This window comes from Chionomys nivalis, chromosome 18 (assembly GCF_950005125.1).
Source record: "Chionomys nivalis chromosome 18, mChiNiv1.1, whole genome shotgun sequence".
NCBI classification, from domain to species: Eukaryota; Metazoa; Chordata; class Mammalia; order Rodentia; family Cricetidae; genus Chionomys; species Chionomys nivalis.
In genome coordinates, this window is record NC_080103.1 from 3,813,345 (window position 1) to 3,874,625 (window position 61,281).

At 50.9% G+C, this 61,281-nt stretch overlaps 1 protein-coding gene across 1 annotated transcript; it reads left to right on the top strand.

The window, feature by feature from the left end:
• Positions 1-281: 281 nt before the first annotated feature.
• Positions 282-44,359, top strand: Iqgap3 (IQ motif containing GTPase activating protein 3). Its single transcript, XM_057793297.1, has 39 exons — positions 282-335; positions 2,781-2,868; positions 6,390-6,546; positions 6,996-7,073; positions 9,923-9,999; positions 10,890-10,957; positions 11,043-11,156; positions 11,328-11,506; positions 12,073-12,151; positions 12,986-13,149; positions 13,918-14,005; positions 16,477-16,640; positions 17,349-17,506; positions 18,581-18,702; positions 18,776-18,939; positions 20,853-20,943; positions 21,658-21,825; positions 21,902-22,041; positions 22,121-22,291; positions 24,970-25,053; positions 25,212-25,283; positions 25,379-25,448; positions 29,508-29,716; positions 30,331-30,483; positions 30,839-31,002; positions 31,257-31,481; positions 32,686-32,826; positions 35,129-35,213; positions 35,398-35,630; positions 35,866-35,998; positions 36,082-36,184; positions 36,660-36,786; positions 37,994-38,081; positions 38,650-38,862; positions 39,181-39,347; positions 39,560-39,661; positions 40,069-40,177; positions 43,519-44,004; positions 44,039-44,359. Exons 1-38 carry the CDS (start codon positions 299-301, stop codon positions 43,630-43,632), a joined length of 4,899 nt encoding a protein of 1,632 aa, XP_057649280.1. The 5' UTR covers positions 282-298; the 3' UTR covers positions 43,633-44,004; positions 44,039-44,359.
• The last annotated feature ends 16,922 nt before the right edge of the window (positions 44,360-61,281 follow it).

Below are 61,281 nucleotides of genomic sequence, written 5' to 3' on the forward strand. Positions count from 1 at the left end.
CTGTGTATAACACCACATAGCGTATAGGGAGTCCCAGGAATTCTACAGGAAGTGGGACGCGTTAATGAAAGAAAGGGCAGCGGCAGGGACTATTTGAAAAAGCCAGCTGAGCATAGAAGGAGCCAGGCAGAAATTGCAAATCAAGGAACTGCCCCAAAGCTAGCCCTAGTCGTCCCACCTGAGAAACTACGAAACCCAGGATTCCGTGCGGTACGACCGGAAGCGTCCTCTTTCGTGTGACCGCGGTGAGGGCTGGTGTCCTAGAGGCGGGAGATTCAAAACTGGCCGGAGAAGGAACATGGAACCGTGCGCTGCAGGCCGGGCTCGGACAGCCTGTGAGTGCGGCAGGGATCTCAGGAGGGTGGAGTGGGGGTGCTGCTGGTGGGGCTTGGCCTTCGCGGGAGGGGCTATGGGCTGCTGGGGAGTGGGCTGGTGTGCACAGGGTAACCCTCGAAGGGAGCTCTCCATTTTTCCCAGGTTCTGGAGCCCCAGGGTCGGGGAATGTAGACTATCTCGATGGCCCCTTAACATTCTGCAATTCCCGTTTTTGTCAAAAGGTGTCAGAGGTTGGGATTCCGCATTGAGACAATACCTCTCAAACCACTTGGTTCTTAATCACCTGGCCCCTTGTTTTAAAATGCAGAACCTGGAGGGCCGGCTTGGTGGCGCACTCCGGCAATTCCGGCAGTTGGAATTCCGGCAGGAGGTCAAGAGTTCATGGTCATTCTGACCTGGGCTGCCTGAAACACTTGCTTTCTCCGAGAAACCCGGGTTCCTCGGAAGGGTTGAAAGGATGAGTGGAATGAAAGACAAAACCTGCTTTCTTCACCCCTTCTCCAAAATCGGTGTCACCCATCTCATTAGGGAATGCTGCTTAGAAGCGTAAACCATTTTGTGGTGGTTGTTTTTTTTGTGCGGTTTTTTATTTTTTGAGACACTGTACACACACACACACACACACACACACACACACACGCGCGCGCGCGCGCGCGCGCGCTCTCCAGGCCCCGCCCACTCCATCTTACTGAGTCCCTAACTCATAGCTCTGAGGTGAAGTCACTCACTTACTGGTTTATTTTCCATTCTTGAACAGCCAACTCTTGTTCCTTGTAAACTCCCTCAGAGGAACTCATGAGTTTTCTGCCGTTGGCCAGTACTTTCAAAGCTGTATTTGTAAGTGTGTGTCTGTGGGTTTGAACTTTTATAACTGCCAATTCAAATAAGCCCAGCCCTTCCTGAAATCATAGAGCAGGATATCCAAGATGAGGCAATCGGTGAAGAGTAAAAATGACTGGGACCCAGTAGAAGACAAATCGACCGAGCTGTCTCTTGGATGTTCTCTGAGCTCATTTGCTGTGTGTGCATGCAACTTTTCCTCACCCCGTGTAATTTTGTGTTGTATTCCCCATGAAGAACAGAGCGATAGAGACCGTGGCTGAGGCAGAATAGGAATGCCATCCCATTTAAGGCATTCCCTGTTCTTGAATTTGGAGGTCAGAGTGTTATCTACATTTTGTTTAACTTGAAGATCACTTTCTTCCTTAAAGGGGGTATAGAAAAAAAAAGAATAGTGCTGGGTGGTGGCGGTGCACACCTTTAATCCCAGCACTCGGGAGGCAGGGGCAGGCGGATCTCTGTGAGTTCAAGGCCAGCCTGGTCTACAAGAGCTGGTTCCAGGACAGCTAGGACTGTTACACAGAGAAACCCTGTCAAAACAACAAAAAAAAAAAAACCATAGTAATGTTACCTCTGTGATTTTTTAAAATTCTCTTTGTCCTTCCATTTAATCTTAAGCATATAGGGTGGATCCCTGTCCTGCTTTAACCTGCTTGCTATCCTGCAACGCTCAGATAGAATAGTTGGCTTCCTCTGCTAACCTGAGATCTTATTCACTGTCTTACATTGTGCGGATGCCTAGGGCCAGTGAAGGCCAGAAGAGGGCATCAGACCCCTGGAACTGGAGTTACAGACAGCTGTGAGCTACTACATAGGTGTTGAGAATTGAGCCCAGATCCTTTGTAAGAGCAGTCAGTGGTCTTCACTGCAGAGCATCTCTCCAGCCCCCATCTTTATACCATCCTGTAACTGACTCTGTAGACTAGGCTGGCCTTGAACTCAGAGATCCCTCTACTTCTGTCTCCCCAGAGCTGGGATTAAAGGCATGCACCACACTGGGCTTGTATTTTTCTAAGAGTAGGGATTCATTAGCCCAGGGCCCAACAGAAAGGTATTGAGTGGATGAATGACTGCTTAATCAGCGTCAGCCAGGCGTCCAGGGTGCAGCTGCGGCAGCCATGGAGACGTCAGCCCGCAACAAAGGGGAGGACGAAGCTAACCTCCCAGATGCAGGAGGCTCTGGATAGCCGCTGGTGGCACTGAGGCAGTCTCGGGAAAGAAGAGAAAGACGGGAAGATGACTGCAGAAGAAAGAAGGAAATGTCTGGTGGAGAAGGATGCTCCCTGTTGATGGGTGCACTGGGATAAAGAACTGGGTATGGAGAATGCTTCTGTGCCCAGAAGGGGCTGCCTAGGGAGTATGTTCAAAAGTAGCTTCAGAGTTGAGCTTCCTGTCTTTTTTGTTCTTGTTTCTTAAGATTTATTTTATTTTTATTTATGTGCATGTGTGTGTGTATCTTGTGCATATGGGCGTCCACAGACGGCAGAGGAGGGCATCACTTCCTCTGAAGCTGGCTGATTACAGGTAGTTGTGAGCTGCCCAGTGTGGGTGCTGAGATCCTTCTCTAAGGCTGTGTTCCCTGACCATGTCTCCTCACGCTTCAGATGAACGCCTCACAGCTGAGGAGATGGATGAACAGAGGCGGCAGAATGTTGCTTATCAGTACCTGTGCCGACTGGAGGAAGCCAAGCGGTAAGCAGGGTCCAGGAAGATGGGCTCCTTTTGGTCCACCTTTCCTACCTCTCATAGTCCAGGCATTATCTCCAGAGCAAATGCAGACAGACAAGGGGCTGTGGTGTGGGAAAGGGCAAGTTAAAATAGTTTTGTCATGCCAAGCATGCATACCTATAATCTCAGTGCTTAGGATGGAAGAGAACAAGAAGTTCAAGGCCAGCAATAAGGGATAAGGCTCACTTAGTGCAAGCATGAAGACCTGAATTCAGACCCGCAGCACACGTTAAAAAGTCATACACGGCAGCATGTGCCTGTAATCCCAGTGCCGGGGAGACACAGGCAGGCATATCCGTGCAGTTAACTGACTGGCCACCCTCGCCAATTAGTGAGCTCTAGGTTCAGTGGGGAAAGTGAGAGACCCTGCCTCAAAAACACAGGATGGGAAATAATCAAGGAAGGCGCCTTATGTCAACCTCTGGCCTCTGTATGCATATGCACACACTTGCATGTGTGTACCCATATGAACCCACACACAGAGTTCAATGTCAGCCTCTACTGTATAGCAAGTCCGAGGCCAGTCTGGACTTCATGAAAACCTGTCTCAATACAAGACAGAAATGAAAAATAGCATTTTCTGTCTTTTAAGGCCAACCCCAACCATTACATTCTTTCCCCCATATCCTCAACAATATATAACTCTGCAGTCTTTGCCTACCACGCTGTCAATGCCCAACTAAATTACCTGTGAGTCCTTCGGAAATCAGGAACCAGGCCGTTTTCCAGTTTTACGCATTGTCTAAAAAGAAAAAAAATCTAAGCCGGGCAGTGGTGGCACACGCCTTTAATCCCAGCACAGAGGCAGGCAGATCTCTCTGAGTTCGAGGCCAGCCTGGTCTGCCAAATGAGTTCCATGATAACCTGGGCTACACAGAGAAACCCTGTCTCAAAACCACCCCCCCTCCCCAAAAGAAGACTCTAAAATGTTTGCACGTGACATTGCCTCTTCAGCCTGCACCAGCAGGAGCACCTCTCCTTGTTTATTTCTTATTATGTCCCTGACCTTTTCAAGAAACTGGATCTCTTTTTCTGACCTTCTGGCTTCATTTGCTTCTTACGTCATTCAGCTCCAAACCCCATATTTCCTATAAATGGATGTTGGCTCTTAAAGGCCTGACTGGTTTCGGGTTCAATGGCAGACTTCTTGGTGGTGGCATGTGCATCACATGGTACCAGGGCCTCTAGCAGTGCCACGTCTGATGTGGGAGTTCACGTGATGTTGATCTCGAGCCCAGGATTTCCCATCAGCTTTCACCACATGACTTGCTGGTCCTCACTGGAACCCACTATTGGGGATGCTGGGTGACTGCTGCTTCTTTGCTTTGTTTGTTTGTTTTGTCCCCCGGTGCTAGAGAGAGAACCCAGCACTTTATGGAAAACAGAATGGCTTTTTTCCAATGCTATCATGTCTTCTTCATTAATTAGTTGCTGAAATTCTTTCTTAAAGGATTTCCCAAGCTGGGGAGACGGCTCAGTAGGTAAGAGTACTTGCTATGCAAGCTTGAGGACCAGGCACTCATGTGAAAAGCCAGGCATAGCTATGCATGTCTTGGCCTCAGAAATGAAGGGCTGGAGGTGGGTGGATCCCAGGAGCTCACTGGCCTGGCAGCTTAGTCAAAACAGTCAGCTCCAGGTTCAGTGAGAGACCCTGTCTCCAGGCAGCCGGGCGGAGAAGGACAGATGCCACCTCTGCCCATGTATGAGATATGCATTATTCATCCCTGCACACACTCACAGACCACACAAAGCACAGAAAGGACTTCCTCCATCACCTGAGGGTTGTTTGGTTACTTTATGATTCAGTTTACCCAAGAGAGGCCTGGCAGATACATAGTGTGTGTGTGTCTGTGTTTGGTGTTGTATGTCTCTGTTTATATGGACAGCAGAAGAGGGTGTCAAATGTCCTGGTGTGTCAGCTCTCTCACTAAACCTGGAACTAGGCTAGTGGCCAGCATACCCCAGCCATCTTCCTGCTTCCCCGTATAGTATAGTACTGGGGTTACAAGTGCTGGCATCCATGCCGAGGGTTCTATGTAGGTGCAGGGGATTGGGCTCAGGCCTCCATACCTGTGCAGCAAACACTCAGCTCTGCTGAGTCATTTCCCCAGGCCCCTTTTCTTTCCTTTCAAAATTTTTAAAATTTATTTTTATTTATTATTATTATTTGTTTTGTTTTGTCTTGTTCTTTTGAGACAAAGTTTCTCTGAGTAAGAGTCCTGGCTGTCCTGAAATTTGCTTTGTAGATTAGGCTGGCCTTGAACTCACAGTGATCCTCCTGCCCCTGCCTCCCAGTGCTGGGATTGAAGGCATGCACCGCCCATTAATTTAAAAAAAAAAATTAATTTAAATGAATGTGTATGGGTGTTTTATCTGTGTATGGTCTGTGTACCATGTGCATGCCTGGTGTCCTTGGAGACCAGAAGAGGTTATCAGATCCCCTGGAACTAGAGTTATAGATGGTTGTGAGCCACCATATGGTTGCTAGAATCAGACCCAGGTCCTCTGGAAGAGCAGCCAGTGCTCTTAACCACTGAGCCGCCCCTTTTTTCTTCCTATTCTTTCTAAAATAGTCTATTTTACTGTTTTCCAAAAAGAACGTGAGGTAGAGCAGATGAGAAATCGGGTGTCGTCTGGGTGTGGTGGTCACACCTTTAATCCCAACACTCAAGCCGCAGAAGCAGGTGGATCTCTGAGTTCAAAGTCAGTCTGATCTACTGAGGGAGTTCCAGGACAGCTAGGGCTACACAGAGAAATGCTGTCTTGAAAAACAAAGAAAGAAAGAAAGAAATCAGGTGTCCAGCAGGGAGAGTGTGGAGCGAGGTATACTTGGCTCTCTTTGGGAATGTATCTGTAGACCTCAGTATCTGGAGAGTCTCCCCAAAGAGTCACTGTGCTTGCTCAGAATCACCAGCTCACCGAATCTGGCAGCTGTCCACTGAAGCCAGCGGTACCACTGATGTTGGCCTCGTTTTGCAAAATGCGATTGGGTTTTAGGGCCGAAGTGAGGGAGATGGGTTGGAAAGTGGCGTCCAGTCCTAAGAGGTGCATCTTTTCTGTCCCTTGTGCTGTTCCTCTTCCATCAACCCACAGAGCCCCTAATACCCCTTTTATCATCAGAACTGAATCGTGAACTGTGCAGATCATTCCATCAGACACGAGCTTTCTGTGTTTAAGTTTTCAGAGTCGTGCAGAATGAGAGAAGCGGCAGGTTCCATTTGAATCAGGTGTGTAGCCAGACAGAGTGAGGGTTTACCTTACATTACAGTCTGGTTGAACCTCCCTGAAGGCAGGCAGGTATGGGAGACTCGGGGAGTCTTTCCAGGGTGAATAAGGAAAGGGTTGACTTGGTTAGGCATCTAGCAGCTTGGGGAAAGTTGGGAACTGTGAGGCCATAGGAAGAGAGGGGGACTTTAGGTAGGGAGGAATAGTGTGTTGAGTCCCTTGAGGGATGGGCGGGTCCTAAGAACGCTCTCTGCCCCCAGCTGGATGGAGGTGTGCTTGAAGGAGGAGCTTCCTTCCCCGGTGGAGCTGGAGGAGAGCCTCCGCAATGGGGTGCTGCTGGCCAAGCTGGGCCACTGCTTTGCCCCCTCTGTTGTCCCCCTGAAGAAGATCTATGACGTGGAACAGCTGCGGTACCAGGTGGGCACAGTGAAACGAATCCCCTGCCATCTCCCTCCTAAGATGCCCCTTCTCACAGCCGTGAGGGCATGGTGACCACGTAACTTAAAATTCCATATGTGATCACTTTGGCGGCTGGAAAGCAGTACAGTTGTAGGAACTCCCTAGTGTCTCTGTCAGGCGGGTGCTCTGCTGACAGGGAGGGTACTGCTGCATGGGCCTTAAGATGCATGTGTCCTGTGCCAGCTTGGAAGCCTTACGGCACTGCCCTCCCTGTGCCAGCCTTCCCGTTATTCAGCTGGCTCACCCAGTCCTGGTGCTTTCAGCTGTTTCTCTGTTCCATGGGGCAGGGGATACACAGGGTGGGGTCCTTTAGCTCTGTCTACCCTTCACCCATGAATCTTTAAGATGGCATCTGGGCTCCACCCCGAGGGAACCCTGAGAACCATTCTCTCTTTTCTCCCTTTCAGGCAACTGGCTTGCATTTCCGCCACACAGACAACATCAACTTTTGGCTTTCTGCAGTAGCCCACATCGGTCTGCCTTCGGTAAAACAGGGTGTTAAGATGCTTATCTGTCTGCTCTAAGAGAACAGTTCTTGGGCTCTGTGCCTTGGAACCAGGTTGCCTTCCCTCCCTGTGGCTCCTGGGCTGAGGAACGTCACTTCTGTCATGGAGTGAGCGTCTGTGTAGTGTGGATGGGCTCATGTTAGCCAGACGTTTTCCCACCAGAATTTCAGAGTGAAGCAAGAACCTGCCACATCCCATGTGGGAGACCTCAGACTGGAGCCTTAGGCCCAAGACCCTACGGTGTTTATGCTCCATGTCCTTTCCCGCTGTGAACCTCAATTTGTCTCTCACCTATAAAGTAGGTGTGGTAATTCCCAACTGTAGTGTTGGTAAGAGAATTGCAGGGCCTATGTAAATTCCCTTTGTAAAGCACTATACAAATTGAAGCTAGGCAGGATTCTGCAGTGTATCGGCCCTTCTCTGTGTTCCTTCCCTGGAGAAGGTAACTATAAATATAAGGTGAACTGGGCAGTGGTGGCACACGCCTTTAATCCCAGCACTCAGGAAGCAGAGGCAGGCGGATCTCTGTGGGTTTGAGGCCAGCCTGGTCTACAGAGTGAGTTCGAGGACAGCCCGGGCTACACCGAGAAACCCTGTCTTGAAAAAAGAAAAAAGATGAGGTGAGAGAGCTCAGCAGGTAAAGGAGCTTGCTGCTAAACCCAACAGCCTGAGTTCAATCCCCAGGTGCCACATGATGGTGGAAGACGAGAACCAGCTCCTGCGGGTGGGTTTTGACACCCACCTACACACATGCATGCATGCACATACGCTCACACGCGCGCGTGCACACACAGACACACACACACACATGCATGTGGGTGGAAAGAGCAGCAAAGACATTTTGGTGTTTGTGGTGGTGCAGATCTGTAATCCCAGCACCTAGGAAGAAGCTGAGGTGGTGAGATTGTGGGATTGAGGCCAGCCTGCGTTATATAGTGAACCCTTTTCAACAAAAGGAGAAAGGCTTGTCCTGGTGGCACAGGCCTTTAATCCTAGCACTTGGGAGGCAGAAACAGGCAGATCTTTGTGAACTAAAGCCAGTCTGGTCTACCTAGTGAGCTCTAGTCCAGCCAGGGCTACATATAGAGGCCCAGTTTCCAAAAAAGGAAAGAAAGGAAGAAGGGGGAAGAAGCATTAAGAGTACAACTGCTCTTGCAGAGGGTTCAGACTGAGCTCCCAGCCCCACATCAGGGGGCTCACAGCTGACTGTAACTCCAGCTCCAGGGTGTCTAGTGCCCTCTTTTGGTCTCAGTGGACACATGCATACAGATGGTGCCCACACAGACGAGCACACACACACACATAAATAAAAAATAATTAAAAGAAAGAAAAAGGAGCTAAAGAGATGGCTTAATGGTTGAGAGCACCGGATGCTCTCCCGGAACTCGGCTTTGATTCCCAGTCCTCCCACAGTGGTTTACAACTATCAGTAATTCCAGTCAGAGATCCCGTGCTGTCTTCTGCTCTCTATGGGAACCAGGCCCACAGGTGATACACAAACATACATGCAGGCAGAACACCCATACACACATTTAAAAAAGAACTTAATAGGAAAAGAAAAAGACAGTTTAGGACTGGGACATAGCTCAGTGGTAGAGCCCTTGGTCAGCATGTGACACCCTGGACTCCTCCCAGTTCTACAGAAAAAAGCTGTTATACAGGGAAACACTGTCTCAGACAAACACACAAAAACAAAAGGCGAAAAGCTGAGCTTCCTGGTACATCTCTGCTTCCAGAATAGGGAGGGTAAGGCAGGGGGATTAGGAGTTTCCAGGCAGGGGCTGGATTCAGATTTGATGGTAGCTTGGGTTACACAGTGAGACCTCATTTCAAAAAGAGTGCGAGAGGGACTAGAGAGTTGACTTAAAGATTAAGTCCTCTGCCGGGCGTTGGTGGCGCACACCTTTAATCCCAGCACTCGGGAGGCAGAGGCAGGCGGATCTCTGTGAGTTCGAGACCAGCCTGGTCTACAAGAGCTAGTTCCAGGATAGGCTCCAAAAACCACAGAGAAACCCTGTCTCGAAAAACCAAAAAAAAAAAAAAAAGATTAAGTGCTCTTACAGTACTTGCAGAGGATCCAGGTTCAATGTGCACCCCAGTTCCAGGGACCACTGTTCCCTCCTGATCTCTGCAGGCGCCAGGCAGGCATGCGGTGTACATAAATACATGTGGACAAAACACTTGTGCACATAAAGGAAATAAATCTAAATTAAAAAAAAAAAAGCAAAAGACAGACATTTTGGTGGGAGACAAGCAATGGAGGATATGTTGTGTCGGAGTGACTGGGACCGCTCTGGCTTTGGGCCCTTGTTAAGCTGAATGTGGTGTAGGATGTACTGAGCTCAGGTTTCAGTTTTTAAAGGGGCTTCTACAGTTCAAAGGCCTCTATGGGCCTTGGCAATGCATGCCTCGTTGGGCCCTCCCTGGGAGCATAGTCAACTCCTGAGCACTTCATGTATGTGCTGGAAATCTCGGGTCAAGGACCAGGCTCATGGAGGCTGAGTGTCTGGGGCCTGTTTTTCCTGGAGACTACAGCCTGCGTCCTGTAGCCCCTGAGGACTCATCTAGTGGTCAGCTAACCCTGGGCACTCTGTGACTGTGGGACTAGCTGTGCCTTGGCTTAGTGAGCCTTTTTTACATTGGACTGAATGGGAATGGTTACAGAAACGACTTAGAACCAGGGCTGTTGGTGCTCACAGCTCTGATTGGAGAGAGATGCGTTGCTCAGCCTGAGCCTCCCGTCTCACGCCAGCTTGGAAGCCTTACTGCACTGCCCTTCTCTGTGCTGTCCTTCCCAATGTGCAGCAGCTGTCTGGTTTCTCCTCTAGATCTTCCTCCCAGAGACCACAGACATCTACGACAAGAAGAACATGCCTCGGGTGATCTACTGCATTCATGCTCTCAGGTGAGACGCCCCGACTGTAGTCAGCCAGGTTCCTCCAGGGCAGTGCTTCCCAGTCTTCCTGATGCTGTGGCCCTTTAATACAGTTCCTCATGTTGTGGTGACTCCTGCCCATAAAATTATTTTGTTGCTACTTTATAACTGTAATTTTGCTACTGTGTATCTGTGGTTTTTGTTCATCTTAGGTGACCCCCGTGAGAAGGGGTCACAACACAGGGATTGGGAACCAGTGCTCTAGGGAGATCAATTAATAGATGAATCAGTTAATAGCAATAAACATCGAAAGGAGGGAGGACAGCCAAATCAGCCAATTGGGGTAGGTGAGATTTTAGGTCTGCGTGGGTGTTTACGTTCATGTGTTGGTATGTGAGCCTTGTAAATGAAGGCACAGCAGAATAAAGTCCTTAGTTTATGACTGGGATATGAATGAATCAGAACCAGGACCATCAAGAGTATCATGTGCGCCGGGCGGTGGTGGCGCACGCCTTTAATCCCAGCACTCGGGAGGCAGAGGCAGGCGGATCTCTGTGAGTTCGAGACCAGCCTGGTCTACAAGAGCTAGTTCTAGGACAGGCACCAAAACTACAGAGAAACCCTGTTTCGAAAAATCAAAAAAAAAAAAAAAAGAGTATCATGTGCAAGCCTCCATTCCTGGCCTCCACAGCTATCTCGGGTCCCATGCAGTGTGTTCTCTGTGGAGCCATCACAGTTACAGACTCCTATGGCATCTTGTTTCTTCTCTTGGCTGCTCATTCCTGGGTGCTTGAGTGACTTGAGGGCAAATGCTAAGTGCTCTTCACCGCTGGTCTTCATGTAATTTCACACACCTGTCATCGACAAGGCGTGGCAATCAGTAGATCCCAGCATGTTCTAATGTCTTCCATTCTTCCCAGTCTCTTCCTCTTCCGGCTGGGATTGGCCCCTCAGATCCATGACCTGTATGGGAAAGTGGAATTCACAGGTGAGCCAGCTCCTTCCTCTTAGCCATAGACTAAGCAAGGACGTGGGGTTCTGAGCCTAATGAAGAACACCTGGTACTATTGCAGCCGAGGAACTCAGCAACATTGCCTCTGAACTGGCCAAATATGGCCTCCAGTTACCAGCCTTCAGCAAGATTGGGGGCATCCTGGCTAATGAGTTTTCAGCCGATGAGGCTGCAGGTAGGGCTTTGCCCTAAAGTAGGACATGGGATCATGGGGCGGGGAACGGGATGTGGGATGGGATGACAACAAGCCTCACAGCCCTTGGATGGGCCCTGGCTGTGCTCTGGCTGTGTCCTGGCTGCCCTGGGCCCTTTCTGGCTTCTTGACCTTGCTCTCTTTCCCTCCAAGTCCATGCAGCTGTCCTTGCCATCAATGACGCAGTAGAGCGAGGGATGGTGGAGGACACTCTGGCTGCCTTGAAGAATCCAAATGCTCTTCTGGAGAATATTCGGGAACCTTTGGCAGCTGTCTACCAAGAGCTGCTGGCCCTAGCCAGGGTGGAGAAGGCTGCCGATGCCAGGAACCATGTAAGGGTATGCATCTGGGACACAGGAGCTGCCACGTTGAGGGACCTGGGAGTCTCCAGTGGAGCAAGACGGCAGCCGTCCTGTCTTGAGCTCCAAAGATCTTCCTGTGAGAAGTAGAAGAGGAAAGAAAGTGATGTCATTGAACAAGAAGCCTGGGGAAGAGTCTAGATGGCTGAAGTGGCTCTGGCATGAAGCCTGAGCTGAGATTAGACGGGGGAGCCCACAGGCTGATTGGCTTGGCTCTTTTTTTTTTTTTTTTTTTTGGGTTTTTCGAGACAGGGTTTCTCTGTGGTTTTGGAGCCTGTCCTGGAACTAGCTCTTGTAGACCAGGCTGGTCTCGAACTCACAGAGATCCGCCTGCCTCTGCCTCCCGAGTGCTGGGATTAAAGGTGTGCGCCACCACCGCCCGGCTTGGCTTGGCTCTTATTGCCAGGGTGAGACCCATGTTCTCCTCAAAACCCTAAGGTCCTTGGGCCTGGCCATTGGTCTACTACAGAAGTGTGTGTGACAGGATGGGGGGACGATCTTACTGTCTCCATGTCTCTTTCTACATCTTGCTTTTGCAGGATGATGGTCAGGAACAGGACATCTATGAGTCCTGCCTCACCCAGGCAGAGATCCAGGGCCACATCAATCTTGCCAATGGTAAGAGATGACTGGGAGAACCTGGAAAACTTTGAGATAAGAGGCAGGTGGAATTCTGTGAGTTCGAGGCCAGCCTGGTCTACAAGAGCTAGTTCAGGACAGGCTCCAAAGCTACAGAGAAACCCTGTCTCAAAAAAAACAAACCAAAAAAAAAAAAAAAAAAAAAAAAAAACACTTGGAGATGGCTGATCTAATAAGCCCCATGGCCTTATGTGAGCCAGATCCTGCCCTAGGGAAAGATCACAGGCCAGGGAGTATACACCCTCTCCTCCGGTCACAACAAAGAGGTTCATATCAGGGAGCTCCTGTGGGAATGGAAAATTACAAAGACAGGCAAATGGACAGGTCTTTCAGGTCCCCATGCTGGGGGTGGATATTTGGATTAGGGTCCTTCAGGAGGGAAGTGTAGCTGGGAGTACCACACACCTGTGATTCCAGCAGCCAGGAGGCTAAGGCAGGAAGATGAAACACTCAAGGGCTCACAGGGCTGTACTGTGAGGCCTTCTCAAAATAAAAGGAAACAGGAAGAAAGAAAAGAAGAAAGTGTGAGGATTGGTGGGATAGGGAAGATGGTGGATAGAGGGGCAACCTGAAGGCTCACAACAAGGGGACATTTGCCTGCTAGGATCAGGGTATTCTCGGGGTCTGGAACAGTGAGATGGGGGCGGGGAGCTATGAAGACCAAGAGGAAGATGTAGGCTGGACCTCATGAGCTCACTGTGTCAGGTCAAGGAGAGAGGTAACTTTTGGGAGGCAGAAAGGAGGCAGATCCCCAGGTCTGGCTGGGGTGGTGAGAAGAGGGCTTCACACACCTGGACCTGTGCTGTTTTCCAGTCCAAGGGGCTCTGGAAGTTGTTGATGATGCTCTAGAGAGACAGAGCCCCGGGGCCTTGGTTGAGGCCCTTCAAGACCCTGTCCTGGCCCTGCAAGGGGTGAGAAGAGATTTGGCTGACTGGTACCTGGAACAGCTGAGTTCAGACAGAGAGCAGAAGTCACAGGTCAGGCTCTGCCTAAAGGGTTGGAAATGGCCTCATGTGCATATCATCAAGGACTCCTTTAAATGGTTGACTTGTCCCCCAAAGCACAGTGGACCAGGCTGTCTGATCTGCTTAGAGTCCCTCGGACTGAGAGGGAAAGACCAGGCCTGCTTCTCGTTGCTGACTTGGGGTCTTGACTTATTAACTTTCTTTGCAATGCTTTGACCCCTCCCACATTTTTCATGTGTATGTGTCTCTGATATGAGTGTATGTCTGTATGTGTGTTCACATCGGGGAGGGCCAATGTGTGAGCTTGCAAAGTGTGTGAGGATGTGCATAAGAGGCCCAAAGCTGATGCCGAGAATCATCTGAAACCACTCCTTCTCCACCTTATTCACTGAGGCAGACTCTCTTAATTGAGCCCACAGCTCACCAATATGGCCAGTCTCACTAACCAACTTGATCATCCCATCTCTGCATCTAAGGCTGGAATTATAGGCAAGACTTGCGTGGGTTCTGGAAATCCAAACTCCAGTCCTCTTGCTTACATAGGAAACACTTTAACCAGAGAGCCATCTCTCCAGCCCTTAATGCGTTGACTTTATGTTTGATGTTATTTACTACTGTTGTTAGATGTATGCTGGGCTGAAAACAATGGTGATAAAGACAGTACTAGAAATGGGTAGGCCAGGTTCTTTACCTGAAGGGAGGGCAGGACTGAGTCCTCGCAGCCCCTCGTGCACATCCATGGCCTGGGGGCTCTTCCACTGCACCTCTGCCCTCTTGCAGGAGCTGGGCCTGGTGAGGCTTCTAGAAAAGGAGGAGATCCAGGCCGGGGTGGCTGCGGCTAACGAGAAGGGTGATCGAGAGCAAGCCAGTAAGTCGTCTCCAGGAGGTTTGGGCGCTGCTGGCTCTTGGTAGTGTATCTTGCCCCTTTTCTGATATGTGGATTGGATGAGGCAAACTACTGTCTCCTTCCAAGCCTAGCCAGGAACTTTGCCCTTCATATCCTCTGCCCTCTGCACCCCCTGGAGGGACACATCAAATTAAAGATAATGATGTTTAGCTGCCAGCTTGGACTAGACTCCTTCTGTGGAGTTCACCTATAATATTGTTTCTGCCTGTTTATATTTCTTTGACTTCTGAAATGTGATTTCTCAGGTAAGGAAAACAGTTTCTAATTCAGTGTCCTTTAAAAACATTGTATGTAGGACTGGAGAGACGGCTCAGTGGTTAAGAGCACTTGTTGCTCTTGCAGAGGACCTGGTTCAGTTCTTAGAACCCGCTTGGTGTCCCACAATTATCTGTCACTCCAGTTCCAGGGGATCCAAACTAGATCCGAGGCCTTTTCTGACCTCTGCATGCTTGAGACACGTGGTACACACACAACCTGCAGGCAGAATAATGTTACACAGATGATAAAGGAAACCTAAAAAAAGTAAAACAAAAAAATTATATATAATTCAAGGTATGAGTGAAGACCATTAGTTGCTGGGTTTTACCTCCATGTCAGGTTTGAGGTCTTCAGTCACTACCTCTGAGTAACTGCGTCCTCCCCCAGACTGCTCCTGGCTGCTGCCTGCTGTGTGGCCCTACTTCATTCCTGGGATCTTGTGCTGATCTCTCAGCAGAAAAGCTTCAGCTCTCCGTTCTTGGTTTGTTGTTGTTTTCTGAGATAGGATCTTACTGTGCGACTCAAGCTGGCCTGGAGCACAATGTGACACTGTTGCCTCTCTCTCTCTCTCTCTCTCTCTCTCTCTCTCTCTCTCTCACACACACACACACACACACACGTGCTCACCCCGAGTGCTGCTGTTACAGGTGTGAGGCCCCACACCCAACTGCCTCTTACATTTTTTAAAAATTTTATTGTATGTGCATGGGTGAGTGTGTCAGATCCTTGAGAACTGGAGTTAGAGACAGTTGTGAGCTGCCATATAGGTGCTGGGAATTGAACCTGGGACCTCTGAAAGAGCAGCCAGTGTTCTTAACCACTGAGACATCTCTCCAGCGCCCCCCCCCCTTCTTTTTTTTTTTTAAAGATTTATTTATACTGGGTGGTGGTGGTGCATGCCTCTAATACCAGCACCCAGGAGGCAGAGGCACGTGGACCTCTGTGAGTTGAAGGCTAGCATGGTCTACAGAGCAAGTTCCAGAACAGCCAGGGCTACACAGAGAAATCCTGTCTTGAAAAACAAACAAAAAAGATTTATTTAATTTTTTTATATATTTAAGTCTATAAGTGACTCACTTGCATGTATGTTTGTGCCGTGTGCATGCATTGCCCATGAAGGCCAGAAGTAGAGGCCTGGAACTGAGTTCTAAATGCGCCCTATGTGGGCGCTAGGAACTAAACCACCCCTCGCAAGAGCAGCAGGTTTCTTAGCTGCTGAGCCACTCTCCAGCCCGGCTCTTTCATTCTCTATCCCACACTTTGGTTCCCCTGGACTTGACCTGGCAGCTGAGGCCTTTTCAGCTCCCGCTTCACCCGATGCAGCTGAGCTGCTCCTTGCTTCCTTCCCAGGCCCTGGCCTCTGGGCCTCTGAGTGACATTTTCTCCACCAAGTGGAAACATCTGTAGAGCTGTCTCCAAGGCTTCTCTGTGAAGTCGTTTGCTTTCTCCCAGTCAGAATGCCTCCTTCTCAGCACTGCATGGCCCCTGCAGCTGGGTACTGTCGGTCTCCTGGTGTCCTTATCCCTCCCCAGAGGCTATGTGTCCATTTCTGCTGGCATCTTACTGGCCCCAGAGCATGTAAACTGACCACACTGGTGTGCCATGGCCCCTTTTAGCTTCCTCCACTCGCTGTAGTGTAAATGGAGCTGGCTCTATATTTCTCTGCACTGTCACTAAGGTTTGGTCCCCAGAGCCCGTTGACTTACTTCATCTTAGTTATGCGCCACTGCCAGCTGTCAATCTTGTGCTCACTGCTGCTGTGACTGACAGCCACGTTCTGCTGCATTCTAAGCCATACAACTCCTAGGCCCAACACGTTGCCTTTCACGGAGCCCCACCCCCCCACCGTCTGTTTTAAGACAGGATTTTCCTGTAGCCCTGGCTGTCCTGCAACTAAGTAGACCCAGCTGGCCTCAAACTCACAGAGCTCTGCTTGCCTCTGACTCCCAAGTGCTGAGATTAAAGGAGTGTGCCACCACCGTTTGACCAGAGCCTCTCTTTTAAAGCACCCCGTCTGCATTTCCTCTGGAACATTTAGGGATGCGTTTTGAACCTAGTAGAATGTCTTTCTAGAAGTGTTACACAGCCATTTCCCAGCAGAGCCTGGTTGGTAAGGACAGCTGAGATAACAGGGACTCTCAGCCTGTGTGATTTCTTGCTGTCCTCCCCGGCAGTGCTCCAGGCCGTGTGGAGAATCAACAGAGCCATCCAGAGGGAAGTGGCCTCTGACACCGTGAAGGAGCTCATGTGCCCTGAAGCCCAGCTGCCCCAAGTGTACCCCTTTGCCTCTGCTGTGTACCAGCAGGAGCTGGCTGTGCTCCAGAAGCAGCAGCAGGGGGTAAGTCCTGGGGGTCCCAAGCAGCTAGGAGAATGGCCAGAAATTAGGATGGACAGGGCTGCTTCCCAGGAATGTCATGGCAGCCAGTGGCGGGGCACACGCTCGGCACGGACCGCAGCCCTGCCAGGTAGGTGCTGGTTCTCTTTAGAGGTAAGGAGAGGGTCGCAGACGTTGAACACCTGCCTGTCCAGCTGACTGGCAGGACATGCTGTAACCGTGAGGCTGCCCCACCTCACTCCTGTCCACACAGCCCTTCTGATAGCACGACCTGAGCCTCACATAGAGTCACCATGTCAACTGTGAGAGTTAGAAGTCACATGTTGAGTGTGGACTCTGTAGTCAGGCGGCTCCATTTAACCCAGATTGCTAGCTATGGGCTTGGCTGGGAAATGCGGTTATTAATGGTACCTACCTCATTTGGCTTGTTATGGAATAAGATAACACCATGTATGGTCTTCATGATGACTGTGTTCACAGCAAACATCCCCAGATATAAAGTGTGAATGTTGGTGAATGAATGTGTCCCAGGTGTTGAGCATGAGCAGGGTCAGTGGGTGAATGTGGCCCAGATGTGGCCCAGATGTTGAGCATGAATGTTGTTGTGGAGTAAACAGCTCCTGGAACTTGGGGATGGAGATGGATGTTGGAGAGCTTGGGGCAGGCAGACTCCAACGGTTCCCCAGCTCCTCTCAACTCTCTCCTCTCTAGGAGCTGGGCCAGGAGGAGCTCTTTGTGGCTGTGGAGATGCTCTCAGCTGTGGTTCTCATTAACCGTGCTCTGGAAGCGAGAGATACCTGTGCCTTCTGGTCCAGTCTGGCGAGCCCTGCTACCGGCCTGGCCCAGGTGGAAGAAGAAAACGCTCAGCGGTGAGTGGGGAGGCTCTAGCCACACGCCAGAAGTGAGGGGCGGCATGGGTGTGGCTGACGCAACGGTAGCCTTCTGTCTGATGCCCGTTCTTGGCCCCTCCTGTGTTTCTTCCCCAGTGGGGAGCACATGGTCATCCCGTTTCCTCTTCGTTTCTTTGGAGCAAATGCTTTAGTGACTACACTGCCAGGTGCCTGCCATTCTAGGTGTTGAAAACAGTGACTAAAGCAGATTCCTGCTTGCGGCAAGCATGCACACAAGCAGGAGTCATGACTGGATGGGCACGGAGCTATGGGGCCAAGCGGGGGGGGGGGCAGCTTTCCTAGTCACGTGACAAGGAGGTTCATGCGGAGAAGGACCTAAGGAGCCTGAGTTCTTCCCATGCCGCTCTTCAGGACAGGAGAGTGTCCTAGGTGCACTTACAGGACGTCAGGATGAGCTTGGAAAGAGCTCAGGGGTAGAGCACTTGCATGGCATGTCTGAGGCTCTGGGTTTAACATCCCAGTGTTCAAGAAAAACCTAAAAACAAAGACTACCAGGAAACCAGAGTGACCAGATGGAGTGGGCTAACAGAGCAGCCCATGTCCTCAAGCGTGGAAGGAAGCTCTGAGGTGTTCAACAAGGAAGGAATCCTTCTGACCTGCCTTACCAAGATCATTCTGGTTGTGCTGAGACTCTGGCATGGGGTCTGGGCCAGGGCAGGGCGGCAGGGCTGGGAAGAAGGTGCCAGTGTGCGAATGTATTCTGAAAGCAGAATTGACAGGACTTGGTGGCAGAGGGAACGAGTGGGAGATGACTCAACAGATGTTTATCCAGAAGGGACTGGCTGAGGCACAAAGACAGGCTGAGGGAATGCGGAGTTCAGATGAGACCCTGTTTAGAAAGGCTTGAGTGTCTGAGGTCTGGGGTGAGAGTCCGGAGGGAAGAGAGCTGAAGCTTGAGCTCCGTGCGCCACACAGGGGGCTTGGAACGGTTTGTAAGGGGAGAAGAGGTGGCCTGGGAAAGACCAGCCGCGGCTGTGTGCGCACGCCGCTCGTGCCGCCGTTCACGCTGCTGCTCCTCCTCTCTGCTGCTAGTTACTTTGATGCTCTGGTGAACGTGCGAAAGCTAAGAGGGACGGACAGAGCCTTCCTGAGTTGGAATGACCTGCAGGCTGCTGTGTGCGAGGTCAATGCGCAGGTTCAGGAAGAGACGGATCGTAAGTGCCCCTCAGACAGCCTTTCCCGTGGTCTTGAGTTTGGGGCTGCCGCTCATCCAGATGTCTTCCTCAGAGGTCCTCGCCATCAGCCTCATCAATGAGGCTCTGGATCAAGGCTACCCTGAGAAGACTCTGTCTGCTCTGCTGCTTCCAGCGGCTGGCTTGGAAGATGTCAGCCTTCACGTTGCGCCTCGGTATCATCTCCTCCTCGTGGCAGCCAAGAGGAAGAAAGCCAAGGTAAGGTTAGGAAAAGATGGCTGGGTTAGACACTAGAGCGAGCCGGGTGGTGGTGGCGTGGTGGTGGCGCACGCCTTTAATCCCAGCACTTGGGAGGCAGAGGCAGGCGGATCTCTGTGAGTTCAAGGCCAGCCTGGTCTACAGAGCTAGTTCCAGGACTACAGGCTCCAAAACCACAGAGAAACCCTGTCTCGAAAAACCAAAAAAAAAAAAAAAGACACTAGAGCAAGAGGCTCAGTCTTGGCCAGGGCGGTGCCCAGCCTGGTGTATACAGACTCTGAACGGGTGAGGCACAGGCAGGATTTGATTGTCATGACAAAGTGTGGGAAAAGAGCAGGCCTGGGAATCAGGTGCCTGGACTCCCTGCTCTGATCCCCAGCGACCACCTGAGTATCCCTGGGGTGTGTGTACTTGTCTGTAAAACGCTACATCCTCTGCCCTTGCACCTCGCGGTGCAAGTCCAGTGAGCTAAGAGTGGAGCAGGGATTTGAACTGACACGCTGAGGTTTGTGGCAGCAGAATGAGGCTGAGACCTGGCCCCGAGCCGGATGAGCTTGCGTCCTGCAGCTCACCATGCAGCATCACCCAGCCTCCCTGCGCTACCATGGCCCTGCAAGCCCATGACAGCATCAAGCTTATCCCGCAGTTGCTGAGCTTGAGTGAGTACCGTGGCAGGAGACTAGCCAGCATTCACTGAGTTCTCACTGTGTGCCAAGGATTGCTTGGTCTGCCTCACAAGTTCTGATCCATGAAGCCTGGACAGAGTCTGAGTTCAGTTCCCAACACTCACATCAGGGGGCTCACAACCCCAGATACAGGGAATCCAGTATCTTCTTCAGGACACTTGCATTCATTCACATGTACGCACCTCCACACGGATACACACGTAGACATCTAACTAAAAATAAAGTCCTTTTGAGAAACTAATTCATGGTGGGTGGTGGTGGCTCACGCCTTTAATCGCAGCTCTCGGGAGGCAGAGGCAGGCGGATCTCTGTGAGTGCGAGGCCAACCTGGTCTACAAGAGCTAGTTCCAGGACAGGCTCCAAAGCTACAGAGAAACCCTGTCTTGAAAAAGAAAAGAAGGGCTGGAGAGGTGGCTCAGTGGTTAAAAGTGCTGACTGCTCTTCCAGAGAATCTTGAGGTCCTGAGTTCAATTCCCAGCAACCATATGGGGGCTCACAATCATCCATAATGAGATCTGGTGCCCTCTTCTGGCCTGCAGACAGATATGCAAGCAGAATATATACATAATAAATAAAATCGAAAAGAAAAGAAAAACTAATTCATAAGATAAGTCTTAGGAACAATACCTGATAGCTCACACTTGTAGTAAGTCTAAGGTTGGCTTGGCCTACAGAGCCTTTTAGAAAAGGGGAAAAAAAAAAGGACAGGCAGGCAGGTGGGCACCTGACACACAGTGCTCAATAAAAAAACTCCGTAAGAGTCCATCTCTGATGAGGAGACGAGCGCAGTGAGCTGGCCATGGCTTCCTTGCCCGGTGTGCAGTCTTCCTGGCACCTTTTGGTGACTGGGATGTGCGACCAGGAGACACACAGCCAGCACCAGGGTCGGACTAAGGGCAGCGAACTGAGGTAGAGGGGGTGGGAAGGGCTGCAGGGTAGGTAAGTGTGTCAGAAAGTGCTGGACACTGGGGGTACGAAAGCTGTGGAGATCCCTGAGGCCAAGCGGAGCCTTCTGAGCCTGACAGCCATCCTAGGGGGCCAAGGGGTCATGATTCCACAGGACAGGGAGGGGGAGCCAGGAGAGCCTTCCCCGCTTCATCAAGTGTATAGCCATCCAAGGGGGCCCCGGGGTCACGACTCCTCAGGGCAAAGAGAAGAGAGCCCCCCCCCCCCCGCTCCGATACCAGTTTGGGGTCTTGTGTTTTATTATTTTTTCCAATCTTCCAGGTGACAGGAGATCCCGGGGCTGTGCTGTGGCTGGAGGAGATCCGCCAGGGAGTGGCCAGAGCCAATGAGGACACATGCACAGCTCAGAGAAGTAAACAACCAGGCACTGGGAAGGCAGAGTGGGGCCCCTCCCCGTCTCACGTTAGCCATGGGAAGCATCTTAGCTTGCTTTCTATTGCTGAACAAATGCCGTGACCAAGAGCAACTTGGGGAGGAAGGGGTTTATTTTTAGACTTCCACGTCCCAGTCCATCATCGGAGGAAGTCAGGGCAGGAATTCAAGATAGAAACCTAGAGGCAGAAACCAAAGCAGAGGGCATGGGGGGCACTGCTTGCTGGCCTGCTCCTCATGGCTTATTCAGTTTGTTTTCTTATACACGCAGGACCACCTGTCCACAGGTAACACATCCACAGTGGGTTTCCACATCCATCATTAATCAGGAAGATATACCACAGGCCAATCCAGTGGGGGCATTTTCTGTTAAGATCCCTTCATCCCAGATATGTCTAGATTCCTGGCAAGTAGACTGAAACCATCCAGCTGAGAGGGCAGGACAGAACTCGTGCAGGAGGGTACTTTGACCACAGGGTGGATTTCCTGGCACACAACTGGATAGGAAATACCAAGAGTTTAGGACTTCCATCCCACAGGAGCCCTTCCCTAACGGCCACCTCATCTCTAATGTGCAGCTGCCCTTCCACCAGCCATTGCAGCTGTGTGTCTCCTGAATCCAGCCCCACTGGACAGGACAGGGCTTGTGGGAGGGACTCCAGAGGATTGACTTTTCTCTCCTGATGCCCATCAGCAGCCCTTGGTGTGGCTGCCATCAATCAGGCCATCAAGGAGGGCAAGGCAGCCCAGACGGAGCGAGTGTTGAGGAATCCCAATGTGGCTCTCCGAGGGATAGTTCCTGACTGTGCTGACAGCTACCAGCAGGCCCTGGAAGGAGCAGTGTCAAAGAAGCGACGTCCTGGTAGTGGCCCTGGCCTAAGCTTCTCTGCTACTTTTCCTCCTCTGAGCCCTCCTGGCTCACTTGAGTTTCTGTTCAGGGGACACAGCCTTCTGGGTTCGACACGACATGAAGGACGGCAGTGCCTACTACTTCCATCTTCAGACCTTCCAGGGGACCTGGGAGCATCCTCCCAGCTGTCACCTCAACACCTCCCATCTAACCTGGGAGGAGATTCAGGTAGGCAGAGTTCCTGCCTTGGTGGGGGATTGTGCATGGGGAGAGGCTCCTACCCACCTAAGGCCTCCTGTCTCTACAGTCAGTCATCACCAAGGTCTCCGCGGCCCACGACCGCCAACTGCTCTGGAAGGCCAATGTTGGCTTTGTCATCCAACTTCAGGCTCGCCTCCGTGGCTTCCTTGTCCGACAGAAGTTTGCTGAGTGCTCCCACTTCCTCAGGACCTTGCTTCCAGCCATCATTAAGATTCAGGTGGCAGCTTTGGCTTTTCCCCATGCCTGAGAAGATTGGAGATACAGGGTGCCCACCTCCTTCCCTTTCCCTGGGTGGGGTTGGGATGATTCTTGGACCTCTGAGCAATAGTGATGGAAGGTGTAGACTCTTGAGCCAGATTAATATGGTTAGAAGCCCAACTCCGGGACCTGCTAACCATGTGGCCTTGTAATTACGCTTTTCTTTCTTTCTTTCTTTCTTTCTTTCTTTCTTTCTTTCTTTCTTTGCCTCAGTTTACCCCCCCCACACCAATGCAAATGTCAGTACCACTTTCCAAGATAGCAAGGGCGGTTTAGTAAGACAGTGTCTAGAGAGTTTTTACAGAGTGGGAGCAGGAAGTAAGCACCGGTTATTGGCATCATCGTCAGCATTGGGGAAGAGGGGAAGAGTGAAGTGAGATTCAAACACTTTCCCTGGAGCAGAGCTGTGAGGGGTGGCCCTAGGCTAGACAGACGGCAAGTCCGTCTATCCCCTTCCTGTGGAATGGTAGCCGTTGTGTTGTCCTCTCTAGTGGGCATTCCATTCTGTCCTATGCATGGCCTGCGGCGTCTCTGGGGCTGACCTGCAAGTGACCAGGGCAGGACACTAGCACTCCATGAGCTAGAAACAAGGGACCTTCCCTTGTCGGGTGTGGTATGGAGAGCCATGGGGTGCTGGCAGTGTAACCCCCTCTGCAGACTTTACCTTCAGAGCCCGTCCCAGTGTGCAGGGCAAGGTTGGGAGATGGGTGTGGAACCCACAACTGAATGGCCATGGAGTCTGGCTGGCATCAGATGTGACAGGAGAGGCACAAAGGGAGAACCGTGAAGCTGGGGCTGGCAGATGGCTAAGTGTGCAGTGGTAACTGACGGTGCAGGCTCTGGAGTTGGCCTCCTGGTTAACTGCCCTCTGGTTAAGGCCCGGGCACCCTACTCAAGCCCTTGCAGCGTTCTTTGCCTTCATAGAGACACTTGGTTAATGCCTTGGATGTGAGGAGTTAGCAGGAAATTGCTTTCGTCACTAGGTGTGGCGGGCTCCCTTGGTGACACCCCATTAGATGCTGGTGTCAACATTGACCCCATAATTCAGTAATGGAGTGCCCAGGTCAGACTCCTCTGATTGCAGACGAGGGCCCACATGCACATAGACAGGCTGGGAAGTGAGGCAGCCTGGACGCCCTGAGACTCAGCTTACTCTTGAAAGCTCTGACCATCTCCACAGTTCTCAACGCTGACTAATCCAGATTGGAGTCATATTTTGGTTGTGTTTTATTTCACATTTATATGTTTAGTGTGTGTGAGCATGCACGCTCGTGCATGCCCACGCACACGACATGACATACGCTGAGGTCAGAGAACAAGTTACAGGAGTTAGTTCTCTCTTTCCACCTTGTGGATCCTGGGGACTGAACTCTGGATGTCAGGTCTGACTGCAAGCACCTTTTCCTACTAAGTCATCTTTCCAGCTCGGGAAGTATGTTTTTAGAGAAGAATTTTGTCCGGGCTGGCAGTGTGGGGACATGGTGCATTCTCTAGTGAGCGGGGGCTGGGGGCATGGTGCATTCTCTAGTGAGCGGGGGCTGGGGACATGGTGCATTCTCTAGTGAGCGGGGGGTTGGGGGCATGGTGTATTCTCTAGTGAGCGGGGGCTGGGGACATGGTACATTCTCTAGTGAGCGGGGGGGGGGCTGGAGGCATGGTATATTCTCTAGTGAGCAGGGGCTGGGGACATGGTGTATTCTCTAGTGAGGGGTGGGCTAGGGACATGGTGTATTCTCTAGTGAGCGGGGGCTGGGGACATGGTGCATTCTCTAGTGAGCGGGGGCTGGGGACATGGTGTATTCTCTAGTGAGTGGGGACTGGGGACATGGTGTATTCTCTAGTGAGCAGGGGCTGGGGGGCATGGTGTATTCTCTGGTAAAGCTGGTGCCCATGCCTTTTATTTGAGTTTCTATGAGGAAGTATCAGGGTACATAGTTCTAGTCTTTCTCATAAAGCTGGCAGGTCTTTGAGAATAGGGCCAATTTCTCTTCTCCACACTTTCTCTCTTAGTTGCTGTTCTATTGCTGTGAAGAGATACCATGACTAGGGCAACTTAGAAAAGCATTTAGCAGGGGCTGCAAGAAGGCTCAGAGGTTAAGAGCATTGGCTGCTCTTCCTAGAGGACCTGAGTTCAATTCCCAGCAACCACATGGTGACTCACAACCATCTGTAATGAGATCTGGTGTCCTCTTCTGGAATGCCAGCAGAACAGTGTGTACTAAATAAATATATAAGAAAAAGAAAAAAAGAAAAGCATTAAGCTAGGGGCTTGCTTACAGTTCAGAGGGTTAATCTGTGATCATCAGGCCAGAAGCATGGCGGCAGGCAGGCGGGTGAGCAGGCAGGCAGGTGGGCTTTGAAGCAGCGACTGAGAACTTATATCTGATTCATAAGGCAAGGTGGAGAGAGTGAGACCAGACCTGGTGTGAGGTTTTTAAAACCGCAAAAGGCACACCTCCAACAGGAACACACCTCTAAACAGTCCATCAGCTGGGAACCGAACATTCAGAGATTTGAGCCTATGGGAGATATTCTCATTCAAACCACCACAGCATCTTAGAGAGCCCAGGGTAAAGCTGTCCCCCTGGCCTCTTGAGCCCAGGGAGGTTTGCTAGGGATCCCTCTTCTGCTTGGCAGGCTCATTGGCGGGGTTATAGACAACGAAAGACTTACCAGGAGCGGCTGCAATATTTTAAAGCCAACATGGATGCTATCATCAAGGTAACTCTGGTGGCCTGGGTGGCTCCTTCCTCTTGAGCGACCCTCGGAGCACTTTTCTCATTCTCTTGCCTCCTCATGGCCCTGGAGCCGATTGCATTAGCTGGGGTCTGAGCGTGTGTCTCAGCCTGACACTCTGAAGGCAGTGTCTTTTCTCTCAGATCCAGGCCTGGGCTCGAATGTGGGCAGCCCGGAGGCAGTACCTCAGGCGTCTGCGATACTTCCAGAAGAACGTGAGTGTTGCCCCGTCATACCTGCCTTTACTCATAGATGAGAGCCCAGTGAGCAGAAGGGCGGTCAGTCACCTGTTCTCTTGTGCCTGTGGCAGGTTGACTCCATCGTGAAGATCCAAGCATTTTTCCGAGCCAGGAGGGTCCGTGATGACTACAGGATGTTAGGTATGCTGGGGAGACAGGCCGAGAGCCAGCGTGATGACTACGGGGTGTTAGGTATGCTGGGGAGATAGAGACGAGAGCCGGCATGATGACTACAGGATGTTAGGTATGCTGGGGAGATAGAGACGAGAGCCAGACAAGCCTAGGTGTCCCTCTTGGGGATGCACAGCAGGCAAAGGCATCACAAGTTGTCTGAGGTGTGTAGCGTTCCCTCCTTCCAGCACCAGGCAAGACTCCTCTACCAGGTACTTTCTGAGCAGGCCTAACGTATCCATCCCCCTGTGGTAGGCGCTTCCCAGCTCCCAGCTGTGCCATTTTCCTTGGTCCAAACTCCCACCTCCTGGCCTCTAGTATAGACACACGGGCCTCGTAATTTTTCTGCTGGGGAAAGAATAAAGCAGTAAAGGATCACTAGTTTCCTGCCCTCTGCCCATGTGTGTACATATGTGTCTGTATGTGTGCATACACATGCGTATACGCATGTGTCTGTATGTGTGCATACACATGCATGTACGTATGTGTATATGTATGTACACACACGGAAACCCAAGATTAATGTCAGGTGTCTTCCTCTATTGCACTCTATTTTCTGAGACAGGGTCTCACTGAACCTGGAGCGTATTGATTGACTGGGCCTGATGGCCAGAAAGCCCCCAGGATCCTCCTGTCTGCACCTCCCAGACTGAGATTACAGGCATGTGCCTTCATGCTTGGCTTTTCCCATGATGCAGGTCCTTCTGCATGTGCAGCAAGAACTTTCCAGTACAGTTCCGTTTCCAGCCTCGTCCTTGTCCTGCAAGTCAAGACCCCCAGCCTTGCATGGGAATTAGCGCATTGGTCCATCTCATGTTCACTCTTGATTCCTGGAGCAGGAGGCCATTTCCTTTCTGTGCTTTGCGTTATACAGTCCTCCTCCCTCTGGCCATCAGCGTGGGCTGCTCTCCCTCACCACCATCTAAATCCTTTGCTGCTTCCCTGAGGTCCCTGCTCTGCCTGCCTTTTATCTTTCTTCCTTCCCTTCAGTTCTGGGGAAAATGTTCTCCCAATGCTTCCTCCTTCCTCAGCCCCCAGAATCGGTCACTTACTTAGCTTGGTGGCTTCTGTGTTGAGGATTCCTTCCTATATCAGAGATGCTGTCACTTGTCGTGATTTCTGCAATCACTTTAATCTACTAACCCTGAATGTAAGTCAATTCCATTGGCTGATCTTGGTGTCCATGAGGTTGCAGTCATGCTCCTCAGTGCTGACTGGACTAGATTGTCCTGACCATGGCTCCATGGAGCTGAGCAGTTCTGCTTCTTGTCACTCTTTTGCTAACCTCTGTGGTTCCTATTGCCTGAGGTCCAGCCATGGCACTCCTCCCCTTGTTTCCCTGTACCTCCCACACCTTGTCTTAGATTCCTATGGCTGTCGTAAACACCATCACCAAAGCAACTTGGGAGGAAAAGGCTTATCTCAACTTACTCCTCCATGCCACTGGAGGCAGGAACCTGGAGGCAGGAACTGAAGCAGACGCCATGGAGGAAAGCTGCTACTGGCTTGCTCCTGACTTGCTCAGCTTGGTTTCCTATATACCCTAGGACCGGAGCAGATGGGGCCCTTCCACATCAGTCATTAATCAAGAAAACGCCCACAGACAACCCTACAGCCAGTCTGATGGAGGCACTTTCTCAGTTGAGGCTCCTTCTCAGGTGACTCTGGCGTGTGTCAGATTTACACAAAGCAAACTTGCCATCCTGTGCGGTACTCTGGGCACACTGCCTTTTCAGCTTCCCTGGCCTCTGCTGCTGCCCTTTCCACCTCCCCCCAGAAAGCGGGTGGCGCACAGCCTGTGGCCGTTTCTTTGCCCTTCTGTAGGAGTGGGGTCCATGTCTGTTCCCCAAGACCCTCCCGCTTGTCCCCTCAAAGCGTCGGCCATGCAGTACTTAACAGCGGCCATCTGCCCAGATACCTTATGAGATTCCCTCTAGCCACAGGGCCTGGCCTCATTCAGCCTCCAGATCTGACTATTTTATTCATTACCAGCTGGGTAATCTAGGGCAAGTTACCTGCCCTCTCTCTGCCTTTGGAGGTTCATCCATAAGATGGATACAACAGTTGGATGTTTAAAAAGCATTTAGATTTGGAGCTGGAGAAGTGGCTTAATGATTAAGAGAACTGGCTGCCCTTCAAGAGAACCCACAACTGTCTGTCCCAAGAGACCTGATGCCTTCTTCTGGCCTCTGTATAGTGCACAGACACACATGCAGGCAAAACACCCATACACTAAAATTTAATGAAAATAAAACAGAAAGACTCAGGCCTGGTGGCCCCTGCCTGTAAGTCAACACTTGGGAAGCAGAGAGGAGAATCCTGAGTTCAGGGCTAGCTGGGGCTGCATAGCAATACTGCCTGAGCAGAGCCAAATCAGCAAAAGGCCATGAGGGACCCTGCCTCTCTCAGTGAGCATTCTGTGTATTCTCTTGTTTCTGTGAAGCTTAGCCCAGAGGCTTCTTTGAGGGTTTTGTTTATTTGGTGAGTTTGTTTTGTTGGTTTTTTTTTTTTTTTTTTTTTTGGTTTTTCGAGACAGGGTTTCTCTGTGGTTTTGGAGCCTGTCCTGGAACTAGCTCTGTAGACCAGGCTGGTCTCGAACTCACAGAGATCCGCCTGCCTCTGCCTCCCGAGTGCTGGGATTAAAGGCGTGCGCCACCACCGCCCGGCTTGGTTTTTTTTTTTTTAAGATTTATTTTTATTATGTGTACAGTATTCTCAGTATTCTGTCTGCATGTATGCTTGCAGGCCAGAAGAGGGCACCAGATTTCATTACAGATGGTTGTGAGCCACCATGTGGTTGCTGGGAATTATTGAACTCAGGACCTCCTGAAGAGCAGTCAGTGCTCTTAACCTCTGAGCCATCTCTCCAGCCCTTGTTGGGTTTTTTTTTGAGACAGGGTTTCTCTGTAACTTTGGAGCCTGTCCTGGAACTAGCTCTTGTAGACCAGGCTGGCCTCAAACTCACAGAGATCTGCCTGCCTCTGCCTCCCAAGTGCTGGGATTAAAGGCGTGCGCCACCACCGCCCGGCTGTTTTTGTTTTTTTCTGACCTCCCCATTATAAAGTTGGCCTCCTTAGCTACCTGTACCACAGTCCAACTACAGACACTCCACACAAGTGCTACATGACGCTGGCAGGGCTAAGTGGTGGCTGACAGGTCAGGGGCGTGAGGAAGCCCAGCAGTAAGAGGAGCAGGTGGGTGACGCAGAACCCAAGTCAAATAATCCCAAACTAACTTGGAGTATTCTTAGAATATTCTAAGGTTTTCTTTATTAAGGGGGAACTCACGGATCACAGCGAGGAAATTAGAGATGGGGTCTGACATCCAGGTGTGGCTTGGGAGGAGAAGAGAGAGGGAGCTGGGCAGGACTGCAGCTTTTTGGTCCCCTAAGTCATGCTCCAACCTGGTCCAGCCTCTTAAAGGCCATTGGCTGAAGGAGGTTCTCCATCACCTCCCCCTTTTGTCTAAATAAGAGAGTTCCAAACCCAATACAACACTATATACACTAAGAACAGATCCAAGTATAAAAATTAGAATTACAACCAGCATAAACAATATTAAGCAAGGAGCATAAGCTAAATGTTTTAATCATCATTTTATCCTAAGGAGTCTAAGTCTTGTATTAGAAATGGCTTGGCTAGATCATAAGATGAAGGTAACTATGACTATCTAATCTTCAACCCCCTCAAAGGCCTGAGTATGCAGGAAGTGCAATCAATCAAGCAGCCTCCAAAATGTGCAATAGATGACAGAGACCACTGGCTACCTGGGCAATCACGCAGTCTCATTTACAATGTTGGAGCAACCAACTTTGGCTAAGGCCTCAAACAAGGATGCCTTCGGGGAGCATCAGAAAACACTTGGGCCTGGTTTGGTGGGGAAGTCACTGGAGAGGCCCACGTGTGTGGTGCAGGAGGGCAGAGAGCAGTTGCTCCTAGGTGTGAGGCAAGAGCCCAGGGTAGACATGGGGCAGCTGCTGCGCACGAGGCTTTGCGACACCTGCCTGACCCATGTCGCCCATCTTGCCAGTGCACACACGCCACCCGCCCCTCTCTGTGGTACGCAAGTTTGCTCACCTCTTGAACCAGAGTCAGGAGGACTTCTCAGCTGAGGCGGAGCTGCTGAAGCTCCAGGAAGAAGTGGTCAGGAAGACCCGGTCTAATCAGCAGCTGGAGCAGGACCTCAACCTCATGGACATCAAGATTGGTCTGCTAGTCAAGAACCGGATCACCCTGCAGGTGAGCGGGCCCCTGGGTCACCCCTCCCCCATTCCAGCTGTTCCCTGAAGGGAATCCTTACCATTCTTCAACTAGTAATTTAGTCCTTTCTGAATGTGTGTAGGTTAGCACCTGGCCTGTGCCAGTGTCCTCTGCCCTCCCTTGAGGTCTGCCATTGGGCGTGTGCGGTGCAGAGCCCCATGGGTACCGTGGGAATGGCTGACTGCTGACTTCTGGCGCAGGGGCTGTAGGTGATCCGCTAACCTGGAAGTCTGTTTCCTCTTTAGCTCTCTGGAATCAGGAGTTGCTATGTCCCCTGACAGAACGCAGAGACAGACATGAAAACTCCATAAATTACAGATGAGGAGCAGCAGGTTGATGCTGCTGCAGTGTCTCCACCCCAAGACCCGTACATTAGTCAGAAAGAATGGTAACAAAAGCACAGGCAGATGCGGCTCCTCTGCCTGGCAGCCCCGAGCCCTCGGAAGGCTCCCCTGTGAAAGCAGAGGTGCCAGAAGCAGTCGTGGGGCTTTCTCCTCCCACGAGTCCTGGTTCTTCCAGACAGAGTCTGCACCGCATGTGTTCATGGTTGGTACTAGTCCAGACTGTCGGGTTTGCCCTACCCCCACATCCAGGACGTGGTCTCCCACTGCAAGAAGCTGACGAAGAAGAATAAGGAGCAGCTGTCAGACATGATGATCCTGGACAAACAGAAGGGATTAAAGTCACTGAGCAGAGAGAAGCGGCGGAAGCTGGAAGCTTACCAGCACCTCTTCTACTTGCTGCAGGTGAGCGGGACTCTCCGCGGAGAAGCCTTGGGTAGGTGCAGCGCAGTGGTAGAGCACGTCCCTTGCACGCATAACACTTAAAAAACAAAACAATTTAGAAGCCAAAAAGTCTCCATCACCTTCTGAGCTGGTTCTCTTTGCTTTCTCCATGGCCTGTCTACTGCCCTGTTGCCAGAGACAGAGCCTAGCTCTCCCCAATTGTATGTAATATTGCCAGTGCCCTGAGAAGGCGATACTTTCTCCACATAGGACAAACCTTTGTAACCCATCTGATCGCCAAATCCCCAAGAGCATCTCCTCTGCCTCCCGTTGTTCAGACTCAGCCCATCTATCCTCTGCCTCCCGTTGTTCACAGACTCAGCCCATGTATTTGGCCAAGCTGATCTTCCAGATGCCACAGAACAGAACCACCAAGTTCATGGAGGCTGTGGTTTTCAGTCTGTACAGTTATGCCTCCAACCGCCGGGAGGCCTACCTTCTGCTCCAGCTGTTCAAGACTGCACTCCAGGAGGAGGTCAAGTACGTCTGACGCAGGGGCAGGGGTGGGGATGGAGACGGTGGGTCAGAGATGGCACCAGAGGGGCATTCTTCTCTTCAACTCATAGGAAGAATCTGAGCCAGCGCTGGAGCAGCATGGTGGGGGGATGTGGGCTGACCAGACAGCAGGACCTCCCTTAGGGAGGGTACAAGGTAGACTCGAACAGGCAAAACTCTGGAAAGGGAAACACAGCTATGTCCTCAACATATGAGGCCAGTAACCTATTGTACCACAGGTCAAAGGTGGAGCAGCCTCAGGATGTGGTAACAGGCAACCCAACAGTGGTAAGGCTGGTGGTGAGGTTCTACCGCAATGGGCGGGGACAGAGCGCTCTGCAGGAGATCCTGGGCAAGGTTGTCAAGGATGTGCTGGAAGACAGGTCAGTCAGCATCCACACAGACCCTGTCCACATCTATAAGAACTGGATCAACCAGATGGAGGCCCAGACTGGGCAGCGCAGGTGAGCCAGCAGGAGGGGGGTTCAGGCTTTGATCGGGTCCCTAGGCAGATCTGTCGGGAACTCTGCATGTGTTTGAAGGTGACATACAAAGGACTTAAAGCAGAGATGACGCAAGGCCTACAGGAGATTTAAGCCCTGGCTTTCTCTGTTCCCCAAGCTGTCGAGGATGATTTGCTAGTAGAACCTTGGTATCTGCTTTTGAGTCTGACATTTCCCCTGCTCTTTCCAGCTGCTCTGTGACTCCTGAGTCCTCTCTCTTGTGTGAATCCTCACTGCTTCAGTCCTCCTACCTCCTCCCCTGTGTATCCTCACTGCTGCAATCCTCCTCCTCCTACCCCTGTGTATCCTCACTGCTGCAGTCCTCCTCCTACCTCCTCCCCCTGTGTATCCTCACTGCTGCAGTCCTCCTCCTGCCTCCTCCCCCTGTGTATCCTCACTGCTGCAGTCCTCCTCCTGCCTCCTCCCCCTGTGTATCCTCACTGCTGCAGTCCTCCTCCTGCCTCCTCCCCCTGTGTATCCTCACTGCTGCAGTCCTCCTCCTGCCTCCTCCCCCTCCTCTCCCTGTGTATCCTCACTGCTGCAGTCCTCCTCCTGCCTCCTCCCCCTCCTCTCCCTGTGTATCCTCACTGCTGCAGTCCCCCTTCTCCTCCCCCTGTGTATCCTCACTGCTGCAGTCCTCCTCCTACCTCCTCCCCCTGTGTATCCTCACTGCTCCAGTCCCCCTCCTCCCCCTCCTCCCCCTCCTCCCCCTGTGTATCCTCACTGCTGCAGTCCCCCTTCTCCTCCCCCGTGTATCCTTACTGCTGCAGTCCCCCTCCTCCCCCTGTGTATCCTCACTGCTGCAGTCCCCCTCCTCCCCCTCCTCCCCCTCCTCCCCCTGTGTATCCTCACTGCTGCAGTCCTCCTCCTGCCTCCTCCTCCTCCCCCCGTGTATCCTCACTGCTGCAGTCCCCCTCCTCCTCCTCCTCCCTCCTCCCCCTTCTCCTCCCCCATATATCCTCACTGCTGCAGTCCAGCATCCCTGTCACCCCCACCCGCCCCCTGCCTCCCTCCCCAAGTGCTGCCTTTTTCTGGCCTTTGCTCTTGGTACATGGGTCTGTCTTGAGCCTCGCTGTAGAAAAGTGTATCTTAGAGAAGAGTTGGTGGGGAAAGTCTGGGAAGGCCACAGAGGGACTCCAGTTTTACCATCTCTCTCTGCCCACAGCTGTCTTCCCTATGACGTCACCCCTGAGCAGGCTTTGAGCCACTCTGAAGTCCAGAGGCGATTAGACATCTCCCTACGCAATCTCCTCGCCGTGACTGATAAATTCTTCGTCGCCATCAGTTCATCTGTGGATCACATTCCGTATGTGTAACCACTCCCCCAGGGAAGACCAATCTGGAAGGGAGAACAGAGCAAGTGACATCTGAAGGAAAGGGGCTGGAAAAGAGGAGGCGGAGGTGTCTGCAGGGCTTCAGATGTGTTGAAGCCCAGCCAGGGGGCCAAGCTAGGGGGCTACAGCTGGGTCACTGGTCAAAGAGAAACCCAGTGTGTTGTCAGGGAGAACAAGTAAAGAAAAGATGGGACTCTGGCCCACAAAGTCACAAAAGGGTAATATTCCAAATTGCTAAAGTACCTCATGATTATAATCCTTCCTCCCATTCTTTCTTTCTTCCTCTCTTTCTTTCTCTCTCTCTGTCTTTCTCTCTTTTTTATTTTTTTTTCAAAGATTTATTTATTTATTATGTGTACAACATTTTGCCTCCATGTATCCCTGCAGGCCAGAAGAGGGCACCAGATCTCATTACAGATGGTTGTGAGCCACCATATGGTTGCTGGGAATTTAACTCAGGACCTCTGGAAGAGAAGCCAGTGCTCTTAGGCTCTGAGCCATCTCTCTAGCCCCTCTTTTTTTATTTTTTTAAGTCAGGGTCTCTACATAGCCCTGGCTGTCCTGGAACTTGCTCTGTAGTCCAAGCTGGCCTCAGACCCACAGCTCCACCTGTTTCAGTTTCCCCAGTGCTGGGATTAAAGGCATGCGCCTCCACCTCCTGGCTTGGCCCTTTTATTTTATTTTAAAGATTTTTCTTTAATGTGTATGGTGTTTTGCGTGCATGTGTATCTGTGCACTGTTTGTGCCCAGTGCCCTCAGAGACCAGAGAAGAGAAATAGAGCCCCTGAGCCTGGAGTTAGGTTGTTGTGAGCTGCCATATGGGTGATGGGAATTTCTCTGGAAGAGCAGCCACTTATTAACTACTGGTCCATCTCTCCAGCCCCCTGTCCTCTTCTTTCTTAGAAACTGGACAATAACTTGGAGGTAGAGGCAGAGTGGTCAGAATTACAAACAAACCTTATTCTTCTAAGTTTGAGTCCAGCCTGAGCTACATGAGACCCTGTCACAAAACAAACAGGCAAACAAAAATCCTTCAATAAAAGTTTTTTTTTTGTTTTTTTTTTTTAGTTTTTCGAGACACAGTTTCTCTGTAGCTTTGGAGCCTGTCCTGGCACAGGCTCACAGAGATCCTCCTGCCTCTGCCTCCCGAGTGCTGGGATTAAAGGCGTGCGCCACCACCACCCGGCTCAATAAAAGTTTTGCTGAAAACTATTTGGTGAAACCAGGTGATGGTGTAGCCTTTAATCCCTGCGCTCGGGAGGTGAGGCAGGGGGATCTCTGAGTTCAAGGCCAGCCTGGTCTACAGAGTGAGTTCCAGGACAGCTAGGACTACACAAAGAAACCCTGTCTCCAAACAAACGAATTTGTTTAATAAATTATGAATGGGTGTGTGTCATCTGGATCCAGCATCCAGCCATGGGCCTTGGTTCTCAGCGTGAGGGTGGTTGAGCGCCAAAGGGGAAACAGCCCCAGACTACAGAGCAGCACTGAGGTTTCACAGCCAGGAATAAGGAAAGATTGTCTGACATCTAGAAGAGAAATACACAGGAGTTATCAATCTGCTGGAGCTGGGAGCTGAAATAGCTTTTCGCCAAGTCTAGCTTTACAGTAGCAAACCCGTCACAGCAGTGACAAAGGTGCTCAGCATGCTGGAGTAACCCTGCTACTTTCCCAAAAACCCTACGAGACTGAGTGCCCACTCCAGGCTTCCCTGCCAGGGGACAGGATGCCGACGGGAAGGGCATGGCAGATAGTAGATTTTTAACAGGTAGGCAGGCAGGCCCTGCCCCAGCCCAGACCTCTGGGAGCTGGGAAAGTTGACTGCCTCAGAGCCCACTGGACCATCAGGTACCCAAGAGGCAGAATAACTTGCCTCTGTAGGAAGGTGAGATATACTGTAAGCAGAGGTGGTCTGGGGGGAAGTGAGAGGGCCCCAGAAATAGTTCTTGAGCTGGATGTGGTAGCACACAGCTATAGCAGAAGGCGCTCGGAAGGCAGAGGTTGAAGCCAGCATGTACTTGCAAGACCCTGTCTCAGAAACAAGGAGCATAAGGCGGGGAGAGATTCGGGGGCCAACAGGATCCTGTTCCTGGTATTGACACAACACAGGAGGAAGGACAAAGGCTCAGGGGCCGGACTCCAGAGGGGAGCACCAGCAAGTAGAGGGAATGTGTGTGGACCCTGGTGTGGCTGAGATGGACAGAGGCAGCCAGGCTCATATTGAGTCCTGAGATGGGAATCCGAAGGGCCACACGCACCTATTTTGTTCCTAAGGTATGGGATGCGGTATATGGCCAAAGTCCTGAAGACAGCCCTGGAGAAGAAGTTCCCCAGTGCCACAGAGAGTGAAGTCTATAAGGCAAGTGTCGTGTCTCCTCTGCCACCTCCAAGACTCTCCTTTGCCCAGTTTGGCCAGTGATTCCCAAGACAAGCAGGATGACAAACTATGCTATAAACAGAGTCTGGCCCACCATGTGGAATGTGGAGCTGTGACTATCAGGGTAGCTTCTAGGACTTTCTAGAAGGTTCTCCTCTGCACTCAGGTGGTTGGGAACCTCCTGTACTACCGCTTCCTGAACCCAGCTGTGGTAGCGCCTGATGCCTTCGACATTGTGGCCATGGCAGCGGGCAGCACAGTGGCCGCCCCACAGCGCCGTGCGCTGGGTGCTGTGGCCCAGCTCCTACAGCATGCTGCTGCCGGCAAGACCTTCTCTGGGGAGAGCCAACACCTTCGAGTCCTGAATGGCTACCTGGAGGACATGCATCTCAAATTCAGGTCTTGGGTCCTGGTGCCCCATCCCTCCCTCCACCCTCCCTGGCCTCTTCCCCTTCTCACGGCTCACATTCTACTCCTCTCTAGGAAGAAGCTCCCAGAGACACAGGGAATGGGGGCCTCCCAGGGGACTAGTTTGGATGGCACCCTGAGACAGAGGGAAACCAGATGAAAACAGGGCGGGGCTGAGACTGGCGGCAGACCCACCCCACTCTGACACACGCTCTCTCTGGGACAGGAAGTTCATCCACAGAGCCTGTCAGGTGCCAGAGCCAGAGGAGCGCTTCGCCATAGATGAGTACTCAGATATGGTGGCCGTGACCAAACCTGTAGTGTACATCACTGTAGAGGAGCTGATCAGCACGCACAGGGTGAGGGGTCAGCCCTGGAGGGAAGATCCCTGATCCCAGAGCCAGGCCTCGCTCAACTCTGCACCCTCTTCTACAATCCACAGCTCTTGCTGGAATACCAAGACCAACTGGCCCCAAATCACCAAGACCCCTTGCACCAGCTCCTAGAGGACCTTGGGGAGCCACCTTCTATCTCTGACCTCATGGGTGTGTGCCTTCTTGGATGGCTGTCAGCAGGCAGCTCATCATAGGGACTCCTCTGTTTTCCCTATGACTCTGAGGAACACAGACTCACAGCCTTGTATGGAAAGTACAGCTATTGATGCTACAGGAGGCCAAGCTATAACGATGACCAATGAAATCATATATAAGAAATGTGGGGGGAGAGCCTCTTGGGTCCTACTGTGTCTAGATGTCTAGCTCTAGGACTCTGGGATGAGAGGAACAAGAGGAGTTTGCCTCGCAGCGGAAGGGCAGTGTTGGTGGGGTGCCATGACCTCCACACTGCGAACCCCGGCTGGCACCCAGGTTGAGATCTAACAGAGGCCCAGTGGTAGTGACTCAAGTTCTTTTGTAGGTGTCGAGGCTGAGGGCATGGGACAGTGGGGGTGGGGTGGCTCCCCGAAAGGTGCTGTAACCCCGTCTTCATGTGCCTGCTCCACTCATCTCTCACGCATCTCAGGTGAGAACACAGCCACAGATGGGCAGGTGGATCTGAGCAGGCTCGAAGTGTCCCTGACACTCACCAACAAGTTTGAAGGGCTGGAGGCAGATGCTGACCACACCAGCAACCAAAGCCTACTTCTGAGGTAGGTGTGGGGGCTCTCCCGGGGCTCCATAGCCTGCTGCCTAGACGGTGGTTCCACTCAGAGACGGCCATCATACTTCTTATTGCTCTCCCACCCCCCTTTTCTAAAAGTTCTCACTGAAGCCTGCGTCACATTTGCCTCGCTCAGAATAGTCCTTCTTTGGCGACCTCTCAGCCTTTTCCTTGGAGTCACAGCTGAAGGCGTGGGGCTGACTGGGGTCCTGGAGCCGAAGGTGTCTGCAGATTGAACTGCTGCCCAGACACTTTGGTTTATTTGCTTTTTGAGACAGAATCTCCCATTGTGGCCTAGATTTTCTCTGTAGCCCAGGCTGGCCTCAAACTCCAGTTAATCCTCCTATCTTAACTGAGATTGCAGACATGAGCCACCATGCCTGGCTCAACCAAATGCTTTTTAGGTTTGCATTTCACCTTGGGTAAAGACTGCTTCAGGTTAGGAGGGGGCTCAGGTGGAAGCTTCCTCTAAAGTCCACGACTCAAAGTCACAGCCTGTGGGAAGGTGGGAGGGACCAGGTTGTCATGCCTGCCCTAATGATGGTCAGACAAAAGCTCAAACTTCTTTCTCTAATTTACTTATTGTTGTGTGTGTGTGTGTGTGTGTGTGTGTGTGTGTGTGTGTGCATGATTGAGGGAAGAACATATCATGGCACATGTGTGGAGATCAGGACAGCTCTTTAGAATATTTCCATCTTCACCACATGGCTTCTGGGGATGGAACTCAGATCAGCAGGTCTGCACAGCAAGTGCCTTTACCAACAGCCATCTTACCAAGCCAGGCCAGGAATTCAGTCTTCACACCTCTGCAAAAGCCAGTCAGGAAGGACCACATAGCACTGGGCTGGTTATTTGGGCAGTTAGCGGCACCATCTCCCTAAGGCAGCTTCACCCTTCACACACTGTCAGCGAGACAGCCAGAGCGGCTCCTGTTCTGTCAGCAAAGGTCTTAGAGTTGGGAACACAAGCAGAAAGCTACCCAGAGGAGAATCAGTCATGGGGACCGACAGGAGGAGGTCAATACCTGGGCTAAGTTTGAGGGAAGGTGTTCTAGGGGGTAGCGCCTCCCCTGGACCGGCTCACTCTTCATCCTGGGCATCCCTAGCAGCCCAGACCTGGGGCAGGGTCCACTTACCCTTAGCTCTTTGGCCACCCCGTCCAGACCCCTCCTGAACCTCACCCTGTCTTCCCTTTAGTACCAAACAGATGCTGGCTGACCTCATCCAGTTCCACCCTGGGGATTCCCTGGAGGAGATTCTGTCCTCGTCAGTTCCTAGAGAACAGGTGAGTAGCCAGGACATCAGCACACAGCTAATCTTTAACTCTTCTCTCCCTTCGCACTGCCTGTTCCTCCCCCAGAGGCCACAGGCTGAGGGGGCAGCCTAGGCAGCCCACTCCCTCTCTGCACAGGGCTGGGATTAGGAGAGTGCTGAGGGGCGGTCTGTCGAGAACCACATAAAGGAATTGCTCTGGGGAGTGGTGGAGGAGGGTTTGGAGGCAGGAAAAGATGCCAGGTGGGCTCCCTGTTGGAATAAGACAACGCCAGGAGTTCCCTGAGTAAAGGTGGTAATGGCACACACAGGCATATCCCAAAACAGCTAGGCAAGCTCCAATACACCTCCTGCCCATAGGGCGCCTCGATGGGGTGGGAGGCTGGTAGCAGCCAGTGTCTCCTTGACCTGTATGTGTCCTTTGGAATCACCGTGTGTGATGGCCTGTGTGTTCTCCACCTCCCTACTCCCCGCCCCACCCCAGAAGCTAGATGCACAGGGTCCCAAGCTCTGGGGTTTGTCCTGATCTGAAGTAGGAGAGTAGGGCCCAGAACCTCCTCAGCATCTCTGCCCCCTCCCAGGAAGAGGCCCATCATCAGCTGATGTGTTGGCGCCAGGCTCGTGACACCCAGAAGCCGGAGTCACTTCGACGGCACCACTCAATGATGGCACACTCCCTCCTGCCCCTGGCAGACAAGCAGCGACGTGTCCTACGGAACCTGCGCCGCCTACAGGGCCTGGGGTTGGTCAGGACCAGCGACTGCTATCAGGGACTGGTGGATGAGCTAGCCAAGGTGATAACCTAGGCCAGGACTACAGGCGACCTCATGTAGAGCCCCTGTACTGGCTTTCTAAAGGCAGACTTCTCCCTGGTAGCCGGGAAAGGAGCGCTGAATTTGTCCCCTGGCACGTTCCTTGGATTGTCTCTTAGATAAAACAGCTCTCACGGTTGCCTTTTCCTGGTGCTGGGAATGGAACACACTTGCTTGGCCGACACTCTACCCTAAGCCACTCCTGCCCCAGGCCCTTTCTGTTTTCTTAGCCATCTTCACAGTGAGCTAGTGAAGAGGCCTCAGGAAGGCTGCCGACATGCTTCCTGTCCCCATGTGCAGGACATCTGCAACCAGCGCAGGCAGCGGCAGCGGCGGAGGGCAGAGATACTGAGACTCCGGGCTACATTGAAGGGCCTGGAGGCAAAAACCACCTTCTATGAGGAGCAGGGTGACTACTATAGCCAGTATATCCAGGCCTGCCTTGACCACCTGGCCCCCAAAGCCAGGTAGGTGTTGTGAACCCTGCCCTCACCAGAATCTGCACCTCTGCCTGCCATCCCCTGGCTCTGGCTAGGAATCACCCCCAGTCAGCACTGTGTGCCCCCCTTGCCTTCCACAGCAGGGAGGCTCCTCAAGGCCTGGCATCTTCCTGCCAGCCACCAGGAGCTGGTAGCCAGTATTGAAAGTTTTTCAGACAAATTCTCCTTCTTTTAAGCAGGAGTTCTGGGAAGGGGAAAAAGCAGCCATGTCTTCATTACACAGCCGCCCAGCTCCTGGAAAAGGGTGTCTTGCTGGAAATTGAAGATCTCCCTGTCTCTCAGTATGTGTCTTTGGGGGGTAGAATGTCAGACCCTTCCTGTCTCGTGGGAGGGACAAGGCTGGGATGAAGCTCTGAGCAGGCACTGGGTTGGAAGGAAGAGGAAATAGCTTGCTGAAAGAAGGTGGGGAGATGGAGCATCAGGCAGACGGGAGAGCAGCAGACATGTTAGAGCTCTGGTAAGGATGCTGGGAACGCTTCCTGGAGATAAGGCCAGCTTGGTAGGGCCAGGCAAATAAAGATTAAACAGGCAGAAGTCAAACTGGGAGACAATAGAGAACAGGCCGCCAGCAATGGGGTGCAAGAAGCCTGGGCTGTCAGTGGCACCCACACTGCCCCAACGAGCGGCTGCGGGAGTGGGGATAGGGCTCTGAAAAGAGGATTCCTGTGTTGACTCCTTTTCCTGACAGCTTCAGGAACGTCATCTTTGACATCACTCCTGGAGATGAGGCGGGAAGGTTTGCCGTAAACGCCAAGTTCTTGGGTGTGGACATGGAGCAGTTTCAGCTCCACTACCAGGTGAGACCCTTCCACAGGTAGACCCAGGTCCGTGGGAGGTGGTCTGTAGTCCAAACACCTAAGAGATTGAGGCAAAGGATCAAAAGTTCAAGACCCAGGGCTGGTATGGTTCAGCTCACCATACCACTTACCTAAAAAGCCTATGCCTGCATCTTTTTTTTTTAATCGTTTATTTAACTTTTTTTTTTTAAAGATTTATTTATTTATTATGTATACAACATTCTGCCTCGATGTATGTCTGCATGCCAAAGGAGGGCTCCAGATCCCAGTACAGATGGTTGTGAGCCACCATGTGGTTGCTGGGAATTGAACTCAGGACCTTTGGAAGAGCAGCCAGTGCTCTTAACCTCTGAGCCATCTCTCCAGACCCTATTTAACTTTATTTTATATGCATTGGTGTGAAGGTGTCAGATTCTCTGGAACTGGATCTTCAGACAGTTGTGAGCTGCCATGTGGGTGCTGGGAATTGAACCCGGGTCCTCGGGAAGAGTAGTCAGTGCTCTTAACCACTGAGCCATCTCTCCAGCCTCCTTGATCCCTAACGCCTACCTACATGGTGGAGGCAGAGAAGAGACTCCCGCAGGATGTCCTCTGGCCTTGGCACATGTCCTGTGGTGTGTGACCACATATATGCATACACACACACAAGTAAAATTAAGTAAATAAATATAAAACAAAAAAACGTTTCTTTCCATTTCAAGGCTTGAAACTTGAACTACAGCATTCGAGGCCAGCCTGGGGAACTTAGTGAGACCTTGTTTCAAAACAAAAGTAAAGCTGGGATGGTGGTGCATACCTTTCATCCCAGCTCTCGGAGGCAGGGGCAGGTGAGGAGTTCCAGGCCAGCCATGACAGCATCGTGAGACCCTGTCTCAAAGTAAAGACACAGTAAAGACTAAAGTTAAAAAGAGCTGGGGATATAGCTCAGCGGTGAAGTACTCACTTAGCATACGTGACGCCCTAGGTGTCAGCTCCTGGCACTGCCGGCTTTATAACCCCTAGTCACTCGGTAGCATTTACCCATTTTATGGGCTCAGAGGCCAAAAGGTTAAAAAGCTGACCTCAGCCCTAGCTAATATTCAGGGAAGCAGTGATTTCATTTTCATTTGCAACAAGGTTTGGTGACCTTGAATTTATGATTATCTTGCCCTCTCCCAAATGCTAGGATTACAGTATGCACTCCCTTACCTGACTTATGGGGACCAGGGCTTCACACATTTTAGGCAAGTACTATTCCAACTCACACCCCCAATCCTGTGTTTTTAAAGTCTTGTTAATTTTACGTGGCTTCTGGGAATCCAACTCAGGTCCTTGACAAGACTTTGCCAACTCTGCCATATCTGGCCCTATTCTCTGTTGCTGGCATTGGGGGCGTGTGTATGTGGGGGTGTACTCACACATGTGGAGGCCAGATGTTGACATTTCGAGTTTTCCTGTACCATTTTCAGTGGTTCAGCTAGGCAGGGAGCCTCTGGGGTCTGCCTATCTCTGCCTCCCTGGACCAGGGTTATAGCACATACCTCCATGGGTGCTCTCTCTGCTCTCTGAACCGGGGTTATAGGACACACCTCCACGGGCGCTCTCTCTGCCTTCCTGGACTGGGGTTATAGCACACACCTCCACGGGCGCTCTCTCTGCCTCCCTGGACCGGGGTTATAGCACACACCTCCACGGGCGCTGAAGACCCACACTCAGCCCTGGCTCACATGCACCTTCTCTGCTGAGCCACACCCTTAGCCCCCTTATCTTTTTAAAGGTATATTTGATTTCTGTGTGGGTGGATGAGTGCCTACACCTAGGTGTGCAGAGTCCAGAAAAGGGCATCAGATGCCTTGCGGCAGGAGGTATAGACATTTATGGGACATGGGTACCAGGATCTGAGCCTGCTCCTCACGGCTAGACAGCAAGTGCTCTCGTCCCTTGAGCCATCTTTCCAGTCCAGATTTGGTTGGTTTGCTTGTTTATTAAGGCAGAATCTCCCTTTGTAGGTCAAGCTGGTCTTCAACTCAAGGCAACCTCCTGTCTCAGCCTCCCAACTTTACAGGGTTTTGCCACCACATCCAGTGAATCAGTGATTTTAATCTTTTTTATTTGCTTTTATTGTTGTTGTTTTCTCAAGACAGGATTTCTCTGTGTAGCCCTTACTGTCCTGGAACTCACTCTGTAAACCAGGCTAACCTCAAATGCACGGTGATCCTCCTGCCTTTGCCTCCTGAGCTCTGGGATTAAAGGTGTGTGCCAACACTGCCCTGCTTTTTAGCCTTTTTTTTTTTTTAATTTATTTATTTATTTATTATGTATACAATATTCTGTCTGTGTGTATGCCTGCAGGCCAGAAGAGGACACCAGACCCCATTACAGATGGTTGTGAGCCACCATGTGGTTGCTGGGAATTGAACTCAGGACCTCTGGAAGAGCAGGCGATGCTCTTAACCGCTGAGCCATCTCTCCAGCCCCTAGCCTTATTTTTTTAAGACAGGGTTTCACTCTGTAGCTCAGGCCTCAGACGTGCAGAGCTTTGCCTTCTCTGCCTCACAGTGCCATAATCACAAATTCTTGCACACTACCATGCCCAGCCTTACTTTTGATTCTTGTTGTTTTTTTTTGTTTGTTTTTTGTTTTTTGTTTTTCGAGACAGGGTTTCTCTGTGGTTTTGGAGCCTGTCCTGGAACTAGCTCTTGTAGACCAGGCTGGTCTCGAACTCACAGAGATCCGCCTGCCTCTGCCTCCCGAGTGCTGGGATTAAAGGCGTGCGCCACCACCGCCCGGCAGTTGATTCTTGTATTCGTATATGCACACTCATTCAGATGTCCAGAGGGGCCAAAAGAGGGTGTTGGATCCCCTGGAACTGGAGTTACAAGCAGTTGTAAGCCACCTGATATGGCTGCTGGGTATCAAAACCAGATCTTCTGCGTGAGTAGCAAGTACTCTTAAGTACTGAGCCATCTGTCCAGACCTATTTATTGGTTTTTGTTTGTTTTTGAGAAAGGGCCTATTCGATAGCCCAGGCTGGCTTAGCTTCTGCCACTGCCCTCTTGCCTCCCGCCCCCACATATGCACCCCACCGGTGCCAGCCACCACAGCCTGCTTCCGAGCAGTGATTTTCAGTGCGAGTCTCTGTTATTTGTGAATACAAAAAAACCTGGGTTCAAGCCCTGGCTCCACTTGGCTTAGCATTTGGTCAAATCACTGCTCCTGTTTTTCTCATTTGTAGAGTGGGCTTTCCACAGCATGCTTCAGTGGCCAGTGCTCCTGGCAGCAGTGAGACTCCGTGACAAGCACTTTATAGGCTGCACCGCTCCCAGAAGCTCGTAAACCCCTCCCTCTTCCTTCCCTCCTAGGACCTACTGCAGCTGCAGTACGAGGGTGTGGCTGTCATGAAGCTCTTTAACAAAGCCAAAGTCAATGTCAACCTTCTCATCTTCCTCCTCAACAAGAAGTTCCTTCGGAAGTGATGGCCGTGGAGCTGCCTGTTGTGCTTCCTACAGACCAGGCTCAGGCCTGCCTGTGACTCGCGGTTCTCGACCTTTGCCTGCAAACGCTGGTGTTTCTACCCGGCTGAAGTAGGCCTTGCTTCCAGGTCCAGCCGCCGTGTGGCTTTCCCCACATACGCGGCCCCATCCCTGTGAACTAGAAACCTGCACTCCTTCCTGGAAAGGCTCGCCATATTGTGTTGCAGCCCTGCCCAGCAGTCTCCCTTCCTTCCCACAGACCCCAAAGCCATGGCCTCCCCTTAGTAAGCCCTGGGCATTACTGCCTGCTACAGCCCAGGACTCTCTGTGCTGTGCCCTCCACAACCTCTAGCCTTTCGTCCCATCAGGACTTGGGTGCACAAGTCCATGTGTCCTCCATGGCAGCAAGGTGCACGTCAGCGGTGGTCTGTTTCTTGTGTGTGTCACTGGGGTCTCTGCACCCTTGGTCATGGTGTCCCTTCTCACTGAGCTCCTTCTCATCCCCTTCAAACTGAAGCCCATTCCACTTTCCTCTCCCTTATATTCAAGTCTCTTGGCGTTGGAGCAGGGAGGCTCCTGGCTCCCGCTGAAGAACTCATTGTCTCAGCTGTTCACTGTCTGCAGAACAAAGCACAGTCTTGCAGTCTTGTCAGCTCATAGCTGACTTCAGGTGGCTCCATAGATCTGCAGGCCTGCCTTTGCCACTCTCTGTCCACTCCTCTCCTTCCAGCTTCTTGCCCTTTCTGCCCTCTAGATTTTCCTGTCAATAAAACCAATTGTTAGTCCACATCTGTCAACCCCTCTCTTATCTCCTGAAGTACAGCTCTCACATTCTGGGGTACAGTTTCAGAGAACTTGGGGATGCCCCCCTCCGACAGCCTTTTCCTGCCCTGGGCACGTGCCCACTGTGCCGCCTGCTCAGGCTTGTGCGGTGCGGGATGAGGCGTCTCGCACTCTCTTGTCACCCAGGGGACAGAGAGAGGGAAGAAATGCTTAGGTTGATTTTGTTTCCATCGCCACTCTCCAGTCTCCATGGTCACTTTACACAGCTCTCACCTGTGCCGTGCCTAGGCCTGGCCACATCTCCTTACATCCAAGTCCCCTTCCCATGCTTTCAGGACGCCGCTGGGGCCTGTGGGGGTGAGGACAATGCACACCTGCCTGACACTTGAACTGCACAGCGTCACCTGGGCACCCTGCCTTTTCCTGGCACAGCCTTCCTGCTTCTACTCCACCTGGTACCTGTCCTGCTGTCACACTCAATCTCACTCAAAGCCTCTTCCCCCTTGACATGTCACAGTAAAAACTTCAAGTGCTGCCTTGCTCAGGTGACAGTGACATATACCAGAATCCTAGTTTCGACACACAGTCATTAAATATCTCACACTCACCAAGTAGCTCTGACATTGTCCTGCTGCAGGACTGGTGTGTGTGTGTGTGCGTGCGCACACACACATACAAGTCACGTGCTCAGCCACACACACCACTGCTGTGTGTGCGCGCACACACACACACAAGTCACGCGCTCAGCCACACACACCACACAGAGAAATGTCTCAATAGCTAAGCTGTAAAGGTCAGCCCAGGACTCCATCAGCACAGTCCCTGTATCCATCCCGGAGACACGTCAGTCCCATCGCTGCCATACCCCTTCACGTGGTGACAACCCCTAATAGGCTCAACGTAATCAATGTCCTTGCCTACCTCGAGGGCCCAAATTGTGGGTTGGAGTATCAGAAATTTAAACACAAAGTGCTTGCAAGCAGAAAAAATATTCTAATTTAGGCATCTCAGCACAGGACAAGTAAAGGCCAGCCTTGACTATACCCCACATTCAAGCCCCAGGGGCTGAGAATGTAACTCAGTGGCTCTGTGATGTGGTCTACTACACCCAGGACCCAGGCTGAGTCCTCAACACTGGGAGGAAAGGTGGGTGAGTTCAGTAGGTGGTTCTGAGAAAAACTAGAAACTCATGTTTAGAAAGGAATGGCATTGTCTGTTTTGTTTGCTTTTTTTTTCTTTTATGTGTGTGCCTGCAGGCCAGAAGAGGGCACCAGACCCCATTACAGATGGTTGTGAGCCACCATGTGGTTGCTGGGAATTGAACTCAGGACCTTTGGAAGAGCAGGCAATGCTCTTAACCTCTGAGCCATCTCTCCAGCCCCCTTTTGTTTACTTTTTTGAGACAAGGTTTCTCTGTAGCTTTGGAACCTGTCCTGGAACTTGTTCTATAGACCATTGTGGCCTCAAACTCACAGAGATTCGCCTGTCTCTGCCTCCCGAGTGCTGGGTTTAAAGACGTGGTCACCACTGCCTGGCTCTAAGCCCTGTCTTGTGCCCTATGCAGATACTGGTTTGTTTGTTTGTTTGTTTGTTTTTTGAGACTTGTTTTTTTTTTGGCCTTGAATTTGTAATCTTTCTGCCTTAATCTCCCCAGTATTGAGGGATGGGGAAGCTCACTTAAAGTAGTTCATGGAATCTAAGTGAAAAACAAAAAACTATAGAACTCTTAGAAGAAAACAGATTGAGCTAGGGCTCAGTAAGTAGCGAGCCTGCCTAGAAAGCACAAAGTTCTAGGTTTGATTCCCTGCACAGCACGAAACCAGGTGTGGTGTGGTATGCACCTGTAACCCCAGCACTTTGAAGGCAGGAGATCAAGTTTGTGTTGAGTGCATGTCAAGTGCAAAGCCTGGAGTTCACAAGACCCTGACGTGTGTGCATGTCACACGTGCGTGCACACACACACATAAACCTGAATTTTCCTTCCTTTGGCTTGACAAAATTTTAAGAAATAAAAAGCAAAGGAGAGCAGGCAAGCTGGCTTTACCAGCCTGAGAAGCGGTGCTCTGAAAGACACTTTCAAGATAAGACAGGTAGTGACGCACACTTGTAACCCCAGCACTCGAGAAGCAGGATTGCCATTGGTGGGAGGGTGTGAGGGATGGGGACACATGCATGGTGACTGCCTGCAGGTTAAAGATGACTTTCAGTTCCTTCATTCCACTATGTGGATTCTGGGGATGCAACTCAGGTGGCCAGGCTACCCACTGAGCCATCTCACCAGCTACAAGTAAGGCCCTGTCTCAAAAAATATAAAACAAAGATATCACAGTCAAACCTATTTAAATGTTTTCATTAAATTCAGACACATTATGCAGCATTTCCCAAAAAATACTGGTTCCAGAAACATTAAACCCTTTTATTCTTCTGTTTTGATGTGCTGGGGCTTGCACACATGTCTTCCTGCTTGCTAAGCATGCAGTCTCCAGTTGAGCTGCCAGTCCCCGTCCCTCAAACCCTTCTCTTGGAAGAGTTTGCAGCGCACTTTCCCTCTCTGTCTCACCTTACACAAATGAGCTAGTACATGCACCCTCCCATCAGAGAAATCTCCAGGAATACAGAAGTAGAGTAAGACCTACTGCTGGCAGCCTGGGGCAAACCCTCCGAGACTTTCTACACGCTTGCTTTCGTGGGCATGCTCAGATCATGGCTAGCTGTACGTCCCAAAGTCATGCCTTCTGCATGAGGCAGCGGCTCTGGCCTTCACCCTAGAAGCTAGACAGGCTGGTACCCCCGTGGCTGCCTTAGCTACTGTATGGCCTGGTAGTGCTGAGGCCAGGTCATTGCTATGGTTTAGACCTGGTCTGCATCCTGCTAGGGTTTCTAGGTCCCAATTTAATCCCCATTGTGTGGTATTAAGAGGGTGGACACTGAACTTGGGGCATAGCTCAGTGATAGGGAGAATGTGAGGTTCTGAGTTCAAAGCCCCCAAAAGAAAACAGAAAAGAGGACAGAATTTAATATGACCATGGTATTTGGGGTGGGCCTTTGGGGAGTGATTAGGGTTAGATAGGGACACTTGAGTAGAGCCCCATGAGTGACTTTACAAAAGACACAAAGTCCCTGATATTGCCCTGTGCCACATTGGAACTTCCTAGCAAGAAGGCCAGCATGAAAAGTGGCCAAGATGTCCATTTCTAAACATGAGTAATTCTGACATCCCCAAGTGTCCAGAATGGACTGTGTGTGTGTGTGTGTGTGTGTGTGTGTGTGCGCACACGCGCACGAGCATTCTTCATTTCTTTTTCTAGGGTTTCTCTGTGTAGCCTTGACTGTCCTGGAACTCACTCTGTAGACCAGGCTGGCCTCAAATTCACAGAGATTGCCTGCCTCTGCCTCCCAAGTGCTGGTATTAAAGGCATACACTGCCACTGTCCAGCCTGGCCTGCCTGCCTTCCTTCCTTTCTTTTTTTTTTAAAGATTTATTTATTATGTAAACAGTGTTCTGCCTGCATGTATGCTGCATGCCAGAAGAGGGCACCAGATCTCATTACAGATGGTTGTGAGCCACCATGTGGTTGCTGGGAATTGAACTCAGGACCTCTGGTAGAGCAGTCAGTGCTCTTAACCTCTTAGCCCCCTTACCAGCGTGCCCCCTTTTTATATTTATTATTTAGAGATCAAAGGGATGGCTCAGCAGTTAAGAGTTCTTGCTCCTCTTGCAGAGACTTAGGTTTGGTTCCCAGCACCCACGACAACTGCCTGTTACCCCAGGGGCAGGAGATCAGATGCTCTCTGACCTCTGTGGACACCTACATGCATGGCATTCATGAAAGCATCCACATAGAGACATAAAATATGTTAAAATTGTGTGTGTGTGCATGTGTCTGAGCCACAGTTGGAAGAAGGCATGGGATCCTTTGGAACTAGAGTCTCAGGTGATTTTGAGTCACTTGATGTCTTGCTTGTCTTTTTTTTTTTTTTAAAGGTTTATTTATTTATTATGTATACAGAGTTCTGCCTGTATATATGCTTACATGTCATCTCATTTTAGATAGCTGTGAGCCACCATGTTGCTGGGAATTGAACTCAGGACCTCTGGAAAAGCAGCCAGTGCTCTTAACCTCTGGGCCATCTCTCCAGACCTAATAATGTCTTACTTTTCTATTGTTGTGAAGACACCATGACCAAGGAAACTTACAGAAGAAAAAGTTTACTGGGCTTCTAGTTTTAGAGTGTGAGTCCATGGCTGCAGGCAGGCAGTGTGGCCGCAGGTAGGCACAGTGCTGGGGCAGCAGCTGAGAGCTCACATCTGATCCACAAGTACCAGACCAGACAGGGAGAGCTAACTGGGAATGGTGTCCATCCCCAGTGACACGCCTCCTCCAAGGCCACACCTCCTATTCCTTCCCAAACAGTTCCACCAGCTGGAGACAAAGCACTCAAATATATGAACCAATGGGGGCCATTCCCATTCAACCACCACATGTGACCTGGGAACTGAACTACTCCAGTCCTTTGGAAGAGCAGCAAACATTCTGACCCTCTTATTTTTTTTTTCTTGATGACACCTTCACAATGGTGCTTGTGAGGTCTGATTCTAAGTGTGCTTCAGTGTTTAGGGATATTTGTACATTGTGTGAAGATGTATTGCTGTAATTGGTGTAATAAAAATGTTGAATGGCCAATACCTAGACAGGAGGTATAGGTGGGACTTCTAGGGACAGAAAGGATTCTGGGACTGGGCAGTGTTGGCGCATGTCTTTAATCACAGCACTCAGGAGGCAACTTCTTTTTTTTTTTAAAATATTTATTTATTTATTATGTATACAATATTCTGTCTGTGTATGCTTGCAAGCACCAGACCCCATTACAGATGGTTGTGAGCCACCATGTGGTTGCTGGGAATTGAACTCAGGACCTTTGGAAGAGCAGGCAATGCTCTTAACCTCTGAGCCATCTCTCCAGCCCAGGAGGCAACTTCTTTATTAACCATTGGTAATAAAACATATTTACAACATACAGAGGGGAATCCCACATCACAGAGGCAGGTAGATCTCTGTGAGTTCCAGGACAGCTAGAGCTACACAGAGAAACCCTGACTCATAAATAAATAATAAATAAATAAATAACTCTAGAAAGAGAAAGATGGAGACTCAGAGCAAGCAGCATGTGCAGGAGGAGAGGTAATAACCATGAGCCTCATGGCAGAACATAGATTAATATAAATGGGTTAATTTATGTTATAAGAACTGGTTAGGCCGGGCGGTGGTGGCGCATGCCTTTAATCCCAGCACTCGGGAGGCAGAGGCAGGAGGATCTCTGTGAGTTCGAGACCAGCCTGGTCTACAAGGGCTAGTTCCAGGACAGGCTCCAAAACCACAGAGAAACCCTGTCTTGAAAAACCAAAAAAAAAAAAAACAAAAAAAAAAAAAAAAAAAAAAAAAACTGGTTAGGAACAAGCCTAAGCTATAGGCCAAGCTTTCACAGTTTGGGCACATAGTTCGTTATTTGGGCATGATGGGCATAGAGAAACTCGCCACACCAGCACTCCTCCACCATCTCTGCTGTGCCACTGTGACCATGGTAAGAGCCAAGCTGGTTTTCCCTGTGTGCTTTACTCTTGTCTGGCGCAGGCAGCACTGCGTTGCCAGCCCACCGTGACTTTCTGAGTTCTGTTTTGTTCTGGACACAGAGTCTCACTAGTGTTGGCCTCTCTGCAGTCCTCCTGCTCCCGTCTGAGGAAAGCTGGACTCTAGGCATGAGGGGCTGTCTAACTGTACAGCCACTTGTTGCTGGGTGGACGTGGACGTGAAAATAGCCATTGGCTTCTCTGATCTTCAAGTTTCCTTGTCCAAGTGGCCTCCAAGCTTGAGTGAACAGGAATGAAAATAAAAAACACCTAGACCCTTTTTGTCCACAACCCTTCCTTCCACTCTTACTGCCTCCTGTCCCCTCCGCAGCCAGCCCTGGCTTAGGGCTGGGACATGTGAGACCAGGACTTCCGCTTCCATCTGCTCTTACAGGAGGGGCTGCAGCAGGTGGGGGCCATACCACGGTGAACGGCAGAAGACTGGTAGCCAGCAGGTGCCACGTATGGGTCCCACTGTCACAGCAACCTTGTTGAGGTGTCAGCCTGCTGGGTATAGCTACCCAGTACCTCAAGGGGTACTGAGACAATTTGGCCAGTGGATTCTAGTTGCTTGGTAAAGGCCTGTTAAATAAGGGTGCTCTCATCAGGAGAGAAACCGAGCCAGCACTCTTGAGAAGTAGGAGAAGCAGAAATTCAAGGTCATTCTCAGCGACACATTGAATTCAGTGCCAGCCTTGAGTATAAGAGACCTTAAGTAAGTAAGTTAGAAAAATAATAAATCAACCAGGGAAGGTAGTGGTGTGGAAGGGAAACTAGGTTTGCAAAGGCCCAGGGAACCAGTGTCTGCTGTACTACCAAGGGCCACATCCAGCGGCTTCCGGATCCCACCAGCTTCTGCCTCCTTTTCTTGAGGAGTCATGCTCTGGCTTTTATTTATTATTTATTTATTTATTTATTTATTTATTTATTTATTTTTGGTTTTTTTTCGAGACAGGGTTTCTCTGTGGTTTTGGAGCCTGTCCTGGAACTAGCTCTTGTAGACCAGGCTGGTCTCGAACTCACAGAGATCCGCCTGCCTCTGCCTCCCGAGTGCTGGGATTAAAGGCGTGTGCCACCACCGCCCGGCCATGCTCTGGCTTTTAAAGAGGACGCCTCACCCCTACCTTCAACAGGCAAGCACTCCATCCTGAGCTACACTGAAACCCAGGACTGTCCTAGCCCTGCACAGCCCAGGCTCACAGTTCTGTTAGTGTCTAAGGCTGGCATCTACCATCACCAAGTGAAGGGAAGGCTCACACAGTTCTTCCTCCTTGCTTGCTGAGCTGTGGTCATCCTCGCTCTGTAGCTGTGGGGAGGCAGGAAAGAGCTACATACTTAGCCGATCCAGCCCTTTCCAGTCTCCTTGCTCACCATCAGTGTCAGGACCCCTCCTATATGCCTTCTGTTGCTTGGTAACCACACATCCTCCCTGTCCTGCAGCAGTACCCTAGTAACTCTAGTGGTGATGCTGTAGGGCGAGCCTTGCTGGATAAGTCGCTAGTCCAAAATGGCCTAGGTGTGAATTGGGTTGCATCACATTCAAGTCCAGCACCAAGTCTGGGCGCTTACATCACATCTGGTAAAGAAGCTGCTGGGGAGGTGGTGGCTCATGCCTTTAATCCCAGCACTCTGGAGGGAGGCAGGTGGATCTCTGCGAGTTTAAGGCTAGCCTGGACAGGCTCCAAAGTCTCCAAAGCTACAAAGAAACCCCATCTCAAAAAACAAAAGCAAAAACAAAACAAAACAAAACAAAAAGCTGGACAGCGAGTTTAGCACAGAGCCAGCTGAGATAAGACTGAAGGCTGAAGGGACATGCAGCAGGGTGGGGCAGCCAGCGGCCAGCAGGCTGGAGGAGTGAACTGTAAGTTGGGGCAAGTTGCTCCCTTATAGCTGAGGAAGCCAGCTGACAGTAGACAGCAGGTACTTTTAGTCCTGGGCCAAGTGATCTCACCAAACCCCATTGCCTGATGCTGTTGCAGCCTGGAGAGTCTCCCAGCTCTCCTGGGTCCCCAAGTAGAAGGGCTTTATATAGCTCACTCCCTAACTTGGGTTTGAATAATTAAACAGTGTGGACAGAAATAGCAGCCGGACAGTGAAGATGGGTTATTTTGGGGTTTTCTGGAACACAGCGCTCCTGGTGTCACCCAACCACTACAGAGGGTGGAGCCAGCACCAAGGCTGCCTGGAGATTCCCGTGGGGAAGCCCACCTCACTCTTTGGGTTTCATGGATCGTCAGGGCTGCTTTGAGCCATAGGAGTCTCAGTTTTACTTGGGCCTCTTTTTCCAGGATAAGTTGGTGGCCCTGCCTCCTGGGCTCAGTTGTTACCAGGCAGGAAGTGCCCTCTGGTGTCTGTTAGGCCTTCATCCTTGAAGAGGGTGACAGAAGTTGACAAGGGGATCAATAAGCAGCTGCAAGACAGGCTGAACAAGGACTAGGTGATTTTGAACCACAAGAAACTGGAATCAGGTGACAGGAGACTCTGCTCTCTCACCATGGGAATGAAGGTCAGGGTGAGGAGTGGAGGCAGAAATAAGGAGAGGATGGCAGCTGGGGTAGGGATGGGGGCGAGCAGGGGTGGGGCTTCACAGAAGAGAATACCCAGGTTGAGTTACTATCTGACCAAAAAGTTCCTGCCTTAGACATTGCATTAAGTATCTGTAATTACACTCATGCCGAAGTGGGATTGCAGATTCAGGTCATCCTGGGCCACAGAATGAGACCGGGGGCTGTGGGTCTCCTGGCAGGAGCAGGCACAGCCTCCCGTGTTTCAAAGCATTTGACTAACTGAGGCATATTTTAGCCATAGAGCTGAACCTCAGCTCTCAGAGTTAAAACCTGCCATGATCATACCATGCTCTCTCTTGGGATAATTTCAGAGTGGGAACGTAGTTCAGAATCGGGAAATACGAAGTCATTAACCTTGTCATTTTTACTTGTTTATCCAGGCACGAATTGTGTTGTTTTGTTTTAGATGGTGTCTCATGTAGCACAGGAAGCTTGGAACTCTTAATGCTGTCCAAGGATGACTTTCTTAGTAACTGTGAGGTCACTGGATGTGGCGTCACTGGGAGGTGATGTCACTGGGATGTGATGCCACTGGGAGGTGATGTCACTGGGATGTGATGCCACTGGGAGGTGATGTCACTGGGATGTGGTGTCGCTGGGATGTGATGTCACTTCATTGCTGTGATGAACCACAATGGCCAAGACAACTTACTAGAAGAAAGCATTTAACTGGGGTTTGCTTACAGTTTTAGAGGGTGAGTCAATCATAACCATGGTAGGGAGTGTGGCAGCAGGCACGTGCAGGAGCGGCAGGTGAGAGTTTACATCCAGACCCATAAGGTGGAGGCAGAAAGAGGTGGTGGGGGAATTGGGCCTGGGGTTTTGAAACCTCAGAGTCTACCCCGAGGGAAAGACATCCTCTGCTTCAACAAGGTCACACTTCCTAATTCTTCCCAAATAGTTCCACTTACTGGGGACCAAACATATGAACCCATGGGACCATTTTTATTCAAACCACCAGTGACCGAATATCACTGCAAGAGCAATGTTTTTCCCCCCTCTTTTTTTCTTTCTTTCCTTTCAAGACAGGGTTTCTCTGTGCAGCCCTGGATATCCTGGGAACTCACTCTGTAGACCAGGCTGAACTCAGACTCACAGAGACCCACCTGACTCTGCCTCCCGAGTGCTGGGATTAAAGGCGTGCGCCGCTGCCTGACGCAGCAAGTGTTTCCTAACATCTCTCCAACCCCATGATATACTTTTACTTTTATATATTTATGTGTATGGGTGCCTGAGGAGCTGGCATTCAATCCCCTGGAGCTACAAGCCGTTGTGACGTGGGTGCTAGAAGCCGGACTTGAGTTTTCTTTTTTTTTTTTTAGTTTTATAATAGATTTATTTATTTATTTATTTATTTATTTATTTATTTATTTATTTTGTTTTTCGAGACAGGGTTTCTCTGTGGTTTTGGAGCCTGTCCTGGAACTAGCTCTTGTAGACCAGGCTGGTCTCAAACTCACAGAGATCCGCTTGCCTCTGCCTCCCGAGTGCTGGGATTAAAGGTGTGCGCCACCACCGCCCGGCAATAGATTTATTTTTAAAGGGTAAAACACTCAGACAATTTAAATACAAGTCCAACAGAACCGCTGTCAGTCAGCCATGATGCAATTGGGCATTCTTGGAGTCCTCCGGATGAGGAAGAAGGCTCTGAAACTCTTTTCATATACATCCTTCTTGTCTGCAATGTAATCTACAATTTCTTGTGGACACATTAACTTCTCTGCATCTATATCAGGAATTTCAAATCCAAATTCGTCTTCCACGGCCATAATAATCTCCACTTGGTCCAAACTGTCTAAGCCCAGGTCCTTCATAAAATGAGAATTTACTGAGAGCTTTTCTGGGTCAATCTTGTCATAGAGTTTCAAGACATACAGCACTCGGTCCTTAATTCCCTCTAACGTCGAAGGGGGTGCGTCACTGTACTGGCGGCACAAGTGTGTGACCCTTCCAGGCACCTGTGTGAGGGCCAGGGCGGACTGCAGAGTCCCAGACCTCCTCCGGGTTCCCTCAGGGCAGACAGTGAAGCTGAGTGGCCAGGCCAAGGCCAGTGTGGGAAGCCGGGGCAGCGGCGCGAAGGCCGTGGGCAGGCGGCTGACACAGACGGAAAGGACACGAGCCGCCAAGGCTGCGCTAACCCAGAATCCGGACTTGAGTTTTCTTCAGGAGCATTGAGGCATCATCTCTCCAGCCCTCAACAAATGTTAAAATAATTCATCACAGTTGTGTGTACGTTCTCACACGCACGCATCAGCACTCTTTTTTAATATTTATTTATTATGTATACAATATCTGTCTGCGTGTATGCCTGCAGGCCAGAAGATGGCACCAGACCCCATTACAGATGGTTGTGAGCCTCCATGAGGTTGCTGGGACTTGAACTCAGGACCTTTGGAAGAGCAGGCAATGCTCTTAACCGCTGAGCCATCTCTCCAGCCCCCCATCAGCACTCTTGTGAAGGTCGGAAGGTAATTTTCAGGTACCAATTCTTTCTTTCCATCCTGTGGAGCCTGGGAATGGAATTTTCCCAGGTTTGACAGCGAGTGCCTTTACCCATGAGCCACCTTGCTCACTCTCAGCAAACATTTTTTAAAGCACCTGCTAAGAAAAATAAGCTCCAATTTGCATTTGGTGCTGGAAATAAACTTTATCACCTTATTCTCAAGAAGCTCACAGTTTAGTTGGGGAGAGGGTCATTTCAGAACCCATGTCCAATCAGGCTTTCAATCCCAGTACTCAAGGCAGGAGGGTCAACAGTTTAGGGCTAGAGAGTGCCACCTAGTGAGAGTCTGTCCTAAAAAAGACAGACACCCCACAATACTCTGCACTACCCCTGATAGTGTTAGCCACTAGCTAAGTGAGATCCGTGAACTTCACAGAGGGCTTGGGGCCGCACTGGAGCACATGTGCACACACCAACGACACATTTTATTTTCAAAATTGTTTTTATTGAGCTATATATTTTTCTCTGCTCCCCTCCCTTCCACCCTCTCCCATGGTCCCCATGCTCCCAATTCACTCAGGAGATCTTGTCTTTTTCTACTTTCCATGTAGGCAGGGGAATTCTTGTGAGTCCCAGGCCAGTCAGGGCTCCACAGTGTCAAACAAACAAGCAAAAAGCTTCCAATGAAATTGCCCCATTTAATGTTCCCACCAAGTAACACTGCCCAAGGTCAGCCAACTAATAAATAGGAGAACCAGAGCTGGGACCTAGGTTCTTCTGCGCATGGCTCTAAGGTCCAAAGAGCTCAATAAAAACTGTATGCATTGGGGCTGGAGAGATGGCTCAGAGGTTAAGAGCATTACCTGCTCTTCCAAAGGTCCTGAGTTCAATTCCCAGCAACCACATGGTGGCTCACAACCATCTGTAATAGGGGTCTGGTGCCCTCTTCTGGCCTGCAGGCATACACACAGATAGAATATTGTATACATAATAAATAAATAAATATTAAAAAAAAACTGTATGCATTCCAAAAGCAAGATCACCTGGTACCTGAATGTGTGTTCGGTGTGCATGGGACAAATAGGAGAGCCTATTGAAAAGGGGGAGTCGGCATGGGGCGCAAGGCTTCAATTATCCCATTCTACAAATACTTAACCGAGTGTCTACTAGGTTCTTTGCTCTCGATGGAGCATAGCACTTTGTGAACAGATACACTGAGCAGGGTGAGGGACAAGACTGTCATGGTTGTTTGTTTTGTCCCGGCCCCCCTACCAGACAGGATTGCACTACGTGGCTGTCAGCAGACTAAGCTGGGGCTCACAGAGATCATCTACCCCAGTGCTTCCGTCCAACTAGAACTCAGGCTTCTTGGGGGGGTTCCTTTGGCTTGCTTTTGTTTTTTTGGTTTTGTTCGTTTTCCTTCCTCTCTTTCTCTTTCTAGTATTTCAAGACAGGGTTTCTGTCTGTAGCCTTGGCTGTCTTGGAACTCGCTCTGTAAAACAGGGCGGCTTTGAACTCATAGGAGATCTGTCTGGCAACTCAGGGTTCTTAAAAGCCAAGCCTCATTTGCCTTTAGACTCAGCCTGCCCCTCCAGCTCCTGGGTTTCTTTCCCAGATAAACAAACCCAAACCTCTGGGGAGAATCTAAAGAAAAAGCTTGCTTTAGGATTCACTTTCTTGAGCTGGGGCATGTAGCTCAATAGTAGAATGTGTACTTAGTATGTGTGAGACCCCTAAGTTCAAGTCCTAAAGAGGAGGAGAGGGAGGATTAAAAGTGGGCTCAGCTTGAGGCCCCAAAGCACCGAACTCCGGGAACCACAAGGTGGAAGAACCAACTGCTGCGAGTTGTCCTCTGACCTCCACACTGGTACACACCACACACTATAGGAAGTAAAATTTAAAAAAGAGGAAAACAGGAAAAGAGAATATACTTTCCTACTCTGAGAAGTCTTTTTAAAAAAAATATTTATTAGCTGGGCAGTGGTGGCAGTACTCGGGAGGCAGAGGTAGGCAGGTCTCTCTCTGTGAGTTCGAGGTCAGCCTAGTCTACAAGAGTTAGTTCCAGGACAGGCCCCAAAGCTACAAAAAAAAAAAAAAAAAACCTGTCTCAAAAACAAACAAGCAAAAAAACATCAAAAACTTTATTAATACATTACATTAAGTGTGCGGGGGAGAAAATGATGTGAAGGTCAGAGGATAACTTTGGGGAGGTGATTCTCGGGCTTGCACAGAAAGAAGTACCCGGATCCGCTGAGCCACTTCGCCGGCCTTAAGCAGTCCTTCTGAAAGTCTGAAAGTCTCCCCTGCATTTCTTCCCGCTCCAACAGTTTCCAACATTCCACTTAGCTTTTCCATCTCCGGTAACCTAAAAGGCCCTGAGCGACTGGCCCTTTAAGATTGCCTTCTTCCCCCCACGTGCTGTCTGGTTGGGCTGGAGATGCTGACGCACGATTGACGTCAATAGCAGCTGGTGGAGTTTGGACACGAGGAGAGAAGTTGGGATGGGGGTTGGGGAGGAGGGGGAGCAGAGCAAGAGGGCGACCATTTGCATTTAAAGGGGCCTCTTCCGAGTTAATCCACGCTTTCCAGAAATGTGTACTGGGCAAACTTTCTGTTCTAGGCTGGAGAGGGGGGGTCCAGAAAATGGCGTGATACAACTTAAGTCCATGGCGACGGATTTGAGATGTCCTTCCGCGAAAAATGGGAAATAGTCCCTCGGTGCCCAAGCTGAGAGCACGTGACCCGGAGGGGGTGGAGGCAGGAGCTGGGGTGGGGGGGAAACTGCTGTCGGGCTGCGTTCGTCTGCCCCCACCCCCACATCCTGCCCACCCAACTGCAGCTGCCACCACATCCTGCCCAGCCGGCGGAGGGGGGGGCAGGGAACTCCTGTGGGGGTACACGGACCTGGGACCCGCTCTGGCACCTCTCCCTCTCAGCTCCAGGGGCTTCTGCTCGTGTCCCCACGTCTGGTCCCAGGCAGCGTAGGGCACTACAGTGCCACACGGGCCTGGACTCCGGCGGATTCGGCTATCTATTCCTCACCCCAACTCTGCCCCGAAGTGGAGTCGTAGGACCCCAGACTCGACCCCTGTGTTTGGCTACCACGATTATCGATGCAGAAATGAGGTGATCAGTAGAGTTTGCACAATCCTAACTCACACAGCTGCGTATATACATTTGCTTAAGCGCGCTCCACGCCAGCTCTGCAAAGCTCTGCATTCCTGCAGGAACTCAGGAGCTGGTAAGGAAAAGTACCTTAGAAACCCAAACCAGCAAGCTAGTGCGTCCTGAGGAGACAGGGACAGAGTGCAGAGTCCCACCTTCGCGCAGAGAATATATACGCCCACCTGCTGAGGGTCCGGTTCGCAAGCTTGGTGACAGATGCGGGAAGAGGTTGAGTAGGGGGCTTTTTGCTGGAATCACTCAAAAACTGGAGGAAGAAGGATGAGTTCGGTGGCTGAGCAAGTGTGGAGGTGGGGACTGAGAGCTATCCAGATGGCGCAGGGAAAGGAAGGTGAGAGGAGGGCCTGGCAAGCCGCTCATCAGACTAGAAGAGCGGCAAGAGCACTTTTCCTAGGTTGAGGAAGGACTGCCAGGTGGAAGAAAGGTGTTGAGAGAGATGGGGACCTGCGGGAAAAGACACCAAGCACAGGTGAATTGGAGAAGCCTGAGAAGGGGCGGATAAAGGAGGGTTAAGTTTTGTTTGTCAGAGAGCCTTGGGAAGACAGCACAGCAGGTGAGTTTACACAGTATTATTTTCAGGACTTGTGGGCATCTAAGTGCCCCAAGGGCTCACGGGGGGATTTTACAGCAGCTTTGGGCTGGAAGGTGACTTTTCTTTAGAACAGATGGGTAGAAGCCGGCGAGATGGCTTGGCCAGTAAAGCGATTGCCAACCAAGCCTGGCAAACTGAGTTTCAGCCCAAAACTCATGGAAAGTTGGAAGGAGAGATTAACTCCACAGACTCGAACCCTGACTATGGCACGCTAACAAACAATAAATTAATTCATAAGAGATGGGTGCACAGTCAGAGATGGGAGAGGAAACGTGAGACAGTCATTTGCCACCCAGAGGATTCTGGGATGGGCAGTCCAGGGGCCAGAAGAAAAGAATTCAGAGTCACTTTTAAGAAGTCCGGTTTTCATCCAATCTCCAACATTACCTTGGCCCTTTTCGGTCCTCTGTGGAAATCAAGACCTCACGATTGTTACCTTTTCTCTTCTCTTCCAAGACGTTTTCAGACTCTGAATTTTGTCCCCTTGTGTTACTGCCCCCTACTCAGGTCTCGTGTGATCTGTCCAGTCAGCCGTCAGCGTCCAGGGCCCTCACCTCCCTGGAGCGCTTCCCTCTTCCTTTTCCTTCTAGCTAGTCCTTTAATGTCTTCCCCAGGTGACTCACCTTCCTTCCTCATTCCTTTGTTAAAGACTGAACATTCCAGGTCTAGGAGGCCCAGCCAACCAATCCTAGCTCTGGAAGGCCCGCCTCAGGTTTGAGATTGGCTAGGGTTGTGGTTGGCGGGAGGCTCACCAGGCAGACCTACAAGAGGGTGGGGAGGGGGATTCTGGGAAAGAATTTCTTCTGGACTTAGTTGTTTTGAGAAACAGTCTTCAAATAAAGCTGGGCCAGAGGGCTCGGATAGCCTCCAAGGTTAAGGCAGGTTGGAAACTCCTGAGAGCTTGGCTGTCCCGGGCCCACCCTGTTTTGTTTTCCTGTGAGCTGGGACCCAATGGTCTGAAGGCTGTGTTCTCAGGCCCGTTCCTGAGAAGTCTTTTACAGCAGCCCTGGATCTCTCCAGTCTCAACATTCTGCTTTTCCCGACGTCGGAAGCAGCCGGAAAATAAACACCCTGATGACTAAAGGATTTCTCCTGCTAGAGCCTGGGGAAGCACTAAAAATAGAGGCCTGAGTGAGGGGAGACTCCCCACTGGGAGGGCACTTTCTCATCCTGCTCCTACCACAGCTTCAAGCCCGAACAAGGCTGTGTTCTCCAAGTGCTTGGGGAAGAACAGATGCCCTCCCTGAAGTGTTGGGGCAAACCAGCCTGCTCAGGAGTACTGGCATCTCTGTGCTGGGAGCCCCCACCCCCCATACTACTAGGGAAACTAAAGAACAACATTTGGGGACCATGTGTGATACTGTATAAATTGGGCTTCTGAAAGGAGGGGCCAAGTAGGATTGAAAGGGAGGGCAAGCAGTCTGCTAGCTTCCTGTTTAAGGAGGAACATACAAGTCTCCAAGCTCTCTGCAGAATGGTCCTATTGAACTTGCGCCCTTGAGCCTGACCTGAAAGGTTTTTCTTTCTTTTTTATTTCTCATTTGAGCGGCCCATGGGTCACTACAATGCAACATGAGGCACTGTGCTCATCTCCTGGGAACTAAACTCACACCAGATTCACAAGTTAGGTACTGTCCTCACCGCCTTCATCTTAACCAAGAGGATGGAGAGTTAAGAAATGTGCTCTGAGCCGGGCGGTGGTGGCGCACGCCTTTAATTCCCAGCACTCGGGAGGCAGAGGCAGGCGGATCTCTGGGAGTTCGAGGCCAGCCTGGTCTACAAGAGCTAGTTCCGGGACAGGTACCAAAGCTACAGAGAAACCCTGTCTCGAAAAACCAGAAAGAAAGAAAAGAAAGAAAGAAATGTGCTCTGCTCTTCATAAACAGTGAAAGGATTTGAATTAGACATCTGACTCCAAGTTGATGCTTCTAACCCACCACTTGTTGCCTCTCCCAGTCCCAAAAACCCAGAACAGAGACTTTGTCCAGAAAAACAGACTCTAGCTTGTAAAGAGCCTTGTGCTTCTCTACTGCCAGGCTTGGTTTTGAAGTTCGAGCTCCAGGTAGAGCCAGCGAAGGCCTTGGAAGTGACAGGATGCTGGACAGGAAGTCTGACGGGTCCGTGTTGAGAAGCAATGGTATGCACAATATTGTGAGCATTTAAAAATTCGCCACGCCCAGAGGCCACCAGGGATTTTAATTTTTTTTTTTCTTTTAAAAAGAGTTACTGTTTCTTCTCTACGACGAGGCTTCTGATGTTTCCTGTGAGGTGGTGATGGTTGGGGTCCCGCCCCTTTAAATTGCCCCCTTGATAGTTAAAAGCGCTGGGGCCCGCAGGCACCGAACATTAGGTCACCCGAGAATTATGCACTGTTGCTTTAAATGTCTGGGCGTCAACCGAGCCGGGCCAGGGGAAAGGAGGGGACCTGTCACAGGTAGAGGGAGCAGCGGAGCTC

Coding starts and splice junctions, on each gene's coding strand:
- Iqgap3 (XM_057793297.1), top strand. CDS start 299: ATGGAACCGTGCGCTGCAGGCCGGGCTCGGACAGCCT. Junction 12,152..12,985: donor CCACATCAATCTTGCCAATG/GTAAGAGATGAC, acceptor GCTGTTTTCCAG/TCCAAGGGGCTCTGGAAGTT. Junction 35,214..35,397: donor CAGAGAGTGAAGTCTATAAG/GCAAGTGTCGTG, acceptor CTCTGCACTCAG/GTGGTTGGGAACCTCCTGTA.